This window comes from Rhinopithecus roxellana, chromosome 14, assembly GCF_007565055.1.
Source record: "Rhinopithecus roxellana isolate Shanxi Qingling chromosome 14, ASM756505v1, whole genome shotgun sequence".
Lineage (NCBI taxonomy): Eukaryota > Metazoa > Chordata > Mammalia > Primates > Cercopithecidae > Rhinopithecus > Rhinopithecus roxellana.
Window position 1 is genome coordinate 40,032,157 of NC_044562.1, and position 72,089 is coordinate 40,104,245.

The following is a 72,089-nucleotide window of genomic DNA, read 5'->3' on the forward strand; positions in this document are numbered from 1 at the left end:
ATTAAATAGGGAATCCTTTCCACATTTCTTGTTTTTCTCAGGTTTATCAAAGATCAGATGGCTGTAGATGTGTAGTATTATTTCTGAGGACTCTGTTCTGTTCCATTGGTCTATAGCTCTGTTTTGGTACCAGTACCATGCTGTTTTGGTTACTGTAGCCTTGTAGTATAGTTTGAAGTCAGGTAGCGTGATGCCTCCAGCTTTGTTCTTTTGACTTAGGATTGTCTTGGAAATGCAGGCTCTTTTTTGGTTCTATATGAACTTTAAAGCTGTTTTTTCCAATTACGTGAAGAAACTCATTGGTAGCTTGATGGGGATGGCATTGAATCTATAAATAACCTTGGGCAATATGGCCATTTTCACGATATTGATTCTTCCTATCCATGAGCATGGTATGTTCTTCCATTTGTTTGTGTCCTCTTTTATTTCACTGAGCAGTAGTTTGTAGTTCTCCTAGAAGAGGTCCTTGACATCCCTTGTAAGTTGGATTCCTAGGTATTTTATTCTCTTTGAAGCAATTGTGAATGGAAGTTCATTCCTGATTTGGCTCTCTGTTTGTCTGTTACTGGTGTATAAGAATGCTTGTGATTTTTGCACATTAATTTTGTATCCTGAGACTCTGCTGAAGTTGCTTATCAGCTTAAGGAGATTTTGGGCTGAGACAATGGGGTTTTGTAAATATACAATCATGTCATCTGCAAACAGGGACAATTTGACTTCTTCTTTTGCTAACTGAATACTCTTGATTTCCTTCTTTTGCCTGATTGCCCTAGCCAGAACTTCCAACACTATGTTGAATAGGAGTGGTGAGAGAGGGCATCCCTGTCTTGTGCCAGTTTTCAAAGGGAATTTTTCCAGTTTTTGCCCATTCAGTATGATATTGGCTGTGGATTTGTCATAAATAGCTCTTATTATTTTGAGAATCCTTCCATCAATACCGAATTTATTGAGCGTTTTTAGCATGAAGGGCTGTTAAATTTTGTCGAAGGCCTTTTCTGCATCTATTGAGATAATCGTGTGGTTTTTGTCTTTTGTTCTGTTTATATGCTGGATTACGTTTATTGATTTGCATATGTTGAACCAGCCTTGCATTCCAGGGATGAAGCCCACTTGATCATGGCGGATAAGCTTTTAGATGTGCTGCTGGATCCGGTTTGCCAGTATTTTATTGAGGATTTTTGCATCGATGTTCATCAGGGATATTGGTCTAAAATTCTCCTTTTTTGTTGTGTCTCTGCCAGGCTTTGGTATCAAGATGATGTTGGCCTCACAAAATGAGTAAGGGAGGATTCCTTCTTTTTCTATTGATTGGAATAGTTTCAGAAGGAATGGTACCAGCTCCTCCTTGTACCTCTGGTAGAAATCAGCTGTGAATCCATCTGGTCCTGGACTTTTTTGGTGGGTAGGCTATTAATTGTTGCCTTAATTTCAGAGCCTGCTATTGGTCTATTCAGGGATTCAGCTTCTTCCTGGTTTAGTCTTGGGAGAGTGTAAGTGTCCAGGAAATTATCCATTTCTTCTAGATTTTCTAGTTTATTTGCGTAAAGGTGTTTATAGTATTCTCTGATGGTAGTTTGTATTTCTGTGGGATCGGTGGTGATATCCCCTTTATCATTTTTTATTGTGTCTATTTGATTCTTCTCTCTTTTCTTCTTTATTAGTCTTGCTAGTGGTAGATCAATTTTGTTGATCTTTTCAAAAAACCAACTCCTGGATTCATTGATTTTTTGGAGGGTTTTTTGTGTCTCTATCTCCTTCAGTTCTTCCCTGATCTTAGTTATTTATTGTCTTCTTCTAGCTTTCAAATGTGTTTGCTCTTGCTTCTCTAGTTCTTTTCACTGTGATGTTAGAGTGTCCATTTTAGATCTTTCCTGCTTTCTCTTGTGGGCATTTAGTGCTATAGATTTCCCTCTACACACTGCTTTAAATGTGTCCCAGAGATTCTGGTATGTTGTATCTTTGTTCTCATTGGTTTCAAAGAACATCTTTATTTTTGCCTTCATTTCGTTATGTACCCAGTAGTCATTCAGGAGCAGGTTATTCAGTTTCCATGTAGTTGAGCGGTTTTGATTGAGTTTCTTAGTCCTGAGTTCTAGTTTGATTGCACTGTGGTCTGAGAGACAGTTTGTTATAATTTCTGTTTTTGTACATTTGCTGAGGAGTGCTTTACTTCCAATTATGTGGTCAATTTTGGAATAAGTGCGATGTGGTGCTGAGAAGAATGTATATTCTGTTGATTTGGGGTGGAGAGTTCTGTAGATGTCTATTAGGTCTGCTTGCTGCAGAGATGAGTTCATTTCCTGGATATCCTTGTTAACTTTCTGTCTCGTTGATCTGTCTAATGTTGACAGTGGAGTGTTGAAGTCTCCCATTATTATTGTATGGGAGTCTAAGTCTCTTTGTAAGTCTCTAAGGACTTGCTTTATGAATCTGGGTGCTACTGTATTGGGTGCATATGTATTTAGGATAGTTAGCTCTTCCTGTTGAATTGATCCCTTTACCATTACGTAATGGCCTTCTTTGTCTCTTTCGAACTTTGATGGTTTAAAGTCTGTTTTATCAGAGACTAGTATTGTAACCCCTGCTTTTTTTTGTTCTCCATTTGCTTGGTAGATCTTCCTCCATCCCTTTATTTTGAGCTTATGTATGTCTCTGCATGTGAGATGGGTCTCCTGAATACAGCAGACTGATGGGTCTTGACGCTTTATCCAATTTGCCAGTCTGTGTCTTTTAATTGGAACATTTAGTCCATTTACATTTAAGGTAAATATTGTTATGTGTGAACTTCATCCTACCATTATGACATTAACTGGTTATTTTGCTCATTATTTGATGTAGTTTCTTCCTATCCTCGATGGTCTTTATATTTTTGCACGTTTTTGCAATGGCTGGTACCGGTTGTTCCTTTCCATATTTAGCGCTTCCTTCAGGATCTCTTGTAAGGCAGGCCTGGTGGTGACAAAATCTCTAAGCATTTGCTTATCTGTAAAGGATTTTATTTCTCCTTCACTTATGAAACTGAGTTTGGCTGGATATGAAATTCTGGGTTTAAAATTCTTTTCTTTAAGAACGTTGAATATTGGCCCCCACTCTCTTCTGGCTTGTAGAGTTTCTGCCGAGAGATCTGCTGTTAGTCTGATGGGCTTCCCTTTGTGGGTAACCCGACCTTTCTCTCTGGCTGCCCTTAAGATTTTTTCCTTCATTTCCACTTTGGTGAATCTGGCAATTATGTGCCTTGGAGTTGCTCTTCTCGAGGAGTATCTTTGTGGCATTCTCTGTATTTCCTGAATTTGAATGTTGGCCTGCCCTCCTAGATTGGGGAAGTTCTCCTGGATGATATCCTGAATAGTGTTTTCCAGCTTGGTTCCATTTTCTCCCTCACTTTCAGGCACCCCAATCAGACGTAGATTTGGTCTTTTTACATAATCCCATACTTCTTGCAGGCTTTGTTCATTTCTTTTTCTTCTGTTTTCTTTCGACTTCACTTCTCGCTTCATTTCATTCATTTGATCCTCAATTGCTGATACTCTTTCTTCCAGTTGATCGAGTCGGTTACTGAATCTTGTGGATTGGTCACGTATTTCTCGTGTCATGGTTTTCATCTCTGTCAGTTCCTTTATGGTCTTCTCTGCATTAATTATTCTGGTTATCAATTCTTCCACTCTTTTTTCAAGATTTTTAGTTTCTTTGCGCTGGGTACGTAATTCCTCCTTTAGCTCTGAGAAGTTTCATGGTCTGAAGCCTTCTTCTCTCATCTCATCAAAGTCATTCTCCTTCCAGCTTTGATCCGTTGCTGGCAATGAGCTGCGTTCCTTTGGAGAAGTGGGAGATGTGTGCTTATTGTTTGAATTTCCAGCTTTTCTGCCCTGCTTATTCCCCATCTTTGTGGTTTTACCTGCCTCTGGTTGTTGATGATGGTGACATACTGATGGGGTTTTGGTGTGGGTGTCCTTCCTGTTTGTTAGTTTTCCTTCTAACAGTCAGGACCCTCAGCTGTAGGTCTGTTGGAGATTGTTTGAGGTCCACTCCAGACCCTGTTTGCCTGGGTGTCAGCAGCAGAGGCTGCAGAAGATGGAATACTGCTGAACAGAGAGTGTACCTGTCTGATTCTTGCTTTGGAAGCTTCCTCTCAGGGGTGTACTCCACCATGTGAGGTGTAGGGTGTCGTCTGCCCCCCCTAGTGGAGGATGTCTCCCAGTTAGGTTACTCAGGGGTCAGGGACCCACTTGAGCAGGCAGTCTGTCCGTTCTCAGATCTCAACCTCCATGTTGGGAGATCCACTGCTCTCTTCAAAGCTGTCAGAGTCGTTTGCATCTGCAGAGGTTTCTGCTGCTTTTGTTGTTGTTGTTGTTGTTGTTTATCTGTGCCCTGCCCCCAGAGGTGGAGTCTACAGAGACTGGCAGGCCTCCTTGAGCTGCTGTGAGCTCCACCCAGTTGGATCTTCCCAGGGCTTTGTTTACCTACTTAAGCCTCAGCAATGGCGGGCGCCCCTCCCCCAGCCTCACTGCTGCCTTGCAGTTAGATCACAGACTGCTGTGCTAGCAATGAGGAAGGCTCCGTGGGCGTGGGACCCTCCTGGCCAGGTGTGGGATATAATCTCCTGGTGTGCCCGTTTGCTTAAAGTGCAGTATTGGGGTGAGAGTTACCCGATTTTCCAGGTGTTGTGTGTCACAGTTCCCATGGCTAGAAAAAGGGATTCCCTTCCCCCTTGGGCTTCCCAGGTGAGGCGATGCCTCGCCCTGCTTCAGCTCTCGCTGGTCGGACTGCAGCAGCTGACCAGCACCGATTGTCCAGCACTCCCTAGTGAGATGACCTCAGTACCTCAGTTGAAAATGCAGAAATCACCTGTCTTCTGTGTCGCTCGCGCTGGGAGCTGGAGACTGGAGCTGTTCCTATTCGGCCATTTTGCTCATAAAATACTTTGAATTGAATATTCATGAAGGAATGTCCTAGCAAATCTTATAGGTTCATCTAAAGCTATTCCTCAACACAAATATCTAGCATTAAGTAAATGTAATAGAAAAAAACAAAGGCTGAAAATAAATATTTATTTGTTTCTGTCTATCCTAAGAAGTTAGAAAACAGAGTAAATTAAAATTACCTAAATTTAAATAAAGGAATAATAAAGATCCGAAATAAATGACAAAAAACTTTTAGAAGATAAACATAATTTATGATTAAAAAGAGTGGGAGAGAATGTACAAATCACAATAACAGGAATAAAAAGCAAAGGTTACTACTACATTTATAGATATTAAAGAGATAATAGTGTGTTCGAACACCTTTATGTCAATAACTTCAAAATTTTACATGAAATGGAATAATTGTTAATAAAAAACTAATAAAATAAAGATATAAAAATAAATTTAAAATCTGAATATTCATTCATCTATTAAAAAACAGACCAGTGTTTTTTAAATCTTATAACAAATAAATCTCCAGACCAGTGCAGCTTTGTTGATGACATCTATTAGATATTAAGCTTACACAAACTATTACAGAAGGTAGGAATACAAAAAAGACCTGGCAACTTGCTTTATGGTGCCAGTAGCATTGAAATAAAGGACATTTCAAGAAATAAAAAATTTTGACTACTCTCAAACATAAAAATAAATATCTTAAATGAAATATTAACTTATCAAATCTAGTTATATATAAAATCAATTATATATCATGACCAAGTTTTAATTATCCCCAAAATACAAGGTTAGTTTCACTGTACATTAGTATCTGTGTGCTTAATATTTATTTAAAATTTAAAGATAATATTTATTTTAAAAGTATATGTTTAGTAAATCAAGGTGAAAATTTGTAGTCTATGTTTGTTTGATAGAGAAGGTGACTGTTTCCCAGGAAATTCACCTAGAGGATTTATTTCCACTCATAAACACAAAACACTGAGTATCAGAAACTGGACAGTTACTTCACCATTCTCTGATTTTCATAGACTTAAAAAGGAACAAAATTCAACTACTTTTTGTAATTCTACATAGTTTTCATAAGTGTACATGGCATCAATTATATTGATCTTTCTGCATTTTCATCAGTTTTAATATTCTATATGTAATATATTAATTTATATTCATTGTATAAAAGATTATAGAAGTATATATTATATAACGTGAAGTTTCTTTGTAACTCTTTCTATTCCAATTACTTTTCCTTAAATACAAGCATATGTGTGTAATCACCAAAAGAGTTAGATTTCTATTCTGTTGTTGTTGTTGTTGTTGTTGCTTTTGTTGTTGATGGTGGTGTTGTATTTTCTTTTTTTTTTTTTTATCCTAAAAGAAGCTCTGCATTTTTTTGTGGTCATTATTTTTTTAGAGCAGTTTTAGGTTCACAGAAAAATTGAGAGGAAGGTACAGAGATTTCACATATACCACCTGCCCCCACAGATGCATAACCTCCCCCATAATTAAGATCTCCCACCAGAGTAGTACATTCATTACTATTGTGAACCTATGATGACACATAATTTTCACCCAACGTCCACATTAGAGTTCATTCTTGACATTGTACTTTCTTTGCATTTGGACAAATTTATAACGACATATATTAATCATTATCTTATCATATAGAGTAGTTTCACTACCTTAAAAATCCTTTCTGCTCTACCTGTTCATCCCTACTTCTCCAATCCTGGCAAACACTGATCTTTTTATTAACATGATCTTCATATTTTTGCCTTTTCCAGAGTGTCGTATAGTTGGAATTGTGTAGCATGTAGCCTTGTACAATTGGCTTGTTTCAGTAGTAATATGCATTTAGCTTTTCTCCACGTCCTTATGTGGCTTGATTGCTCATTTCTTCTTTAGTGATATGTATTCCAATGCCTAGATGGATAGTTTATTTATCTGTTCACCTACGGAAGGACATCTTAGTTGATTCCACATTTTGGCAATATGAGTAAAGCTGCTCTAAATAGCGATATGCCAGCTTTTGTGAGGACATAAATTTTCAACTCCTTTGGGTAAATATCTAGAAGTATGATTGCTGGATCATATGGTAAGAGTAAGTTTAGTTTTTATAAGAAACTGCCAAACTGTCTTCCAACTGTCTTGTCATTTTGCATTCCTCCCAGCAATAAATGACAGTTCCTGTTGCTCCACATCCTTGTCAGTATTTGGTGCTGTCAATGTTCTGAATTTTGGTAATTCGAATCAGGGTGTAGTGGTATCTTATTGTTGTTTTAATTTGCATTTCCCAATTACATATAATTTAAAGCATCTTTTCATATGCTTACCGCTGTCAGAATGTCTTCTTTGGTGAGGTGTTTGTTAGCATCATTGGCGCATTTTTAAATGGAGTTGTTTGTTTGCTTAATATTGAATCTTAAGAGTTCTTTGTATATTTTGTATAATTATCCTTTATCTGAAAAGTATTTTGCAAATATCTTCTCCCAGATAATGGCTTGTCTTTTTATTCTCTTGATGATGTGTTTCACAGAGCAAAATTTTAAATTTTGGTAAAGTTTAGCTTATTTATTTCACAGACTATGCCTTTGATGTTATAGCTAAAAAGTCATTCCTAAACCTAAGGCCATCTAGATGTTCTCCTGTTATCTTCCAGGAGTATTATTATTTTGCTTTTTACATTTGGGTTTGTGATCCATTATTAGTTCATTCTTGTTAAAACTATAAGGTCTGTATCTAGATTCTTTTTGTTTATTGCATGTGGATATAAAGTTGTACTGCCTTTACTCCTTTATCAAAGACTAGTTGACTCTATTTATGTGGACTATTACTGGACTCTCTATTCTGTTCCATTGATCTATTTGTCTTCTTTGTCAAAGCCATACTGTCTTGATTACTACAGCTCTACACTAAGTCTTTAAATAGGATAGTATCAGTCTTCTTTGTTCTCCTCCTCTAATATTGTGTTGATTATTCTGGGTTTTTTGCCTCTATGTGTAAACTTTAGGATCAATTTGTCAATGTCTGCAAAATAACTTGCTTGGATTTTGATTGGGATTTGCATACTTCTAAACGCAAAGAAAGTTCTAAATGTATTTTAAATTGTTTTGATCACATCACCATTTTTTCTTTGGAAACCTTTCCATATCAATTCAGATAGACCTATCCCATGATTAATTGCTGCATGTTTAGTTTTGTATAGTACGATATTTAAAATCAGTCACCTTTTTAAAGCACACATAGTATATTTCAATTTGTTTTATCAATATTATCCTATGACTCAATAATCATATATATGTAATTTTTTATGCACACACACAGGCGTGCGCACACATATATGCATAGGCTTATTTTAGTTTATAGTCTTGAATTTGTCTATTTTAATTTGACATATGCTGCCAAATTCTTCCAAAAATGTTTTAATACATTGCATTCTTGCAAATTGTTTATAAATGTGTCCATCTCACCATATGCTTGCTTACATAACTGTTAGTAAACTTTTGGGTGAAAAAGCATATTTTTGCATTTTCATATTCCTTATTACTCCTGCAATTGAATATATTTTCCTAAATGTACTAGCTATTATAATTGCTTTGTCATTTGACCAGCCACATTATAACTGTCTGAACCTCAAAGTATAATTATGGCTGTATCCTCTACTTCTTTCAAATGTATCATGGAAGAAAAAAAGGATAATTTTCTTATTTGGTTGTAAATATTTTTTGATCTGTGGGTTTTTTTTTTTTTTTTTTTTTTTTTTGAAACAAATTTTCCCGCCTCAGCTTTTCAGGTAGCTAGGACAACAGGCATGAGCCACCCTGCCCAGCCTGACTCTTTTTTATGAGCCATCAACATCTACTGTTAAAGCCAGGGAGTACAATCCGATATTTGTGTGATCAGACAAGGAGGAAGATGGAATATAGTCAGTATTTATGTGAATGAAGTGAAGAGTAGATTATTGAGAAGTGAATGCATACTAGAAGTGAACACTGCTTGTGTTAAAAGTTATATGATGGCAGTGTGTCCACAGCACTAGGTGTGAGGATATCCTTCTCTTGATTTTAGGGCCTTTTGATTATACACTGCATGCAAGATGAAAATCCATGTCTGACCTTTTCACTGTCCCCCATAAGACCTGTAGAGAATTTTTATTTTTTTCTATCCAGATATTTCCTATAGATTGCATGGCAACATATGACATTCATTAATCACCACCACAGATGTATGCATTTACTTGCTTGGTGGCTTAAAGAGGTCTAAGAACAACTTTTGTACATTGTTTCCGTGATAGTGGAGCTGAGTGTTTGTTGCTGCACCTGCTCACCATCTTCTGGCTTCTCTAGCTGCTGCTTGGATAATCCAGCTGATTCAATCTGGAAATGTGCGGAGTGGACATCTATAGGGCAGATTTGGATTCACTAGAGGCAACCAAAGGTAGTATCTTTGGACTGTTGTAACGAAACACCATAAACTGGGAAGCATACAAACAACTGGAATTTATTGTCTTGCAGTTCTTGAGGCTGGGAAATTCAAGATTAAAGCGCCATTAGATTTGGTATCCACTTTCTCATTCGTAGATGATACCTTCTTGCTTTGTCCTCACATGTTGGAAAGGAGGAACAAGTTCTCTGGTATTTATTTTTTATACTAATCCTATTCATGAGGATTCCTCCCTCACAACCTTATCAACTCGCAAAGACCCCACCTCCTAACACCATCAGTTTGAGGGGCTGAGATTTCACCATGTGAATTTTAGGAGGAAACGAATATTCCAGACTATAGCAGTAGGGGTCCCAAACATGCTTGGGTATTTTATTTGCTACTTGTAAACCACATTCTGACTTTTCACAAATCTCATAAAAAGTTATTTCTTTCTCGTGTGTTCTATAAAACCCAGTGTCTCTGTAACTGCCAAGGATACAACTAAAAAGTTATAAACTGCTCTCCACTAATGAGCTTGAAGCAGCAGGGGGCGTGGTTCCTAAATTGTTGTTCCTTCTGCCAGGAAATTTAGTAGCATTTTAATATTGTTTATAGAAGGCCAATGTCTACCAATTGTTAAATATTAAGGAGAGATTAGAGTCTAAGAACAATGTATTTTGAACTGGGAAATCCTAAATTATAATCTCGTTTTTGACCTTGAGTAACTGTGTGTCCATAGAAGTGTTACTTAACTTTCCTATGCCTCAGTTCCCTCCTTTGTAAAATGGAGATTATAGTAGTTGTGAGGTGGCTATGAGGATGAAAAGACATAAAAACATTTAGAACACCATCCGGTTCAAAGTAATTACTATATAAGTTTTAGCTAATATCATTTGTTATCATTATTGTTATTGTCTCTTGTAATTGAAAAGCTAACAAAGTATCTAGTTAGATTCCCACCACCCCAAAACACAAACAGGGTAGTAAATGAGTCTCTAGGCAATATATTCAAAGCCAAGAGGATTAAAAATAAAATAAAATAAAATAAAATAAAATAAAAAGTTAAGTACTCAGTTGCAACTAAGGGAGTCCTACTACACATAGTCTAATCAATACCAATGGTACTCCTTTACTCTAGGAGACCAGAAGACATCTGAAAAACCCCACTCTGAACATTTACATCAAGTAGCCTTTTCCCAGTTTCCAACTCATGAATAAAGATAATATTTTGTTAATTTTATTTCAGGAAACCTATTGCAAGTTCTGTTATTTACAATGTGAACCTCTTCAATAAAGTTGTTTTTTTTTTTCTCTGCCAAACTCCATGGCTCTTTTATTTTATAATTTACCATCTGTGATAGTTAGTGTTGTACAATATATTTATTTATTTATTTTAAAATTTTATTTAATAGTTTTTGGTAACAGCTGGTGTTTGGTTTTGGTTACATAGGTTAGTTCTTTAGTGGTGATTTCTGAGATTTTGGTGTACCAGTCACCCAAGCCATGTCTACTATATCCAATGTGTAGTCTTTTATCCCTCACTCCACTACTACCAAGTCCCCGAAGTCCATTGTATCATTCTTATGCTTTTGTGTCCTCATAGCTTAGTTCCTACTTTTAAGTGGGAATATACTGTACTTACTTTTCCATTTCTTAGTTACTTCACTTATTATAATGATCTCTAGCCCCATTCAGGTTGTCATAAATGCCATTATTCCATTCCTTTTTGTGACTGAGTAGTATTCTATGGTATGTATGTATGTGTGTGTGTGTGTGGATATATATATGTGTGTGTGTGTGTGTGGATAGATAGATAGATAGATAGATAGATAGATAGAGAGAGAGATAGATAGACAGATAGATAGACAGACAGATATAATCACATTTTCTTTACCCACTAATTGGTTGGTGGGTATTTAGTCTGGCTCCATATTTTTGCAATTGCAAATTGTCCTGCTCTAATCATGTATGTGCAATTTTTTTTTTCATATGACTTCTTTTCCTCTGAGTAGATACCCAGTGGTGGAATTGTTGGATCAACTGATGGTTCTACTTTTAGTTATTTAAGGAATCTTTGTACTTCTTGCATTGCCACCAGCACTGTAAAACTGTTCCCTTTTCATGATATGCATGCCAAAATTATTATGTTTTGATTTTTTAATTATGGTCATTTTCACAGGAGAAAGGTGGCATCTCATTGTAATTTTGATTTACATTTCCCTGATAATTAGCAATGTTGAGCATTTTTTCACGTTTGTGGGCCATTTGTATACCTTCTTTTGGGAACTGTCTATTCATGTTCTTGCTCACTTTTTGATGACTTTTTTTCTTGCTGATTTGTTTTAGTTTCTTGTAGATTCTGGATATTAGTCCTTAGTTGGATGCATAGTTTGTGAATATTTTATCCTATTCTGTGGGAGGTCTGTTTACTCTGCTGATTTTTATTTCTGTGCAGAAGCTTTTTTGATTAATAAATTAATTAGGTCCCATCTATTTATTTTTGTTTTTCTTGCATTTGCTTTGGGATTCCTTATTAACTCTTTGCCTAAGTCAATCTAGAAGGGTTTTCTAGATGTTATGTTCTAGAATTTTTATGGTTTCAGGTCTTAGACTTAAGTCTTGATCCATCTTGAGTGGAGTTTTATATAAGGTGAGAGATTAGAATCCAGCTTCATTATTCTACCCATGGCTTGCCAATAATTCCGACACCATTTGTTGAATAGGGTGTCCTCTGTCCACCTTTTATTTTGTTTGCTTTGTTGAAGATCAATTGACTGCAAGTATTTGGCTTTATGTCTGGGTTCTCTATTCTATCCCCTTGGTCTGTGTGTCTATTTTTATACTACTGCATGTTGTTTTGGTAACTATAGACTCATAGTATAATTTGAAGTCACACATTGTGATACTTACAGATTTGTTCTTTTTGCTCAATCTTGTTTTGGCTATGCAGGCTCTTTTTTGCTCCATATAAATTTTAGGATAGTTTTATTCTAGTTCTGTGAAGAACAATGATGTCATTTTGATGGAAATTAAAATTAATCTGTAGATTTCTTTCGGCAATATGGTCATTTTCACAATATTTATTCTACCCAGATGTGTTTCCATTTATTTGTGTCATCAAATTATCTCTTTTGGTAGTGTTTTATAGTTTTCCTTATAGAGATCTTCCACCTCCCTACTTAGGTATATTCCTGAGTATTTTACTTTTTTTTGGCAGATGTTATAAAACAGATTGAGTTTTTTATTTGGTTCTCAGTTTGGTTGTTGTTGGTCTATAGTAGTGCTATTGCTTTATGTACATTGATTTGGTATCCTGAAACTTTGCTGAATTCATTCATCAGATCTAGGAACTTTTTGGATGAGTTTAAGTTTTTCCTAGGCATATGATTATATCTTCAGCAAACAGCAACAGTCTGAGTTCCTCCCTACCAATTTTGATACCCTTTATTTTGTTCTTTTGTCTGATTGCTCTGGCTAGTACTTCCAGTATTATGTTGAACATAAGTCGTAAAAGTGGCATCCTTGTCTTGTTCCAGGTCTCAGGGGGAATGCTCTCAACTTTTCCCCTTTCAGTATTATGGTAGCTGTAGGTCTGGCATAGATGGCTTTTATTACCTTGAGGTACGTATCTTCTATGCCAATTTTGCTGAGGGTTTTAATCATAAAGGGATGCTGGATTTTATCAAACGTTTTTTCTGCATCTATTGAGATGATTATATATTTGTTTTTAATTCTGTTTATGTGGTATATCACATTTATTGACTTGCATGTGTTAAACCATCCCTGTATCTCTGCTATGAAACCTACTTGTTCATGGTATATTATCTTCTATTTTAAAACACTAGGTAACTGAATCCAACAGCATATCTTTTTAATATGTAGTTCAATTTGGACTGAATCCAACAGCATAACTTTTTAATATGATGTTTGATTTGATTAGGTTTTTCTTTCTTTTTTTTTTATTATACTTTAAGTTCTAGGGAACATGTGCACAACATGCAGGTTTGTTACATATGTATACATGTGCCATGTTGGTGTGCTGCACCCATTAACTCATCATTTACATTAGGTATATCTCCTAATGCTATCCGTCCCCCGTTCCACCTCCCCACAATAGGACCCAGTGTGTGATGTTCCCCTTTCTGTGTCCAAGTGATCTCATTGTTCAATTACCACCTATGAGTGAGAACATATGGTATTTGGTTTTCTGTTCTTGCGATAGTTTGCTGAGAATGATAGTTTCCAGCTGCATCCATGTCCCTACAAAGGACACAAACTCATCCTTTTTTATGACTGCATAGTATTCCATGGTGTATATGTGCCACATTTTCTTAATCCAGTCTGTCACTGATGGACATTCACAAGTCTTTGCTATTGTGAATAGTGCCTCAATAAACATATGTGTGCATGGGTCTTTATAGCAGCATGACTTATAATCCTTTGGGTATATACTCAGTAATGGAATGGCTGGGTCAAATGGTATTTCTAGTTCTAGATCCTTGAGGAATCACCACACTGTTAAACTCTAGAAGAAAACCTAGGTAATACCATTTAGGACATAGGCATGGGCAAGGACTTCATGTCTAAAACACCAAAAGCAATGGCAACAAATCCAAATTGACAAACGCGATCTAATCAAACTAAAGAGCTTCTGCACAGCAAAAGAAACTACCATCAGAGTGAACAGGCAGCCTACAGAATGGGGGAAAATTTTTGCAATCTACTCATCTGACAAAGGGCTAATATCCAGAATCTATAAAGAACTCAGTCAAATTTACAAGAAAAAAACAACCCCATCCAAAAGTGGGCAAAGGATATGAACAGATATTTCTCAAAAGAAGACATTCATACAGCCAACAGACACATGAAAAAATGCTCATCATCACTGGTCATCAGAGAAATGCAAATCAAAATCACAATGAGATACCATCTCACACCAGTTAGAATGGCAAGCATTAAAAAAATCAGGAAACAACAGGTGCTGGAGAGGATGTGGAGAAATAAGAACACTTTTACACTGTTGGTGGGACTGGTTAGGTTTTAATAGTGTTTGGTTGAGGATTATTTTTGCACCTAGGTTAATCAGGGATATTTGTCTGTAGCTTTTTTTTTTTTTTTTTTTTTTCATTGTTTTTATGCCCTTGTCTGGTTTTGGTTTTATGGTGATGCTGAGTTCATAGGACACTTTAGGGAGGATTCCATTTTTCTTTCTCTTTTGGAGCAGTTTCAGTAAGATTGGTACCAATTCTTCTTTGAATGTCTGAGAGAATTCAATGGTGAGTACACCTGGTCCTGGACTTTATTTTGTTGGCAATTTACTTTTGTTACTGTTTTAATTTTGCTACTTCTTATTGGTCTGTTCAGAGTTTCTATTTCTTCCTGATTTATTCTAGGAGGGTTATATATTTCCAGGAATGTATTCATCTCCTCTAGATTTTCTGGTTTGTGTACATAAAGGTGTTTATAGTAGTCTTGAATGATCTCTTGCATTTCTGTGGTATTGGTTGAAACATCTTGCATTTTGTTTCTAATTGAGTTTATTTGGATCTTCTATCTTTTCTTGGTTAATCATGCTAATGTTCTATCAATTTTGTTTATCTTTTCAGAAAAAAAACAAGCTTTTCATTTCATTTATCCATAGTTACAATTTTATTTATTTATGCTCTGATATTTGTTATTTCATTTCTTCTGCTGGGTTTGGATTTGGTTCATTCTTGTTTCACTAATTCCTTGGGGTGTGACCTTAGATTGCCTATTAGTGCTCTTTTAGACTTTCCAGTGTAGATACTTAATGCTGTAAACTTTCCTCTTAGCACCCATTTTACTGTATCTTGGAGGTTTGATAGGTTGTGTCACCATTATTTTTCAGTTAAAGAATTTTTAAATTTCCTTCTTGATTTCATCCTTGACCCAAAGATCATTCAAGAGCAAATTATTTATTTATCATGTATAGTTTTGAGGATTCATTTTGGAGTTAATTTCCAGTTATATTTAACTGTGGTCTGAAAGGATACTTGATACAATTTCAATTTTCTTAAATTTACTGACACTTGTTTTGTTGCCTATCATATGGTTTATCTTGGAAAATGTTCCATGTACTTATGAAAAGGATGTATATTCTGCAGTTGTTGGGTAGAATGCTCTGTAAATATCTGTTATGTTCCTTTGTTCTAGAGTATAGATTAAGTCAATTTTTTTGTTGTTGACTTTCTGTCTTGATGACCTGTCTAGTGTTGTCAGTGGAATATTGAAGTCCCCTACTATTATTATGTTGCCATCTATTTCATTTATTGGGTCTAGTAGTAATTATTTTATAAATTTGGGAACTCTAGTGTTAGGGGCATATATATTTAAGATTGTGATATTTTCCTGCTGGATAATCCTTTTATCATTATATAATGTCCCTCTTTGTCTTTGTAAACTCTTGTTGCCTTAAAGTTTGTTTTGCCTGATATAAGAATAGCTACTCCTAGTCGCTTTTAGTTTCTATTTGTGTGGAGGATCTTTTTCCACCCTTTTACCTTAAGTTTATGTGAGTCCTTATGTGTCAGGTGAATCTCTTGGAGACAGCAGATACTTGGTTAGTGAACATTTAACCAACTTGCCATTCTGTATCTTTTAACGGAGCATTTAGGCCATTTGCATTCAATGTTACTATTGAGATGTAAGGTATTATTATGTTTTTGTTTTATAGGTCCTGTGAGATTTATGCTTTAAGAAGGTTCTATTTTGGTGTATTTTGAGGTTTCATTTTAAAATTAGAAACCCCTTTTAGCAACTCTTGTAGTGCTGGCTAGGTAATGACAAATTCTCTCAGCATTTGTTTGTCTGAAAAAAATAAAAAAAAAAAAACTTTATCTCCTCTTCATTCATGAAGCTTAGTTTACTGGGTACAAAATTCTTGGCTGACAATTATTTTCTTTCAGGAGGCTAAAGATAAAACCCTAATCCCTTCTCACTTATAAAGCTTCTGCTGAGAAATCTGCTGTTAGTCTGATAGATTTTCTTTCATAGATTACCTGATGATATTTGTCTCACAGGATTTAAGATTCTTTCCTTCATCTTGACTTTAGATAACCTGATGATTATGTACCTAGTTGATAAGATTTTTGCAATTATTTTCCCAGGTGTTCTTTTGACCTTCATGTATTTGAATATCTAGTTCTTCAGCAAGGCCAGGGAAGTTTTCCTCAATTATTTTCTCAAATAAGTTTTCCAAACTTTTAGATTTCTCTTCTTCCTCAGGAACATCAATTACTCTTAGGTTTGACCATTTAACACAAGCCCAAATTCCTTGGAGGCTTTGTTCATTTTTTTATACTTTTTTTTTTTTTTTTTTTTTTTTTTTTTTTTTGTCTTCGTCTGATTTAGTTAATTCAAAATCCTTGTCTTTGGTTTCTGAAGTTCTTTCTTCATTTTGTTCTAGTCTATTGTTGAAACTTTGCTTTGCATTTTTTATTTCTCTAAGTGTATCTTTCATTTTCAAAAGTTGTCATTGTTTTTTCTTTGATATCTATTCCTTTGGATAATGTTCATCCATAAACTATATAGTTTTTATTAATTTATTTAAGTTGTTTTTCACCTTTATCTGGTAGCTCCTTGAGTAGCTTAATAATAAACCCTCTGAATTTTTTATCTGACAATTCTTCAATTTCTTCTTGATTTAGATTCATTGCTGGGGTGCTAGTGTCATCTTTTGGAGGCATTATAGAACCCTGTTTTGTCATATTATCAGAATTACTTGTCTAATTTCTTCTCATTTGGGTAGACTATCTCATTGGAAGGGTCTGGAAGTCAAGGCCTGTTGTTCACATTCTTTTGTTCCATGAAGTGATCTCTTGATGTATTGCACTGCCCCTTCCCCCCAGGGATAGGGTTTGTTGAATGCTGGACTGTAGGGATTGGTATTGCTTTTCTGGGTCTAGTCACCTAGTAGACTACCAGGCTCTGGACTGATGCTGGGGAATGTCTGCAAAGCATCCCGTGATGTGATCCATCATCAGGTCTCCCAGCTGTGGATACCAGCACCTGGTCTGATGGAAGTGGAAAGGGAGTGAAGGAGACCCTGTGAGTCCTTGGTTGTAGATATGTTTAGTGTTCTAGTTTTCTCAAATGCTGGTTATGTTAGCAGTGAAGTTATCACGTAAACAGACTCAGGACCTCTGGTTAGCCAGGATGTTGAAGGCAGTGGTATTAGCTATTGTTTTCCTTTTCCTGGGAGCAGGGTTATTCTGTCATGAGTTGCTGTAATGGCTTGAGTTGGTTGGCCTCCAGCCAGGAGGTGGTACTTTCAAGAGAGCATCAGCTGTGGTAGTAACAGGGGGATCTAAACTTGCCTTAAGTTGACCAGGGTACATATTCTGTTTCCTTAGGCAATAGGGAGTCCCATAAAGCTCACAAAAGTTTATGTCTTCTGTGTTCATCTACCAGGGCAGATAGGGGAATACCATCAGGAGGGGGCAGAGTTATGTTGGTCTTGTCTCAGACTTTTCACCATGGAAGTTAGGGAGTGATTCTCAGTTCAATGAGGTTATGATCCAGAGAGAATTATGGCTGCCTCTGCTGTGTCACATAGTTTGCTATGGAAGTAGGGGATAACTGGTAGTGAAAAGCCCCACCCAGTTCCCACACAGTTTTTGAGGCCAGTCTTGTTCCTGCAGTGCCCCACTCAGACCTTCCCCTAGGCTGTAAGCTTCCCTGCTGAGAAAGAAAGCAGTGGTTTTAGACCTCACCCCTCCCCATCTGCCTACACTCTCTGCGGCATATCTTGCACTTGTATTTACAGTAGTTTCCATTTGCCCCTGGATTCTGCTCGAGAAAAATTTGTGCCCTGTTGCAATTAGTACAAATTTCAGTTGGAAGCTTTTTTCATCCTGTGACAGCTCTCTGATTCCTCTGGCTGCCTTACCCAAGGGCTCTTATGAGATAAGACCAGGAATGGCTTCTCTGGGCTTGAACTGGAGACTGAGAGTGCCTACAAGGTTCTTCCTGCTGCTGCTTCTACTTTTATACTTCACATGGCTCCCTAAATCCATGTCAGTTCTAGGTAAGGTTAAATCTTTCTCTTGAGATCTGGATTTTCAGATTCCCCAGTAAGAATATGTGTTTGGTGGCAGGTTATTCCCTCTCACACTTTGGGAACTCACAGTTTTTCACCTGTCTCACAGATTTTGCAGCAGCATGCCACTTCTTTCAAAGGATCTGTGAATTCCTTCAGTTTTCCTGATACAAGTTTTCAGAGCAAAAGTTCAGTGTAAGTGTCCACACACTGTTCTGTTCATCCATGTGGGAGCTGCATGTTAACTCTGTCTCCTATCTGCTGTCTTTCCGAAAAAAAAAAAAAAAAAAAAAAAGTTAAAAAAAGGTTACTAAACTCATTCTCATGAATCTCCTCTGGAGTTATTGTTTTGTTTTGTTTTTATTGATCATATTGGCAACTGTCTCACACGTAACATCAAGCAACCTATTAAGAAGTAGTTTTCAGCCAAAAGAAGTTCAAAAAGTGTTCCTTGGTCAAATTTCAGAAATTCCTGTTCCCAAACAGGGATATCACCTGTTCACTTTTCTTTGTTCTTGTTATCTTGAGATGGAGGAGAATCATCCTTGTGGTGGCTACACCACTAAATGACTTTTTCTTTAAGATTGCTGAATTAACACTTGATAAAGGAGAAAAGTCAACATCTCCTTCAACCATTCCCAAATCTTCTAACATGTTCTGGATAGTCACAAATCGTTTGGCAATTTCCATATCAACTTCAGCACCATGCAGGCATGGTGTCTGGTCTCATGAGTTGATGAGAGCTGGGCGGTGTCAGCACAACAAGACAAAGGCAGAAAAAAAGGCCACTCAAGTATTATTAACTAACATATTATAGGACAGATAAGGCTCTATGACAGTAAGACTAATCATGGGCATTCAAGAAGTTCTTTAAACTTAATTTAGACTACTTAACATATCTCAAACTAAAATGATAACAAAAAGATTCTATTTTCTCAAATTCTGCAGCTAATTTTTGTACAGTATAAAATAAAATGGAAACAGAATGATAATAAGAACATGACTGTTTTTATTCTCAGAACCTTACTCTTGAAAAATTATTTATAATATAGATATTAAAAATGAATTATTTGGACAGCTGTAGGGAATTGAAATGTTCTATGCATAAATTAAAATGATTAAGATAAGTATATAATGCAGATAAGTATAGCATATCCAAGACATGCAATAAATAACAGGATTTTTTTCAGTTGATGTTTCATTGATGTATCTTTGAAAGTGGACAGAGAAAATTAAAAAAAAAAAATAAAAACCTCTAACAGGAGCATTTCAACAGCTTCATTTATAAAATAATGTCAATACTCTTAAAAAATGCCATGGAAAGTTATTCATTATTTATTTTTCATTTTTAAATGGATAAATGACTTTAAACATTAAGAATATATGTTATAATTTTAAATTATGATATTAGAAGGCTTCAATTATCTGTCAACTTATTATCAAATAGCTAAAATATGAAATACATATAAAAAAAGTTTATCAAGGGAATTTATGTTAACACTACAAAATAAACTTTAAATAAACATGTATCAATTTAAAACCAACACAGATAATATGCAGATAAACAAAAATTAATAAAATACAATGATTATTTACTTTGTAAATTTTTATTGGAGTATAAAATATATTAAGAGGAGTGTATAAATTAAATATAAATCATGGATTATTACAAGCTGTAATTACTCACGTCACTCCACACAGGTCAAGAAATAGAAGATTAGAAACATTTGTTAAGTCTCTCCTAAATTTGACCAATTACTGTCCTCCATTCAATCACAAATGTAATCATTATCTTGTAGATCATTTTCTGTCTTTTTGTTTTTTGAACTTGTTATGAATAGAATCACACATACATACTCTTCTGTGTTTGACTTTTATTTTTCAATATCGTAATTAACGATGATTTTTTCACGTATATGTATGAAAAATATTCTATTAGATAATTATAACACATATTATTTCTATCGTTGATGAAAATTTGAATTGTTTTCAGTTTTTTACTGCAGATAGTAGTACTTTGAGCATTACAAAATATGAGATATCAAAAGTTTGCAAATAAAAATGAAAATATGATATACTAAATATTATGTTACACAAGTCATGCTGTGCTTAGAGAAAAAAATGCATGCTTGTCTATCTTTTTATTATGTTAGCAATTCTTGATGACCAACATCCAAGTCTACTCAATTATTAGAGTTACAAATTAGTGATTTTTTAATTCCTCGACTCTTAATTTCTAATTTTTAAATTTCCTCTGCATTTACTAGCTAACGTTATTTTGTAAAGAGAAACTTGATATTTTCTTTTTCTTATGCAATGACATATTTCATCTAAGAAATGTAGAAAGAGTACTTAACTATTTCATTTTCCGGTTTCCAAAACATTGATTTAGCTTATTAGTTTGATAATATTCTATAATAATATTTAATTAGTATTTTTCATGTCAGAGATTTTAAAAAATATTTGAAGTGTTCAGATCAGTAATAATAATAATGATGATGATTATGATCACTATTTCTTAATGGCTTATTTCGAAGAAGATACATTTTAAAAATTCTTAAATTAATTACTATTTTCCTTTGTTTAGTACTTTTATTTCTATTTAATAAATCTTTACCTTTGCAAAAGTCTTGAAGCTCTTATTTTCTTCTAGAAGTCACAAATTATTGAAAAATGTACTTTTTACTTTTTGTATATTCAGGGCAATCTATTTTTCTTTAATATTGTTAGTTTTAGGCCCTTATGATTTTAAGCATTTAAAATGTAGTGAATCTTGTTTGGTGCCCAGCATATGAAAATTGTGCTTTTTGTATATAGTCCATAATATGTGCATCTAAAAAGAATGTACATTCTTTAGTTTTTCAATACATTGTTTTATACATCTGTCTATGCACATGTGTTTACTTTTGTCTGCTCCTTTCATTAGTAATTGGTAGACTTTTGTTAAAAATCTTTCTTTTTCTACGGAAAAAAGTATACAGAAATCTTTCTCTTTCTTGGCACTTTTTCCTGTCATCCTATGAAGAAGGTGCCTTTTTTCCCTTCACCTTCGGCCTCAATTGGAAGTTTCCTGAGGCCTTCACAGACATGCAGAATGGTGAGTCAAGCCTCTTTTATTTATAAATTACCCAGTCTTGGGTATTTCTTCACAGCAGCATGAGAACAGACCATTACACCTAGGGACCGGTGTAATAATTTCTTTAGGTTTTTAGCTGTCAACTTTTGCTTCATATGATTTAGAGTGTATTATTCTATGCACATAAATTCAGAATTATTACATCTTTCTGATAGATTGCCCATTTATTATTACAAACTATCCATTCTTGCTTACTTTAAAGCTCTCTATGTCCTTAAACTTCACACATTTTTTTTCGCTTGTGACTTTATTTCTTAATCTAGTTTGAAAATATCATCTTTCGTTTGGAGCATACAAACTATTTTTATTATATATATATTTTGAATTTAAGCTGTCATATCACCATTCGCTTTTTAAATATCTCAATGCTTCATTTCCTGTAGCCTAATTTTTTGCTTTTATTCAATGGTTTACTATTTTGTAACATGAAATCTTTCCCTTCTTCCCCTTCTTTTTTTTTTTTTTTTTTTTTGAGACAGAATCTCACTCTGTCACCAGGCTGGAGTGCAGTGGTGCAATCTCAGCTCACTGCAATCTCCGCCTCCCAAGTTCAAATTATTCTCCTGCCTCAGCCTCCCAAGTAGCTGGGATTACAGGTGTGCACCACCATGCCCAGCTAAGTTTTATATTTTTAGTAAAGATGGGGTTTCACCATGTAGGCTAGTATAATTTCAATCTCCTGACCTCATGACCCACCCGCCTAGGCCTCTCAAAGTGCTGGGATTATAGGCGTGAGCCACTGCGCTCAGCTCTACTATCCTTTAATTTGGACCTTCTTTTACTAATTTTAGAGAATACTAATTAAATAATGCATTCTTACTAATACAAATTATCCCTTCACAAATTCCCGTATTTTATAAGACCTCAGAACACATGAATTATACGTATGACACACATACATGTCTTAGTCTTATATGACATTTTATGCCTTAGTCTTATACTACGTTTTTTCCTTCTTCATATTTTAAACACTGAAAGAATTATTATTGTCTTATGCAATTATTAATAATATTTATTTACAAGTACCACATATTTTGCTTTTCCATTTCTGTTGTTTTCTTTATCCCCAAGCTTCTTTGTTGCATATTTTCTTCTGCCAGAATCATTCTTATGTATTTTAATTAAAATTATTTTAATAGGGATGAATTCATTTAGTTGTGTTTACTAGAAAAGTCATGTTATTCTAGGTTGGCAATTCTATTTCTTTTTCCAAACTTTGAAGATAATGTTCCATTGTCTTCTGGCTTCCATTATCTGTATTGAGAAGTGATCTGCAATTGTTGTTTCTTTCATGATTATAAATATAAATATGGCCGGGTACGGTGTAATACCAGCAGTTTGGGAGGCCAAGGAGGGCAGATAGTTCAGCAGTTTGAGACCAGTATGGGCAACAGGGTGGAACCCTGTCTTTACTAAAAATAAAAAAATAGACATGGTGGTGGGTGCCCATAACCCCAGTTACTTGGGAGACTGAGGCAGGAGAATTGCTTGAATCCAGGAGGCAGAGGTTACCGTGAGCTGAGATTGCACCACTGCACTTCAACCTGGGTGAGAGAATGAGATTCTGTCTCAAAAATAAATAAATAAATAAAATTATTTTTTTATCCCCTAGGAGTCTATATAAACTGTAGGGTTCATTAAACTTTTAAATGCATAGTTTGTAACTTGCTCATTTTGTAAAATTTTCAGCCATTGTCTCCTCATATTTTCCACCCACTCTCTTTTTTCCCGTTTATCCTGGAAAACTAAAAAATTATATCATAATATTTTCTCATATTGCAAAAGACTTGTCTATCTCCTTTCCTCTATATTATCTGCTATTTTTTTTTTCTCTGGACATTTTCATGTAACACACAGAGATCACTAATTTTCTCATAAGCTGAGACTAATATGTTGTTAAACCACTCATAGAATTTCAAATATAATTTTTACTATTTTATTATTTTTATTATTTTTTCCTGTTTTGTAGAAAATATAAAAATATTTCATTGTATTTTTTGTATTTTTTTATTTTATTTTTATTTTTTCTATTTGTAACATCCCAGTACTCTGCTAAAGTTACCTATTTTGTCTATTGTTTGAATGAATATAAGAAGAATAGTTATTTCAGTGTCCATATTTGATGACTACATTGTTGTGTCCTATTTCAGTTATTTATATTGAATGCTCTTGGCTTTTGGTCAATTGTTTCCACTCTTTGTAGTTCTAGTTAGGTTTGGTTAAGTGTCACACATTGGATATGACAAATTACATAAAATTCAATTTTCTGGATGATGAAATCTTACTTCAGAGACTTCAATTCACATCTGGCAGACAAATAGACTAAGATCATCAACCTTGTAAAAGTATTGTAATCTCATGAAGGAATAACATAATTTAAACAGAATTTTAGTCAATAGAGCTGGTTTATTTTCATCCTAGTTTTATAATTGTGATGTAAACTAGAGGTCTCAAACCAAGTCCAAGAATAATTATGTTTTCCATTTGCTATATAAGCCATGACATGTACATTTCTTTTCACACCAATGAGGTTTTTTTTTTTTCTTTTTCTTTTTTTTTTTTTTTTGAGATGGAGTCTCACTCTGTCGCCCAGGCTGGAGTGCAGTGGTGTGATCTCAGCTCACTGCAAGCTCTGCCTCCCGGGTTTACGCCATTCTCCTGCCTCAGCCTCCCGAGTAGCTGGGACTACAGGTGCCCCCCACCTTGCCCGGCTAGTTTTTTGTATTTTTTAGTAGAGATGGGGTTTCACCGTGTTAGCCAGGATGGTCTTGATCTTCTGACCTCGTGATCCGCCCGTCTCAGCCTCCCAAAGTGCTGGGATTACAGGCTTGAGCCACCGTGCCCGGCCACCAATGAGGTTTTAAAAGCTCAGTTTAGCTTCTTAGTTTCAAGTAACGGACTCAACTTTCTAGATTTTCTTTTACTTTCAGAGTCTAGCCCTGTAATTTCTCACTGATCCAGAGAAAATAAAGCTTTGATAACATGTGAACATGAACAAATTGTTCATTGCCTATTTAAAACTTAAAATTTAGCAAATATTCTGTTTTAACGACTTATTGAGTTTTAATACACATATCATAATACTGACCCTTTTAATGTGTACTATTCAGTGTTTTTAGTATATTTACAATGCTGTACAACCATTACTATCATTTAAGAAACTAGTTATCATCCCTTTTCCAAAATAAATCCTGTACCTGTTTATAGTCCCTCATTCTGAGCTACCGTCCAAGCCTGTTCGATAACTAACCTAATTTCATTTCCATAGACTTACTTATTCTAGACATAACATTTACATGTGGTAATATGAATACCTAGTGAGCATAATATTTTTGAAGATTATGCATATTATTACATGCATCAGTGCTTCATTTGTTTTATTCCCGAATAAGATTCCATAATATGAACGCATCATATTTTGTTCACAAATTCATCAATCCACAAACACTCGGGCTGTTTCCACCTTTTGGCTATTATGAATAAGGCTTCTATGAACATTGTTGTGCAGTTGGTATGTGGGCATATGACTTCATTTCTCTTGGATATATATGTGGATCAGATAGTATTGCGATATCTAACAATTTGAGAAAGTTTCAAAATTTTGTCCATTTTATGATCACTCTAGCAATGTATGAGATTTTCAATTTCTCTGATTTTTAAAAAATATTTTCCCAACTGTACTAGTTGGCCAGAGCTGACATACTCATGCACACACACACACACACCCTACATAGGCTGGGTGCCTTAAAAAACAGATATTTATTTTCTCACAGTTCTTCAAGATAGAAGTCCATGATCAAAGGTCCAGCAAGGCTGATTTTGCCTTAGGCCTCTCTTCTTGGCTTGCAGATGGCGACCCTCTTGTACCTCTTTACAAGGCAGTACCCCTGTGCCTGTATGCCCCTGGTGTCTGTCTGTTATCAGTATCCTAATCTCCTTTCCCATAAAAACATCAGTCATATTGAATCTGGGTCCACCTTAACAGCCTAATTTTAACATAAATACTTTTCTAAAGGCTCTATCTCTGAATACAGTCACAGTCTGAGGTACAGTGAATTAGGGCTTCAACATATTAAATTGTGTGGGGACACATTTAGCTCACAACACAAACACTGGTTACTATCTTGCTTATCATAATAATCCTAGTAAGTTCAAATTGATAACTCATTGTGGTTTTGATTTGCATTCCTTAATACTTAATGATGTGCAATTTTTCATAAGTTTATTTTATAACTATACATCTTTGTAGAGAAATGTCCATGTGTCTCCTTTGCCCATTTTTAAAAGCTAATTTTAAATTGCATTATTTGCCTTTTTATTACTGAATTGTAAAATTTTCTTCTACATTAGGGATACAAGTCCCTCATAGCACACATGATTTGCAAGTGCTATCTCACTTTCTGTTGTTGCCTTTTTACTTTCTTGATGGTTTTATTTTCAGCACAAGCATTTTTAACATTGAAAAACTCCTATTTATCTGTGTAATAATTATTTCATCATGAGTTCTTTGGTTTTGTATCTAAGAAGAACTGTAACCCAGGGTTACAACAATTTACTTCTATATTTTCTTTATGGGATTTACAGCTTTTTGTTCTTACATGTTGATCTGTGATCCAGTAGGAGCTAATTTTTGTGTAGAGTGAGAAGTAAAAGCCTAACTTTATTCTTCTGAATGTGGATATCCAATTCTTCCAGCACTATTTGTTGAAAAGATTAGTTTTCCATTTAACTGTGGAAAATAGGATCTGCCCTCCTTGTTCACTGGTTGCTGTATTCATGCAGAAAGTCTTCCATCTCAAAAAAGAGAAGGATTCCCTTGATTTCTGAGCAGTAGAAAGCCTTTCTTCAAGGCACAGGCATGTGGGGGATGGGTGAGTTTGTACTCTGGATTGAATGCCATGACCTCCCACTGTTCTTACTAAGTTTCAGTTTTTATTAAAGAATTATTTCTTAATATGCTGTAAGCATTTTTATCATTCTCCAAAGACTTTAATAACTATTTTTACTCAGTTTTACTAGTTTAACAGAAAATTACTGGTCATAACTATTTTAACATTTTACAATTATTTAAAATGCTTCTGCACTTACAAATTGATATATATTCTGAAATATTTCATGTACACAAAGAATAAAGATAATAATATATTGAACACCTATAAACTCTCTACCAAAACTCATATATGTGAAGACAATTATTGTTAGATACATAGAATTTTTAAATTATTGATACCTCTCAGTGAATTTTCTCATGTGTTATGTTGGTGGCATTCTGCCCCTAATACTTTTAATATTAAAATATACTTTATTTTATATTAATATTATTACTGCTAGTTTTATTTACCAGTGTTGCCAGATCTACTTCCATTTTTAAAAAATTATATAACATTTCTGTATTAAAATATTTTATCATCTGTGTATTACATGTTTTATATAGCTGAATTTTTTATACTAATCAAAAAATTCAAAATATTTTTTAAAAATGGTTTTTCAGTGATATTTGTTGGAACCCCTGATAAAATTAGATTTGATTATATTATTTAATTTTGTACTCAATCTTGATGTCTTTATGCTTTTTTGGGTTCTGTATTTTCAAGATTATTTTAGTTTATAATATTATTTTTAAATATTCCTTTATTTATCTTTTTACTATGGCAGTTAATTTTTAATTCACAAGTTTGCAGCTTCTAGCTGGAAATTCCTAATTAGAAGATTTACATTGTTTTGTTTATAAATGTAAAATTTTCACATGGAGTGTAAAGTTCACAAAGTATAAGCTTAATAGATACTGTTTGACTTTTCCAAAACCAATATAAGAATATGAGAGTACTTGTTTTCAATGGGATTAATTCTATGTCACAGTTTGTTTGTATCCATTCTTTAGTCCTGTTTGTTTGATTATCCATGTCAATATCTCAGTTCAGTGTTTGGATACTAGGATTATTGCTACCATGAAAATTGAACATGTGTGGTGACAAAGGCTTGTTTTTCTAAGGTATATACCAAGACACCAATTTCACCAATTGCTGATTTATTGTTAATTTACTTCATTAGCTAACGTGCTCTTTGTATTAGCTCTTAGGGTCTCAGAGTGATTTTTAATAATGGTAAAAATCTTAAATAGAAAGAAGAGACTAAGCAAAAGCAGTCTGTATCCTAGTGTCAATGTGAAGAAATACAGACTCTTAAACCAGTAGTCAAAGTTTAATAAAAGCAATTAAGAATCTATGGGTATGCATATGTATAACCACATGTGTGTATACACACATATGTATAACACGCTAACTTTTCAATATATTATATAATATCGCATATATTATGGAATATCATATATGATACAGTTGTGTTAATCTTCTGATGTCACATATCATATAACATATTTTATTATAAATGTATATTACTCACATCAGCTATTGAATAATAGTTACATAAGATATGCTATGTAAAAGTCAAAGTATAGGTACCTAGTTTAAAACTATTATGGATAATTTCCACTGTTGTAAAAAATATATATAATGGGTTAAATTAAAGTGAGTCCTTGTTTCCACTGATTTTCTATTCAAGACTTAACACTCTTTAAAAATTTGATATTGAAAGACACTATAATTCATTAATTTTGATATTTATTTTGTTCTATTCTACTGTTATTCATTTCTATATTAATGAAATTTCTAGTGTTAACATGGATTATTTGGTACATATATGAATCTGAAATATCTAAGTAATATAAAAAATATATTATTTTTCAGCTGCATAATCATATGTGTTATTACAATTCTGCATAGTCAATTATTCTACTTTTCTCTTTTTTCAATTTCAGCTGGTTCTTTTTATTTATTTATGAAAATGTTAGAATTATATTATTAAATAATTGAATAAAAGCTGTCACATAAGTCATTACAAAAATATTGCTATAGACAGAGACAATAAGTTCTATTTTTACATATGCTAATTAATTCTATCAATCTATCAACAGATATCTGAGCATTAAACGTATTGAAATCTAAAAGCATCTCTAATTGGTCATAATTTACTAAGCAACACACGTAACTTACTAATTTAAAATGTTCCCTTTGGCAATGTATGTTTTTCCTCAAACTACTATAAAGATAATATGTTGATTAGCCAGTAGAAATACTATGATTATAAATTAGTTATATGGTAATTTAAATAACTGAAAATTGTGTGTGGAAAAGCATACCTAATTTAAATTCTGAGGATATGCTCTACACAGGCAGTTCTCATTAGAAATGGCAAAAGCAGTAGGTAGAAAGCGCCAAAATGACACAGCCTGTGCATTCAAATACAGATAGTATGCTTGTATTTAATAAGCACAGCAGGTGAACAATTGGATTTGAAAGGGAAATTAAATGGGCTGACCCAAGTGCTGAGACATTTATTGTGTTGCTCCACACTTTTTATTCTATGATTACTGCAAAGCTCTTTTGTAAACCAATATGAAGGCACACTATTAGAGCAATTGTGCATCAATTAAGTATTGTAGCTACAGGAAGAAACACAAATACATTTTCAAAGGAAGTCAAATTCAATGTGTTGTTATGTCCAAGCTGTTGTCCTATCTAATCTTTTATTCTTTATGCTATAAATTGGGTATTTTCTTGCACTCAGACCATTTATTGAGAGCTAATAGTAGCGTAGAGTGAAAACTTGTAGGACTTGATCTACTACTTTTCAACATAGTACACTTTTCAAAAGAAACATTTTGACCCTTCCTCCTTCCTGTGTCATTTATATTATGAAGCATTCTTTTGTTCTATTTTTGCATATATTGTGTAACATGGATGAAACTTTCAAATAAAAACTATTTGCCATTATATCAAAAAAAGTATTAATTTATTTAAACCATTCTCTTTCCAAACTGAAAATCACTAGCTTACTACAGATGTACACAAGGATCAAATATGTTAAAGTAAAAAACTAATATGTAATGAGGAAGAAAGAGCTGGAAAATTGGAGATAAGGTGGGGGCTCATCTGTGGTGTTTTATTATTGGGCATCTAGCAATTATTCCCAGATATATTTATGGACAGTACTGCAGGAATCAAAGAGCTATCCTAAAAGCATTCTGGCCATAAGTCCATGTTTTAAATGGAAAGGAAATAATTCAGGCTTAAAGCAGCATAGAATAATTGAACTGAGAGCAGAGCGAAAGATTCGAAAGCAGGACACAAGATATCTCAAGTAATTATAAAGATGCATGTAATCTCTAGTTACTTTTGACAAACTGTTTTTGTGATTTATGGCAGGTGCTTGTTTATAAATCCATTTCTACTCAGACACAGTGAAAAACATTTATCATTCTGCTTAGCTTTTCTTATTAGATAAATGTCACCTAAACATAACCTAAATCTGGAATCTTGCTAGTGTGGCATGTGAGCTGGTGGTGTCTCTTTGACCACCTTCATTTTTCTATTGACCCCCAGCAGCCAACAGTATTTGACCGTGAGTATCCTTTAGCCCCTGTGCTGTTTTGTCAAAAGAAGAAGAAAAAAAAGCCATTCAGAGTAGTGGAGGTCAGCAAGGTGATGTTTATCAACAGACAACTCAATGTTGATTTTGTTTTAAATCTTCTACCCTGAAGCTGTTTTCAGTTAGTGATTCATAATAACCAATGAAAGGGCTTTTATATATTAAGGAGATATGTATGTTGACAAAATCAAATTAATCAGTAAAAGTATCAGTCACCTGGAAACCAAGAGCTAAATGAATTGTCCAGTAAGGATAGTAGGAAATTAGAATAGTTTTTAAAGGCTAGAAAAATTTGATTTTCTATGAATTTCCCCATTCCTCCCAACATTATCCGACTTTTAAATTGCCATTCTCCTTTGTATTACTCTATTTTCGTGCTGTTAATAAAGGCATACCCAAGACTGCGTAATTTATAAAGAAAAAGATGCTTAAGGGACTCAGAGATCCATGTGGCTGGGGAGGGCTCAGAATCATGGTGGAAAGCAAAGGAGGAGCAAAGTCATGTCTTACATGGCAGCAGGCAAAAGAGAGCATGTGTAGGGGAATCACCCTTCATAAAACCATCACATCTCATGATACTTATTCACTATCATGAGAACAGCATGGGAAAGACCCAACCCCATGATTCAGTTACATCCTATCGGATCCCTCCCATGACAAGTGGAATTTATGGGAGCTACAATTCAAGATGAGATTTGAGTGGGGACACAGCCAACCCATATCACTTCTTTACAATATTCGGTCCATAATTGTTAATGTATTGAAATTTAACAGCATTTTCCACACCTATATTTAATGATTTATAATTATTATGTGAAAGCATGACCTATATTTAACTGTAAATGGCTAAGGATGTATGTAAAATTAGTAATAAAAATAAATCAAGTAAATCTACACAATATATGACAAATAATGAAGATAGGTAATGTAATAGAAAATGGAGAATTGCGTTAATTTTGCAAATGACATGGATACATTATCATGTTAATTAACCTGTTTTAAAAGTAAGTATTGGCTGAGCACTACTGCTCAAATCAGTAATCCCAACATTCTGGGAGGCCAAGATAAAAAGATTGCTTGATGCCAGAGGTTTGAGACTAGCTTGAGTAACATAGCGAGACCTCATCTTTAAAAATAAATTAAAAAGTAAAAAAAAATTAATAATTCAGAAAATGGATGCTTTAAATAATTATTAAATAACTTAATGTTAATTTTCATGTAGGTTTTATGGCTAACTACACAATTTAATACATTAAATAAGGTGCATAAATATTTTTAAATATTTTCTGGTATGATACTTAAAATTTAAAATAAAGTGTGTAATGGTAATTTTTATTTCCTTATCCCATTTTAAAATTGGAAGAATCTCCTACTTTTATAGAGTTGGATATTATTTATTTACTTATGTATTAACTTTTATTTTAAATTTTGGGTAACATGTGAGGTTTGTTATATAGGTAAAATTGTGTCCTCGGGGGTGTTGTACAGATCATTTTGTCACACAGGTATTTAGTCATACCTATTAGTTATTTTTCTTGGTCTTCTCTCTCCTTCCACCCTCTACCCTCCAATAGGTTTCTGTGTGTGTTGTTTCCCTTTGTGTCCACGTGTTCTCATTATTTAGCTCCCACTTACAAGTGAGAATATGTGATATTTGGTTTTCTGTTCCTGCATTAATTTGCTAAGACTAATGGCCACCAGCCCTACCCATGTTCCTGCAAAGGAAATGATCACATTCTTTTTTATGGCTGCACAGTATTCTGTGGTGTATTTGTACTACATTTTCTTTATTCAATCTATTATTGATGGGCATTTAGGTCGATTCCATGTCTTTGGTATTGTGAATAGTGCTGCAGTGAATATCCCCATGCATGTGTCTTTATAATAAAATAAAGTTATATTCCATTACGTATACACCCAGTAACGGGATTGCTGGGTCAAATGGTATTTCTGTCTTTAGGTCTTTGAGGAACTATCTTCCACAATGGTAGAACTAATTTACACTCCCACCAACGGTGTAAAACCATTCCCTTTTCTCTAAAACCTCACTAACATCTCTTATTTTTTGGCTTTTTAAAAATAGCCATTCTGACTGGTGTGAAATGGTATGTCATTGTGGTTTTGATTTGTGTTTCTCATTTCTCTAATAATTAATCAGTGATGTTGAGTTCTTTTCATATGATTTTTGGCCATGTGTGTGTCTTTTTTTTTTTTTTTTTTTTTTTTGAGAAGTGTCTATTCATGTACTCTGCCCACTTTTCAATGGGGTTTTCTGTTTTTTTCTTGTACATTTGTTTAAGTTCCTTATAGATGCTTTATATTAGACCTTTGTCGGATGCATAGTTTGCAAAAATTGTCTTCCATCTTGTAGGTTGTCTGCTTATTTTGTTTATAGTTTCTTTCACTATGTGGAAACTGTAATTTAATTAGACCCCATTTGTCAATTTTCTTTCTGTTGCAATTGCTTTTGGCATATTAGTCATGAGATCTTTGATTAAGCCTATGTCCTGAATGGTATTGCAGAGTTTTTTTTTTTTTTATAGTGTTTTTATAGTTTTGGGTTTTACATTTAAGTCTTTAATCCATCTTGAGTTCATTTTTTATATAATGTGCAGGAAAGAGATCAATTTTTAATTTTCTGTATATGGGTAGCAGGTTATCCCAGAACCATTTATTGAATAGGGAATCCTTTACCCATAGCTTGTTTTTGTCAGGTTTTTGAGCCACCACACCCAGTCCATTTTGAACTTCTGGTGTAACAATTACATATCCTTTCTATTGCATATTCCTTAACAAGTTTTTGTAGTTATTATGTTTTAATAGTTTTGTTTTTATCCTTCACACTAAAGATATGTGATTTACACATCACCATTATAGACTTAGAAAATTGTAAATTTGTGTACTTAGTTTATCAGTGAGTTTTGTACTTTCAGATGAGATGTTTTGGGTTGCTCTTTAACATCTTTTTTTTTTTTTTTTTTTTTTTTTTTTTGTCTGTGAGTCTTTATCTCTCCCTCATTTTGGAAGAACAGCTTCTTGATTGGCAGGCTTTATCCTTCAGTATTTTGAATTTATCATTCCACTCCCTCTTAGCCTGTAAGGTTTCTGCTGGGAAGTCTCCTGCAAGGTATATTGGAATTACTTTATATGCTGTTTCTTTGTTCTGACTGCTTTCAGAATCCTCTCTTTGCATTTGATCTTTGGCAGTTTGGTTATAATATGTCTTGGGAGTTTTATTTGTATTGAATTTGATTGGTGATCTTTGACTTTCCTGTACCTATATATTTATGTCTTTCTTCAGGTTTGAAAAGTTTCTATTTTTTTAATGATGTTTCTATCACTTTGTCTTTCTTTACTATCTCTTACACTCCAATAATAAATATTACCTCTTTTGGTGCTATCCCATACATCCCATAACCTTTTTTTATTCCTCTTTATCATTAATTTCTTTTCTTCTCTGACTATATTTTCAAATAACGTGTATTCAACAGATTCCTCTCTTTAATCTGTTCTTCTGTTGATGCTGTCTATTACATTTTTCATTCTGTTCATTGTATTTTTCAGCACCATAATTTGTTTTATTTTTGTAAAACTCCAATTCTTTATTAAATTTCTTGTTCTGATCACTTCTTGTTTTTCTTATTTGTTAAATATTTTATCTATATTATCTTGAGGTTTGCTGAGCTTCCCTAACACAGCAATTTTGAATTATTTGTCAAGAAGTTTATATATCTCCATTTATTTTGGGTCAGTCACTGCCACTTTGTTTTGTTCATTTGGTTATGTTCATGTTTGCCTCACTGTTCTTGATTCTTGTCACTGTGCATCTATGTCTGTTCATTGAAGAAGTAGGTAATTATTCCAATTTTTACAGTTTAGCTTTGTCTGGGAATGACTGTTAACAGTAAGCCTGTGCACAGATTCTGGGCAGGTTGTCTGGTGTCATCTCTAAGCTTGTGACCACAGCAGCTGTTGCAGTGCTAGTGGGACTACTAAGCCCATGATCACTGCATTTGGAGTAGCCCAGGGTTGTAATCCTGTGGCCCCCAAAGCTTGTGTAGCACTGGGGTGCACACAAAGCCTTTGAGGCTTGCCTGTTGCTGAGGTTTGTCTGGACCCAAGTCCACTGCAGTCAGTTGGAGAGGATTTGGGCCAGAGATTGAGTCCATTTTGCAGGGGTTATGGGTTCTCACCTGATCGTGGGGAAGTACAGGAAACTCTGTTTATGGGTACCAGTCTGGATTCTGGAACTGTAGGGGTCTGCCTGGCACTGGGTTTTACCATGGTGGGCCCAGTATTTGGTATCAAAGCGAAGTCCTATGCTCACTTCCTTCTCTTTCCCTCAAGCAAATGGGTCTCTCTCTGATATTGTTTGGCTGTGATCCCAACCAAATCTCATCTTGAATAGTAGCTCCATAATTCCCTCATGCTGTGAGAGGGACCTAGTGGGAGATAATTGAATCACGGGGTTGGTTCCCTCATACTGTTCTCGTAGTAGTAAATAAGTCTCATGAGATCTGATGGTTTTATAAGAGGAAACCCCTTTCATTTGGCTCTCATTTTCTTCTCTTGTCAGTCACCATGTGAGATGTGCCTTTTGCCTTCCATCATAATTACGAGGTCCTCCCCAGCCATGTGGAACTGTGAGTCCATTAAACCTCTTGCTTTTGTAAATTGCTCAGTCCTGGATATGTCTTTATCAGCAGCACGAAAATGGACTAATACACTCTCTGTGTTGTACTACCTGGAGTTGGGGGAAGGATGATGTGCATACTTAAAACTATCTGCTCTACTCTCTTTAATACATGTTTTCTTATTATTATGCTACAATCAAGTATTGTGATCTTTCTCTCACTCTTTTTCTCTCGATAATCTGTCCTCCAGACTTAATTATACAGAATTTTGTCATATGAAGATTCTATAGCATTGTGTCCTCAAGCTTTTTAGAAGCTCTTTTGTGGAGCTAGAAAGATCCACTACACAGTTTCAGAGTTCTTAGAAAAGGCTGTCACAACCATACTGTTGATTTTGTCTTCCTATGAAACTTTCTCTCCATAGCCAGAAATTTGACTTGTTGAGAAATGGTTTTATTTTCCACCTCTGAAATTTTTAGTCTATCTCTATTTCCTCTAAATTCTGCTTATAAACTGGCAAATTCTTTTTAGACTCTGTTTCCTGCTTTGCTACTACATAAACTAGTTACACTTTTAATATATGACCAAAAAGTTACCACTAATGCTACAAGTTCATTAAGTAAATGTCCACTATTTCAACTTTTACAAAATTTTTCGCTACTGTCTGACATCCATTAGCATTTTTCTGGTCTCCTAGAACAGTTTCCTGATGACAGTTTTCAAGGCAATGTCACATACATTCAACCCCACGCCTTGCACCAAATTATGAATTATTTTGCATTGTCCTATGAATATTATGTAAGGAATTCATCTCAAAAATTCTGCAACATACAACAATGATCATTTAATTGTTGATTTTCTTTTTGCATACACATGTGTATGTTAGCTAGCATTTAATTGATATAATCTGGACTTAACCTTGTCTCAGAATATAAGTTTGGATCATGTATGCTCCATGTACCTTAAATACTAACATCGGTGAATATCTGAGCCATATTCTTATGGTGAAAGGCAGGAATTCAAGACTACTAATCCAATTGAACTAGTACATTCAATTCACCAGTCATATCACAAGTTCTATTATTCCATTGGCCAAAGCAAGTTACATATTAAGTCCAGTAGCAATAAGACAAGGAAGTATACCTTTCCTGTGGAGATCTAGGTGTAGTGGTAGTAAATATTTCTGGATTTTCAAAGTAACTGTAGACATGGAGTCAATTATTCAGTTTCTAGAAGCTAACCATGAAACCCAATTATTAAAACTTATTTTCTTGGTTTTTGTGCAAAAAGCCAATGTGGAAATCTAGAATTACATACATTATTTCTTTTACCAATTACATTTATTGCTATTAATTTTCTGAAATCAGAAACAAATAAATTTTTAACCATGCCTGGGTCTGAATGACTCCCTGATATTCCCTGCAGATCAGACTATGACTGATACACTTTGTGTTACATATGCCTTGTATTCCAAACAAAGGATTGATATAAGGTTGCTTGAAGAAATTAATAGGCCAAAGAATTGTTGGCTGTTAAGAACATGGACTTTGAATCAAATAGATCTTTTTATTTTATTTTGTTGTGTGTGTGAGATTGAATTTTACTCTTATTGCTCAGGCTGGAATTCAATGGTGCAGTCTCAGCTCACTGCAACCTCCTCCTCCTGGGTTCAAGTGATTCTCCTGTCTCAGCCTCCCAGGTAGCTGGGATACAGACATGCGACACCATGCCCAGCTAATTTTGTAATTTTAGCAGAGACAGGGTTTCACCACGTTGGTCAGGCTGGTCTTGAACTCTTGACCTCAGGCGATCCACCCACCTCAGCCTTCCAAAATGCTGGGATTACAGATGTGAGCCACCACACCTGACCCTGAATCATTATATCAATTTTGACCTTAGTATTTATTAGGTATAGGACTTGTGTAAGTTATTTCACCTTTACTGTATTTCAGTTTACATACTGTTAAGTGTGAGCTGTTGTGAAGATGAAATGAATATTACATGCACTGTAATAAATAAAGTGCCTCAAAGTTACAATGGAATGTCAGCTAGCTGTTTTTCAACACAAGGCATTATAAGAGATATTACAAAACAATGCTGTGTTCTCATACAGACATTGACATTCTCAAAATGATGTTGAATATTATTAATATTCAGTTTATTTTTTCAGACTATTGCATTGTACTATATACTTCTCATGCAATACATATTGTATATTGTTTTCTTCTGTTATATACGTCTAGGCAGCCTCAAACTCCTTTATTCCCTAAAAGCCACAGTGACCTTCGTAATGCAGGGTTTTTTAGAAGCCCAGGTGAAAGTTTCACATGATCAGAATAACAGGGCAATGAGACACAGGTACTTAATTTCACAGAATGTTACCAGATTGCTCTTTATAATGCATACAAGCTCTTTTTCTCCCACCACTATCTCAAGAGAGCTGCTGTTGCTCACCTAAGTATGTGCAATTTAGACTATCTTCCCATGTTTGCCAATTTCATTAGTGTAAAGTAAATTTGAACTTAGTAAGTTAATTGAATATGCAATAAAATGTTAGCATATGATATAATGCCTAGCATTTACATATGCTTTCTTAATTATTTCTTAGAACAACATTTAAATAATGTACTGTTGTACCTCATATTTCATGTATAAGAAAGCTGAGACTTGAATTTACAAAGCTTGTACACAAAATAGTTGCCTAGCTCTAAATTTTCCAATCTAAATTAGCCAGTGAAATGTAAGAATTTGTTATATTTCCCTAAAATATGGCAGCTTTTATAATCACATAATGCATAGAGAAAAATAATTGAACAGAAGGAGAATTTTTAAAAACACTACGTGAGCAACATCACATCTTTATTTTTACATTAAACTACTTGTAATGCTTTCTGTGTGTGAATTATAGTATCTTGACATTTTTCTAAAGAAGGAAAAATGATCTAATTTAATTAAACTGTTGAATTGGAATAACCAAAATTATAAATCCAAAAATGCAACTCAAAGTTAATTTAATCCCTGAAAACAGAAACATTGCATTTAAAAGTTTTCCAGATAAAATAAAGTGTGACAGATCTGATTTTTGGTCTTTGAGAAATCTTAAAATCTTAAAATTATAATGTATGAAAATCTCAAAGAAAAGTTTTGTGTTACCGTGACATGACATAAAGAAATGTAATGGAAAACACAATGCTAAGCGATTCTACTATTTAAGAAGTATGTTAGCAATTTCAAAACAATTGTCACAAAATTTTATTGAATTTTTAAATTAAAAAAATCAGAAGGTCTTTTTTGGGGGGAGGGGTACAGATTCCTCAGTTCTTAGGTTTAAGCCCTTTAAAACTTCATTTAACATTAATTGCATCACAATTTGACTTTCACATCAAAAATGTTAATTTAACTATGGTTTGAAATTTCAGAATTAGTAATTCAACCTTTATAACTGCTATGAGTCATATGCATTCCTTTTCCTTAGAGAAGAAAAAATTATAACATACGGCTGCCCATTTTTTTAGAAGCATTATATGCAATATGAATGGAAAGTGCAAAGACTCATCACATATTATTTCTAGATAATCTAGAATTAGAAGCATTCTTCAAAAGAACTGTCATATGTTAAGAGGAAACCTTTAAAATTATGCAAATCATGCAAAAAATCCCTATTCAACTGTATACCATTATGAAGTACAGATCTTCTAATATTTTCTAAAATAGATGTTGCCCCACTACTCTCCTTATGCTAATTATTAGATTTTTCTCAGAAAAACATTTACCAAGTGGTCATTAAGTCAGTATGGTAACACCCAATTGGCAGCAATTCATCCATCATAGCCCAAAGTAGAAAATTCCATCCTTGGACAATGCTGAAGGTGATATAAGAAACTTTATAGACAAAATAAAATGTGATAGATACATGTATTTTTCTTTAAAATTATTGTTGTAACTTCATTATTCTTCCTGTATTACTATAATGATGGTTTCCCTGTTTGTATCCATGTTAACTACTGGGCCATAGAGATTTTCTAGAGAATACGTGGAAGGGCTACCTAAAGACAGCTTTCTCACCCCTATTGCCCTAGAACACTCAGAAAAAGAAACTTCCCTCGTTTGTTTAAGCAACACTGATTCCTTTCAGTGTTCTTCACTACAGTTTAAATTCTACTTTAGTGATAATCTTTTAGTCTGAGTGTATAGATTGCACTTCAGGCTGTTAATATCCTTTTCGGAGCCTACATAGTGTTACAAAGTTGTAGTCAGTGTTTCATGTTTATATGCCCTAGCTTTCTTACACAATACGGTTGTTGTGTATAGAACATGTGTGACTATCTGACATCCCACTAATATTCACTAGCACAACTTAAAGGTGACCTGGCAAATGCATGAGTTGAAATTCTGTCAGATGATGAGTAAGGGAAAACATTGCATTGAGAAGGTTGAATAACAAACTCTCTCAACAAAAATATTTGCTTCAGCTGAATTTGCAAAAGTACAATTTTTTTGTAGTTTTTGTTTTAGTTTAAGCAGGGACAATTGAATTATTTTTTCCCTCTTATGAGCATATTTATTATTCTCAAATAGTTTATAAAATGTTAAGCTTTAATATATTAGTGATGTTAATTTCTATTTTATATTTCCAGAATTGCAGACTATCTAGTTAGCTTGGCAATTTAATTTTTTTCCAAACATTTTATTTATTTATTTATTTATTTATTTTATTTATTTTTAGTTTTTTGAGATGGAATCTCGCTCTGTCACTCAGGCTGTTGTGCAATGGCACAATCTCCACTCACTGCAACCCCCGCCTCCCGGGTTCAAGTGATTCTCCTGCCTCAGCCTCCCGAGTAGCTGGGATTACAGCTGCACGTCAATACACCAGGCTAGTTTTTGTATTTTAAGTAGTGACGGGGTTTCATCATGTTAGCCAGGCTGGTTGACCTCAAGTGATCCACCCGCATTGGCCTCCCAAAGCTCTGGGATTACAGGCATGAGCCACCATGCCTGGCCCAAACATTTTATTTATTTATTTATTTATTTATTTATTTATTTATTTATTTATTTATTTATTTTTATTATACTTTAAGTTCTAGGGTATATGTGCAGAATGTGCCGGTTTGTTACACAGGTGTACACATGCCATGGTGGTTTGCCACACCCATCCACCCATCATCTACATTGGGTATTTCTCCTAATACTATCCTTCCCCCAGCCCCTTACCCCCAACAGGTCCTGTGTGTGATGTTCCTCTCCCTATATCCATGTGTTCTCATTGTTCATTTCCCACATATGAGTGAGAATGTGTGGTGTTTGGTTTTCTGTTCTTATGTTAGTTTGCTGAGAATGATGATTTCCACCTTCTTCCATGTCCCTGCAAAGGACATGAACTCCTCCTTTCTTACAGCTGCATAGTATTCCATGGTGTATATGTGCCACATTTTCTTTATGCAGTCTACCATTGATGGACATTTAGGTTGGTTCCAAGTCTTTGCTATTGTGAACAGTGCTGCAATAAACATACGTGTGCATGTGTCTTTGTAGCAGAATGATTTATAATCCTTTGCATATCTACCAAGTACTGGGATTGCTGGGTCAACTGCTATTTCTGGTTCTACATTCTTGAGGATTTGCCACACTGTTTTCCACAATGGTTAAACTAATTTACACTCCCACCAACAGTGTAAAAGCATTCCTATTTCTCCACAACCTTTCTAGCATCTGTTGTTTCCTGACTTTTTAATGATTGCCATTCTAACTGCCGTGAGGTGGTATCTCATTGTGGTTTTGATTTGTGTTTCTCTAAGGACCAGTGATGATGAGCTTTTTTCACGTTTGTTGGCTGCATAAATACCTTCTTTTGAGAAGTGTCTTTTAATATCCTTCACCCACTTTTTGATTTTTTTTTTTTTTCTTGTAAATTTGTTTAAGTTCTTCGTAGATTCTGGATATTAGCCCTTTGTCAGATGGATAGATTGGAAAAATTTTCTCCCATTCTGTAGGTCGCCTTTTCACTCTGATAATAGTTTATTTTGCTGTGCAGAAGCTCTTTAGTTTAATTAGATCCCATTTGTCAATTCTGTCTTTTGTTGCCATTGTTTTTGGTGTTTTAGTCATGAAGTCTTTGCCCATGTCTATGTCCTGAATTGTATTGCCTAGGTTTTCTTCTAGGGTTTTTATGGTTTTAGGTCTTACATTTAAGTCTTGAAAGTGATAGGGAGCATGCAATTTAAAAATTTTAAGCCAAAAATGTGGTAAATCATGTGTAACAAGTTTATGCGAGTAAAAATAAAGCACCACTTTAACTTTACTTCCTTTGATACATACTGAAAATAACGTATAGAAGAGCTCTGTGACAAATGGTAGATTAGCCCTAACTGCAACTTATCCATACTGCCTTTATATATCCTGTACATGATTTATAATGATACAGTGATCTCTCATGGGTATTTTCAATCCTATGTAGATAGATTTGGCACTAGATATTTTTTTTTTTTTTGAGACAGGATCTTGCTCTGTTGTCTAGGCTGGAGTGCAGTGGTGTGTTCATAGCTCATTGTTACTTCGAATTCCTGGGCTCAAGTAATCCTCCCGCCTTAGCCTCCCAAATGCCTAGGACTACAGGCACACACCACCATGACCAGATAATTTTTTAAATTTTTGGTAGGGATGAAATTTTGCTATGTTTTCTAGGCTGCTGTCAAACTCCTGGCCTCAATAGATGCTTCTGCCTCAGCTTCTCAAAGTACTGGGATTAATTTTGGCAGAAAATTTTAACAATTTTTTGATTAAGTTGTACGATCATGAAAGTTGCTTGCAATTAAACCAAGTGTGATTTTGTTTTGCAAGCAGCTTTTATGATCATCCAACTTAATCAAAATTATTCAAGATTTGTTCATATAGATATATGTATACACATGTGCTCCCTCTATATATAAACTATATATAACAATTTAGCTTGCTTTCTTCCACATTAGTATAGACAGTTCTTAGGACTAGAGACAATGCACTTGAAACATTGTTTCTCAGACATTCAATAGCAGTTTCACTTAAGAAATTATGACTTTACAGTTATATTCTTTTGAAATGAACAAAAATTGACAAGCACAGTCACAATAATTTCTGCCATTTGAAACAGGGTGAATAATATGGTTTATTCAAGGTTTCATGGTTGTTATAAAATATTCCTTACAAAAGCCACTGTATATCTTTATTTGCCTTTACCTATTTTGTGTAGTCAGTATATCCATAATAAAATGTTTGCTGTATTTAAGACAATACTACTTCTTTTATTCTCTCTCATATTATTCTAGTTAGGAAATTTTTCACACATATATATTTTTTTCAAAATGTTTGCCTTTGTAAAATTATTTGGATGAAATATATTTGGGGTAACATTGTGTAGGTTTTGATTTTACCTTCAAATTTGTCAATTAGTAATCACCTTGTATATAATAAAATGCTTTTTAAAGAACATATAGGTAGTGATATATGTATATTTCAGAACCAGGTAATTAAGGTTCCAGCATTCATGAATCTCACTTTCTAGTGGAAAATCTAAGTGCCTCAAAATGCAAATGGGAGGCACTTGGTCAGTATGAACTATTAAACTTACCTTATTTCAAAACATGAACATGCTACATGAAACTAATATTGAAGAAATACATTTCTCGTTTCCTTGATTGATTTCAAGGAAATGGAAATTCCCAGTCACTGAGTACAAAGAGGTAGCAACATCAGAGAAGTGTGTGCTTGCTGAAGCTCTCCAGACAATTAGGAATAAGTTTAATCCTTATCACCTGAAAATGACACTTTAATATTCATCAAGGAAGGAAAATCATAGCCATGTGCATTGTATTAATTGAGTGCAAGACCTTCTCTACCCAAAAAGCTTAGAATCACAGAAGATCACCACCAACTGGCTGGATACCAGAAATATCCCACCAGCTTAGAGTAAGAACTGAAATCTTGCCATCTTTCTGGAACTGCATGGAGAGAAGTTGTTAAACAAGATCTGTGCAGTGTGGACATGAAATCTAAATTCAGTCTATCTACATGATAAAGAACAACACAAAGTACTAAATCATCGCAAACGGTGGTCCAGGACAAAAGCAACATAGTGGTAAGGGAGAGCCCACCTGCACAGAAAGCAACAGAAGTTTCTTGAAAACAGCAAACATTTTAAACTGTGCACACAGTAAATGACTTTCAGACAAACAATTAAATTACCATGAGAGAGAGAGAGAGCAGTATAGTTTGCATCAGAAAAATGAGTGATAATTATTTATTTATAAAGATACTCAATTATCAGTATTTAAAATTTTACAGAAAACTAGAAAATAATAGAACAATAAGTCAAGAACACGATAGGGAATCACACCTGTAATCCCAGCACTATGAGAGGCCAAGGTGGGTGGATCACGAGGTCAGGAGATCGAGACCATCCTGGCTAACATGGTGAAACCCCGTCTCTACTAAAAAATACAAAGAAAAAGAAAGAGAAGGAATGCAGACTTAGAAAAAATAAATATATCTTAAATGAAACATAGTCATTACTCTAAAACTAATACCTGCATCAAAGAGTCGGTAAGATAAAGTTTGAACGATGAAAACTTAAATGAGGGTAGTTCTGAGGAAATACTCTCAAATGTGTCACTGAGGTAAAGAGATATAATACTCCAAACAGATGATAAGAGATGTTTAGAAATTAACACAATGATATAACCTATTTTGCAGAGGGATTGAGAAAAGAAAATTTGATAAACTGGAGAAACAAAATTTGAAGGGATTATATCTTATAATTTTCCAGAATGAAAAACCGGTGTTGTCTTATTCAACAATCAGAATGAATGTGAACAGTATTAATTAAAATAAAATCCCATTCCCTGGACATTGCAGTGAATCTCCCATGCAATGTTATCTTAAGAGCAGACAGGTAACAAAGGGCAGATTAGCTACAAAAGAAAGGCAATTATACTGACCACGGACATTGCCATAACAGGAATAGAAGACATTTAAATAATTCTTCTAAAATGTTTGAAGAAAATAACTGTTAAACTAAAGCTTTATGTCCAGGTAAATTTAAATTTTACTCAGGAATAAGAGTAACATAAATATATTTCCCAGCAAAGAAAAACAGAGATATAGCAGCACTGGAGAGGCACTGATGAAGTACTTTTTAAAGACAAACTCTCAAATTCTAAAATAACTGATGTTACTGATGAAGATCATAATCTGTTGATATTTACAAAACTCTATTGAAGTTATTAATTATGGTTTACAGCAGGATATATGTATATATCCTGAGTGTGTGTTTACATGCATATACACATACATATATATATATATATATGTATATAGATATAAAAAATATGTTGGCACACATTGGATATTATTAAATCAAACTTGATTTCTTTCCACCTGATATTGTTTGACTCTGTGTCCCCACCCAAATCTCATCTTGAATCATACTCCCATAATTCCCACGTGTTGAGGGAGGGAGCTGTGGAAGATAATTTGAATCAGCGGGGCAGTTTCCCCATACTGTTCTTGTTATAGTGAATAAGTTTTATGAGTTCTGATGGTTTTATCAGGGGTTTCTGCTTTTGCATCTCTCTCATTCTTCCTTGCCACCACCATGGAAGAAGTGCCTTTCGCCTCACACCATGATTCTGAGGCCTCCCCAGCCATGTGAAACTGTAAATCCAATTAAACCTCTTTTTCTTCTCCATCTCGGGTATGTCTTTTTCAGCAGCATGAAAATGGACTAATACAGTAAATTAGTACCAGTAGAGTGGGGCATTGCTGAAAAGATACTCAAAAATGTGGAAGTGGCTTTGGAATTGGGTAACAGGCAGAGGTTGGAAGAATTTGGAGGGCTCGGAAGAAGACAGGAAAATATGGGAAAGTTTGGAACCTCCTAGAGACTTGTTGAATGGTTTTGACAAAAATGCTGATAATGAATTGGACAAAGAAATTCAGGTTGAGGTGGTCTCAGATGGAGATGACAAACTTGTTGGGAACTGGAGCAAAGGTGACTCTTGTTATGTTTTAGCAAAGAGACTGGCAACATTTTGCCCCTGCTCTAGAGATTAATGGAACTTTGAACTTGAAAGAGATGATTTAGAGTAGCTGGCAGAACAAATTTCTAAGCAGCAAAGCATTCAAAAGGCGATTTGGGTACTGCTAAAGGCATTCAGTTTTAAAAGGGAAGCAGACCATAAAGTTCAGAAAATTTGCAGTCTGACAATGTGATACAAAAGAAAATCTCATTTTCTGAAGAGAAATACCAGCTGGCTACAGATACTTGCATAAGTAACAAGGAGCTGAATGTTAATCCCCAAGACAATGGTGAAAATGTCTTTAGGGCATGTCAGAGAGCTTTGCAGCAGCCTCTTCCATCAGAGACCTGGAGGTCTAGGACCAAAAAATGATTTTGTGGGCAGGGCCCAGGATCCCTGTTCTGTGTGCAATCTAGGAGCTTGGTGCCCTGCATCCCAGTCACTCCAGCCATGGCTGAAAGGGGTCAACATAGAGCTTGGGCCATGGCTTTAGAGGGTGCAGGTCCCAAGCCTTGACAGCTTCCACATGGTATTGAACCTGCAGGTGCACAGAAGTTAAGAATTGAGGCTTGGAAACTTCCGCTTAGATTTCAGAAGATGTATACAAACGCCTGGATGCCCAGGCAAAAGTTTGCTGCACGGGTGGAGCTCTCATGGAGAACCTCTGCTAGGGCAGTGGGGAAGAGAAATGTAGGGTTAGAGCCCCCACACAGAGTCCCTACTGGGGCCCCACCTAATGGAGCTGTGAGAGGAAAGCCACCATACTCAACATCCCGTAATGATAGATCCACCTACAGCTTGCGCCCATACACTTGGAAAAGCCACAGACACTCAATGCCAGCCTGTGAAAGCAGCCAGAAGGGAGGCTGTATCCCGCAAAACCACAAGGTGAAGCTTCCCAAGACCGTGGGAACCTACCTCTTGCATCAGCATGACCTGGATGTGAAACATGGAGTCAAAGGAGATCGTTCTGATGCCTTAAAATCTGACTGCCCCACTGGATTTTGGACCTGCATGGGCCCTGTGGATTTTGGACTTGCATAGGCCCTGTGACCCCTTCATTTTGGCTAATTTCTCCCGTTTAGAATGAGTGTATTTACCCAATACCTATACCCCCATCATATCTAGGAAATAATTAGCTTTCTCTAGATTTTACAGGCTGGTAGGTGGACTTGCCTTGTCTTAGATGAGACTTTGGACTGTGGACTTTTGGGTAAATGCTGGAACGAGTTAAGGCTTTGGGGGACTGTTGGGAAAGCATGATTGGTTATGAAATGTGAGGACATGAAATTTGGAGAGGTCAGGATGAAATGATATGGTTTAGCTCTGTTCCTCACCCAAAATCTCATCTTGAATTGTACTCCCATAATTCCCAGGTGTAGTGGGTGGGACCTGGTGGAAATAATTTGAATCATAGGGGTGGTTTCCCCCATACTTTTCTCTTGGTAGTGAATAAGTCTCGCGAGATCTGATGGTTTTATCAGGGAGTTCTACTTTCGCGTCTCTCTAATTTTCTCTTGCCATCACCATGTAAGAAGTCTGTTTCGCCTCCTGCCGTGATTCTGAGGCCTCCCGGGCATGTGGAACTGTAAGTCCAATTAAACCTCTTTTTCTTCCCAGTCTCAGATATGTATTTATCAGCAGTGTGAAAATGGGCTAATATATCACCTCCCTAATTTATAATTGACAATAAAAATTATATGTATCTATGCTGTATAATGTGATGTTTGATACATGTAAACATTGTGAAATGATTACAATAAAGCTAATTTACATATCTATCATCTGATATACTTATCCCTTTGTGTGTGTGTGGTAAGGACATTTAAGATCTATTCTCTTAGCAATTTTCAAGTATACAATACTGCACCTGTTGATTTTGGTATTCAGATCTTCTATAATTTAACTGAACATTTCCTTAACCTATTAATTATCAAGTGCGATTGACTGATGATTTCTCAATAGGCTAATGGGTTTATCAGTTTCTCGTATACTTGTAATTTGAAGCTATTGTATTGGTTGAAAATTTTCATCAGATTGTTGTACTTTTTCTCATGAACACTGGTATGATTCTATGACGCTCCTCACCATCCCTAACCAATCTTACAGTCTATTTTATCTAATGCTGGTTCAAGTAATCAATATTTCATTTAAGTGTTTACCTGAATATTTTCTTTCCATTTTCAAATTTCAAATGCACTTATAGAGATGATTATTTTAAGATACTCATATTTTATATTCAATTTGTCAAACTTTATCTTCTACTTGTTCAATCAATTTATACTTCATGTAGTACTGATATACATAGTTATCCCTTTTTCGTGACTGTAGTGAGGACATTTAAGATCTATACTCTTTGCAATTTTCTCTTACTGTTTTTCTAACCTTACTTTAAGCATATACACAGGCATGTGCCCTCATCTGTTTATTCTTTTTTAAGCATATATTTGAATTTATGTATATATATATTTATCATAAATGTTAAATTATTAAAGAGATAATTTCTCTTAATTTCTTCTTACACATTTTTTTTAAGATAAGAGTCTGTAGTTTGTCTTTTCCTACTCAAGTGTTTTTTTCTTTAGAGGAAAAATATTTAATTTTAATGAAGTCTAAGTTATCAATGTTTTATTTACTGTCGTTTTAATAGCAAGCCTAAGAACTGTTTGCCCACCCCTAGATCCTGAAGACTGTCTCCTATGTTTATATGTTTTATGTTTCTAAAACTTTTATAATTTTTATTTTACATTTACATCCGTGATGCATTTTGTCTTAAATTTTGTATAACGTGTTTTTTTTTTTTAATTTTTATTTTTCTGAAAGGGTATTTTTTCCCATTAAATTACTCTTTCATTTTCAATAAACATCAGTTGGTCATGTTTGTATGTGCCTATTTATTAATTCTCTATTCTGCTCATCCTTGTGTCTTCACTAATGTCATACCACATTGATTACTGTAATTATATTATATCTTGAAATTAGATTAATTGAACCTTTGAACTTATTTTTCCTTTTTTTCAAAGATTTTTGGCTATTTTAGTTCCTTTGCTTTCCAGATGAATTTTAGATTAATCTTGTTTATAGATGGGGGAAAATATTTTTAATCTAAATATCCAAAAATTTAATAACTAGAATTTAAAGAGCTCTTAAAACTCAGCTGTAAAGAACCCTTAAAACTTAGCTAAAAAAATAATCAAGCACGGAAAAAAAATACAAGAAGAGGCATTTCGCCAAAAAAAGACATATAGATGACAAATAATCACATAAACATTTTACATAAATTTCGCATTAATATCATAATGAAATATTACAACACACCTCTGAAAATAGCTAAAATAAAAATTAATGAAAACACCAAACGCTGACTAGGATGTGAGGAAACTGCCACTTATAGATTGCTGTCAGAATGTAAAATGTTGCAGCCACTCTATAAAACAATTTGCCAGTTTCTTAAGAAAACAGATATACAAACAAAACTAAACATGTGGCAACCACAAAACCCAGAAATTGCATTTCCCATAATTATCTCAGGGAAATAAAAACTTGTTTTCACACCAAAACCTGTACATAAATGTTTATATTAATTAATTCTTAGTAGCCCAAAACTAGAAACAACCCAAAAGTCATTTAATGAGTGAATGGTTAAATAAACAGCAGGACTTCCATACCATAGAATATTACTCAACTCCCAAAAGGAAGCAACTATTGATACATGCAACAACCTAGATGAATAGCCAAAGAAACATATTGCATTTAAAAAGCCAAGTCCAGAAGTTACATACATGTATCCCTTCTACCTTGATATTTATGGGGAATTGGTTCCAGGACCGCCATGGATATCAAAGTTTTGGGATACTGAAGTCCCTTATATAAAGTGGTATAGTATTTAACCTATGCATGTCTTCCCTATACTTTAAAACATCTTGAATTACTTACAATATCTAAGACAATTTAAATGCCATGCAAGTAGTTATCATCTTGCATTTTAAAAATTGGTTTTTTTAATGATGTAGTTTATCACAGGGGAAACTGGGTATAGGATACATAGAATCTCTCTATATTACTTCTTACAACTGCATGCAAATCTACATTTACCTCAATATTTTTTAAATGCTCAAGAAAAAATGGTAAAAGATAACAAATATCAAATTATGTGATATTTTTGTAAATATTTTTATAGTATCTAAAGGACTTCTCTCTTCTATTTCTACTCATTTCCAACAATTTTCAATTTTTTTTTTTTCCTTTGGCAAGCTTTCTGCTGCCTATATGCCTGAGAATGTTTTTATCATATACTTTTTTCTGAATGGCAGCTAGCTGAATACAAAATTCTAAGTTGTTTCTCTTCTTCCAATATAATCCCACTGTTGTCTTGCAATCATTGTTTTTGTGGAAAAAATGATGTTGATTTGACCTTTATCCCTTCTCAGATGATCTGTTTTATCTCTGATATAATTTAGGATTCTCCTTGCCATTGATTCATTAAAATGTCACTATTATGTCTAGATGTGTTGTTTCTTTTTCTGATCCTTCTCTTTGCTACTCAAGTATCTTTCAGTGTGAATTATTTCACCAGTTTTTTAATTCTGAAAAATTCACATCCATTTATTATTCAAAATATTTTACGAAAACTTTTCTATGTCCATTTTAATTTTTTTCCGCTTTCTAAAACTCTTTAGAAATGGATAATAGCACTTCTGTTTCTCAATTGTCATAACTTTTGTTTTTATATTTTCTAATTGTTTCACTTAATCTTTGGGAAGTTTTAAGTCTCTTGCCATTTCTTAATTTATTTCTATTTGTGATTACTTTGCTCTTAAATATGTCTTTAATATACATAATTTAAACTACCGTATGCTTACATCTAATAATTCACCTTTTTATTTTTTATAAATTTCACATTATTTTATAATTATTAATATATCTGTTCTAAAACTTCTGTTCCTGTGAGACCTGTAACCTAATATACCATTTTTCTTTTAGAGTGAATGTATTCTTGAGGTATTTTATTCTTTGGTTTTGAAAGCTATTAAGATATTAGCCATGCACCAGTAATCATGTCAAATGATGTTTATTAAAGCACTTTGTAATAGTAAATTTTTGGAAATAAAACGTGTATCTGTCAACACGGTAGAGTAAAATTAAATTGTTTAACATTTAATTAAATAAATAATATACAGTAATGACAAAAAAGTAGTTCTATATTTACAACATAGAAATTTGAAAACACTTAATAAAAAAGTCAATAGCTAAAACACACAAACACACACTCGCTAATTTTGTAGGAATTGACAAAAACACAGAAAATAGTATTGTATATTGCTCAAGAATGTACACACACTTGTATATGCACATGCACACATACATACACCTTAGCTCGAAGGATTTATACATACTCACTATTTTGGTCTTACAAAGACCATGCTAAGATTGGAAGAAAAGAAAAAGAAGACTTCACTCAGTCTATAATACTACTGTATTTTATAATATATATTATGTATTATATACATTGAATATATATAATATGAAATACCTAGTCATCTCTAGGAATCTATAGGGCATTGATTCCAGTACTCCCACTAATACAAAAATCCACAGATGCTCAAGCATATAAAATAGTGGAGTATATACATATAACATATACACATATTTCCATGTATTTTAACTCATCTTCAGATTACTGACAACACCAATCCTATGTAAATGCTATATAAATGGTTTTGGTACCATATTTCTTAGACAATAATGACATGAATATAAGTTTGTGCATGTTTAGTATCTGCACAATCATCCTTCTCTCTTTTTTTCTTTGATATATTTGATCTATGGTTGATTGAATCCATGGATGTGTAACCAACTCATGCAAAGGGTTGACTATACAGTCATAGCTAAAAGAAATTTGCAGATTCCATTCCAAACTACCACAATGAAGGAAAAATTACAATAAAGAAAGGAACACAATTGTTTTGACTTCCCAATGCATATAAAAGGTATGTTTATGCACTGTGGTAGTCTAACAAGTGTGCAAAGCATTATGTCTAAATAGCAATCCACATACTTTAATTAAAAATAATTGCTAAAAATGCTAATGAACATTTGAGCCTTTGGCAAGTTGGTAATTGTTTAGCTGGTGGAAGATCTTACCTTGTTAAGCCTAGCTGTTGACTGATCAGGATGGTGGTTGCTGAAGGTTGGGGTGGTTGTTCCAATTTCTTAAAATCGACATCAATGAATTTCCTTCATTGAGTGACTCTTCCTTTCATAAAAGATTTCTCTGTAGCATGTGATACTGTTTAATAGCATCTTACCCACAGAAGAACTTCTTTCAAAATGGAAGTCTTTCCTCTTAAAACTTGCTACTGTTTTATCAACTAAGTTTTTGAAATATTCTTAATATTTTCAGTCCTTTCAACAATGTTCACAACATTACCAGGAGTAGATTCCATTTCAATAAGTTACTTTCTTTGCTCATCCGAAAGAAGCAATTCCTCATCGGTTCAAGTTTTAACATGAGATTGCAAAAATTCAGTCACATCCTCAGGTGTCACTTCTAATTCTAGTTCTCTTGCTATTTCCACCATATCTGCAGTTACTTCCTCCACTGAAGTCTTGAATTCCTCAAAGTCATCTATGGGCATTGGAATTAACTTCTTCCAAATTCCTGTTCATGTTGCTAATATGACCTTTTCCCATGAATCATGAATGTTTTCAACAGCTTCAAGAATGGTTAATCCTTTTGAGAAGGTTTTCAGTTTACTTCACTCAGATCCATCAGAGGAATCACTATTTATGGCAACAATAACTTTAAAAATGTACGTGTTAAATAAGACTTGGAAGTAGAAAGTACTTTTTGATTCATAGGCTGGAGAATGAAAGTTTTGTTAGCAGGCAAAATAATAATAATAATCATCATCATCATCATCATCATCATCTCTTTGTACATCTTCATCAGAGGTTTTGAATGAAAAAGTGCATTGTTGGCCAGGCGCAGTGGCTCACCTCTGTAATCCCAGCACTTTGGGAGCCCGAGGGGGGCAGATCACGAGGTGAGGAAATCGAGACCATTCTGGTTAACATGGTGAAACCCTGTCTCTACTAAAAATACAAAAAATTAGCTAGGCGTGGTGGCGGGCACCTGTAATCCCAGCTACTCGGGAGGCTGAGTCAGGAGAATGGTGTGAACATGGGAGGCGGAGCTTGCAATGAGCCGAGATCTCACCCCTGCACTCCAGCCTGGGTGACAGAGACAGATAGAGACCATGGTGGAAGAAGAAGAAAGAAGGAGGAGGAGGAGGAGGAGGAGGAGGAGGAGGAGGAGGAGGAGGAGGAGGAAAAAGATAAAGTGCATTGTCAATGAACAGCAATATATTCCAAAAATATTTTTTTCTGAGCAGTAGGTTTCAAAAGTGGGCTTAAAGTGTTCACTAAACCACACTGTAAACAGATGGGTTGTCATCCAGGCTTTGTTATTCCATTTATATAACACAGAGTATATTTAGCATAATTCTTAAGGGCCCTCAGTATTTTTTTGAATGGTATATGAACATTGGCTTTAAATTAAAGTCACTAGTTGCATTAGACCCTAACACAAGAAACAGCCTGTCTTTTGAAGCTTTAAAGCAAGGCATTGACCTTTTCTCTCTAGCTATGGAAGTCCTAGATGGCATCTTTTTCCATTAGAATGTTTTATCTACATTGAAAATCAGTTGTTTTGTGCAGTTACTGTCTTCAGTGACCTTAGATCTTTTGGCTTGTTTGCTGCAGCTTCTACATCAGCACTTGCTACTTCACCTTGCACTATTTTTTTATCATGGAGATGACTTTCTTCCTTCAATGTCATGAACCAAGCTGTGCTAGTTTCAAACTTTTCTTCTGTAGTTTCCTCACCTCTCTAAGCCTTCATAGAATTGAAGACAGAGCCTTGCTCTAACTGGGCTTTGACTTAAGGGAATGTGGCTGTTTTGATCTTATATTTAGACCACTAAAACTTTCTCCATATCAGCAAGAGGGCTTTAAAAAATATCTTATCATTTGTGTATTCACTGGAGTAGCATTTTACATTTTCTTCAAGAACTCTTCCTTGACATTCACACTTGGCTGTTTGTCACATGAGGTTTAGCTTTCAGCTTATCTAGGCTTTTGGCATGCCTTCCTGACTAAACTTAATCATTTCTAGCTTTTGATTTATAATAAGAGGCTTGTGACTCTTTTTTCACTCTTTTTTTTTTTTTTTTTTTTTTTTTTTTTTAACCCAGAGGCCATTATAGGGTTATTAATTGGCCTGATTTCAATATTGTTGTGTCTCTGGGAATACGGAGGTCTAAAGAGAGGGAGAGAAACAGGGGAACACCTGATCAGTGGAGTAGTCAGAACAAGCACATCTATTGACTAAGTTTGCCATCTTATATGGCATGGTCTGTGGAGATTCCAAAGAATTTACAATAGTGACTTCAAAGATTACAAATCAGAGATCACCATAACAGATAAAATAGTAACGTAAAAGGTTGAAATATGAGAATTCCCAAAATGTGACACAGAGACAAAAAATAAGTATATCTTGCATATCTTGTTTTAAAAAAATACTGTTGATACTCTTGCTGGCTGCAGAGATGCCACAAGCCTTCAAGTCACAAAAAGAAAAAAAAACAGTATTTGCAAAGTGCAGTGAAGTGAAGCACAATAAAGGTATGCCTGTATTTATTTCACTAGTTTTGGGGGGGGGCTTTGTTGGGTTTAACTAATGCAAATTGTCAAGAAAAATGTATGGTTAATAAATAATAGAAAGAAAAGAAATGTTTTCATTAATTGTGTGCATGTGATACAATTATATCTGAAAAATCTAAATGAATGAAATATGTGTTAAAATTTGGAACCATAAACACAAAACTAACACAGAAATAATTATAAAAATTATAAAGTAATTCTTTAGCTAGTACAATTCATGCAACCAAGAATAAACTTATTCAAAATTAAATGAAAAGGACATATAGGAAGATCAATGTTATATTTAATGCAAAAGACATAAATAAGATGTTAAAGAAAGAGAAGAGAACATACATAGAAAAGTAACACGCCTTGGAATGTTGGTTCGTATTATAGAGTGATCAGTTTTACCCAAACTGATCTTGACAAAGTTGATAGAATATTTACTTATTTATTTTTTGTTTTTGTTTCTGTTTTTTGAAACGGAGTCTCGCTCTGTCACCCAAGCTGGGGTGCAGTAGGAGGATCTCGGATCACTGCAACCTCCACCTCCGGGGTTCAAGTGATTCTCCTGCCTCAGCCTCCCAAGTAGCTGAGATTACAGGCACATGCTGCCATGCCCAGCAAAGTTTTATATTTTTAGTAGAGACAGGGTTTCACCATGTTGGCCAGGCTAGTATGAAACTCCTGACCTCAGGTGATCCACCCGCCTCAGCCTCCCAAAGTTCTAAAAATATTTGAATAATAACTGAAAGAGTATTGCAAGAAATGAATTAAAAATAAAAAGCAATGTGAAGCCACCCACTCCACAGTATTAAAAAGCATTATAAAGCCAGGCAAGAAAATTATACTCAATGGAACAATCACAACAAATAAGTGCATGTGTGTGTGCATGTAAGTGTTTATGTATATTTTGTTTGTAACGTTATTGTAATAGAAAGATAGGAATTCAAATAGTAATTTCCAAAATTAACCTTGTTAAAATAAATTACAGATATATCAGGTATTTAAATATAAAGAAACAGAAATAGATAGGAATTAATATTTATATAAGCTTGTTGTAGCAAAAGTCTTTCAAAGCAAGACACCAAACCAGAAAACACTGGTGCATTTACTTTATAATATAAACATCCCTTTATAACTAAAACAATATCAACATTTAAAATGACAAATTCCAAAATAAAGAATAAACTATTCATTTCTGAAATAGTTTACTGTAAAATTTTAACATAAAAGGAATATATAAATATTAGGAAATATCAAAATACTTATTAAAACATTAGTAAAGGAAATAAATAGGCAATTCAAAAGGAGTATGATTGAGTAGTACAGATATTTTAATGTAAAATTTTATTGTAAATAAATAAAATACATATTTATACATGCTAATTTATTTCATTCATCCAATCCACAAATGTTCAACTATGCCAATGCTGGGAGTCGGCAGTGACAAGGGAAGCAGACAGTTTTGTGTACTGCTGCAGGGAGTGTGCATCTGTTCAAACTTTCTGGAGGACAGTTTGGCATGACTAAATACTCTCTTGCCTGACATGATGTCGATCACTAATCAGTAGGTTAATTGAGCAAGTATTTGACATTCCTATTTTAACAGTTTTATTTTAAGCAAAAGCACAAGCTATGCTTATAAGTCAGCTCAGACGTACGAACAACACTGTTTCTTCATATAAGGGTTCCTTGAACATACAGTACAGATTAGAGCCTACTCTTGCTGATTTGTTTCTTCTCTCTTTTCTTCTTCACATGAAAATGATACCTTTATATGTAGGCTGCAAATTCTAATACCAAAGCCTTAAAAGTGTGCTAAAACAACTTTCAAAAAATCTCATGGATGTTTTTCAAATTCCTATGAATCTTTATAGATGATATACCTGGCAATAATTACATAAGTTTTTATTGATTATTTGAATGTACCATGTTTTTGAATTATTCAACAATATTATCAAAGCTATATCTTTCACACTTATTTCACTAGTTTGGTTACTTTCAATTAAATTGTGTAGTTATAAAAACATGTATAAATGAAATAACTGGTTTGCACACAAATGTGATTAACTCCATACCTACAAATGTAAGTATGCATGCAGATGAAAGGATAGCCCCTTAGCTGCAAATATTCAGTTTGAGCATTAGTCTGTACTTATTTCAAGATAATTGAAAGCAGTAACCTGTCAAGTTAGTTAAAAGTCACTTAGAAGGCTTTCTACTGTATGTATAATAATCTTTAAAATGTTATTTATATTTACTTAGCATTAGATAACAGTAGCAGATTTATAAGCTTACAGAGAATAATATATAAAAGAATAAATAAAATAAATGAGAGGATTTCAAAATTAATACGTTTCACTTTCTGAGATATAATGCAACCATATTAATCAACATTATGCACAGTATATTGAAATGTGTGGACCACAATTTATCTCTGAAATTAGAATTATTCGTGATTATTACCTTGTGTTTTCCTTATCATACTTGCTCTAAAATATTAATACATGAACGCGAATTATTGTTATACTCCTGCAGTAAAAACAATAAAACACTTGTTTTCTAAAAAATGGTAAGTTTAACAAAGTATAGAAAATACGTCTGTTATTGCCTGTGCTCCTTTTCTCTGTTGAACTATTTTTGTGTCTTTCTTTCTATAGAATAAGCATACATCAAAGGTTCCAAAATTGACATTTGACTTTTCTCACAAAGTAGTGAAAATTAATGATAATACAATACCTTAATGAAAAAAAAAGCAAGAACTTATCTGAGACTCATCAGGAAAAGATAGCTGCTGGGCATTCATCGTGGATCTTACAGGGTATCATTGCTGACATGAATCCACTAATAAAGAAGCTTCGCTTCACAACTGAACTGTTAAGCAAAACAAAACTAAATCCATTATTCCATGGCAGAATTACATTAAACAACATCCCAGAGGTTGAAATGTAAACCAGAAAGCCAACTTCTTATTTTTCAATAAGATATATTGCCACCAATCAAGAGGAATAATAAAGTCAGCTTCACTTACTCTTTCTCTAAGTGGACATTCCTTGGAAGTTAAGTTATAATGAGAAGATTAAAACATGGAAAGAAAAAAATATAATAATATATTTTTGTGACTATAAATGGAATTATATTCAAATGTATTGATACATCAACATCTTCAAGAGATTGCCCTTGTAGATTGTTTTACCATATTTTTATATTCCTGGAGAATTCCTTGATAGGCTCTGTTAATGTGTACTTTTACAATCTTTACTTTTCTGTGCTTCTACAGTTTATTTACCACAACTCTAAATAATATATTATATAATTACCTTTTGTAAAATTTTATCTAAACTGAAATACATTCAATGAGGTTTGCATATCGTGTTATTTTATTTAGTTAATTGATTGATGTTCTGTCTTGTACTGGAAAACAATTAAGGATATTGTTATATAGAGATTTTGAATATGGATATTATTGCTTAACATTCAGAATTACTTCTCTTTTCATTATTGCCAAATTTCTGGAAATGAAGGGTTATTTTACACTTATTTAAACCAACAATGAGGTGCTAACTGAAAAGAAAGAATTTTCTTAAAACATCATGTAGAAGTTGCAAGTAACAAACTCCATCTATTGTGTCAAAGAATTATTGTTAGTGACAATTATGGTTCAACTTCTCCTGAAAATTACTTCTTTAGTGTTTAATTATTCTAGTTGGTAGAAAGAGCTACAGAGCCTCCATCATCTGCACATATCGCTATTAGTTTGGTGCAAAAGTCATTACTGATTTTTGCCATTGAAAGTAATGGTTAAAACTGCAATGACTTTTGCACCAAACTAATAGACACTTGTACAATTCAAACCCCTTTCAAATGCAGCCAATAACATATTTTAACACATTTTTACATAATGATACCTAAATGCTCTAAATATTTGGCCCCAAAAATAAAATTTATGCTTCCTTCTAAAAACCGAACCAAATTTTCTGCTGGAGTTGAAGGATATGGTACCCACTCACACGCTATAACTGAAGGTCTTTGCATCTTTGCCTTGTGAGAGCCAAGATCCTATCCCATAATCAGTATAGGTAAAACAGAAATAGAATTCCTATAAATTAATCCAGTCTGTCACAGATGGACATTTGGGTTGATTCCAAGTCTTTGCTATTGTGAATAGTGCCGCAATAAACATACGTGTACATGTGTCTTTGTAGTAGACTAATTTATAATCCTTTGGGTATATACCCAGTAGTGGGATGGCTGGGTCATATGGTACATCTAGTTCTAGATCCTTGAGGAATTGCCATACTGTTTTCCATAATGGTTGAACTAGTTTACAATCCCACCAACAGTGTAAAAGTGTTCCTATTTCTCCACATCCTCTCCAACACCTGTTGTTTCCTGACTTCTTAATGATTGCCATTCTAACTGGTGTGAGATGGTATCTCATTGTGGTTTTGATTTGCATTTCTCTGATGGCCAGTGATGATGAGCATTTTTTCATGTGTCTGTTGGCTGTATGAATATCTTCTTTTGAGAAATGTCTGTTCATATCCTTTCCCCACTTTTTGATGGGGTTGTTTGTTTTTTTCTCGTATATTTGTTTGAGTTCTTTGTAGATTCTGGATATTAGCCCTTTGTCAGATGAGTAGGTTGCAAAAATTTTCTCCCATTCTGTAGGTTGCCTGGCACATATACACCATGGAATACTATGCAGCCATAAAAAAGGATGAGTTTGCGTCCTTTGTAGGGACATGGATGCAGCTGGAAACCATCATTCTTAGCAAACTATCACAAGAAGAGAAAACCAAACACCGCATGTTCTCACTCATAGGTGGGAACTGAACAATGAGATCACTTGGACTCGGGAAGGGGAACATCACACACTGGGGTCTATCATGGGGAGGGGGGAGGGGGGAGGAGGGAGGGATTGCATTGGGGAGTTATACATGATATAAATGATGAATTGATGGGTGCTGACGAGTTGATGGGTGCAGCACACCAGCATGGCATAAGTATACATATGTAACAAACCTGCACGTTATGCACATGTACCCTAGAACTTAGAGTATAATAAAAAAAAAAAAAAAAAAAGAATTCCTATAAATTAGGATTATTGAAAAATAAAAGTAAAAGCAGGTCCCACACATGACCTGATATACAGGAATATTCATTATCATGCCATCTTCTGCCAACGGAACATCAAGTTTTCCCCTCCTAACATGAACTAAATCACATACTACCCATATGCCAACATGTCTCATGTTCTGGCTGTTCAGTTCAATAAAGACCTTGAAAACCCAGCTATCTGTAGTAAACCACATGGGCTTGTATACCATTCACCTAAGTACTATAAAAACACAGCATGATCATTCTGAATTATATTTATGAACCTACCCTAACCAATGCCGAATTGGACATTTTAAATATATTATGTTTTATATATTATGTAATATCTTGCTAATGACCCTAATATATCATGTTGAATAGTTCTCTATGGTGGGTTATATAGCAATTTAGAAAGATGATACAAAAATATATGTGAATATTCAAAACTTATTCCATTTATTCATAGTTCTGAGAATTTATCTTTTCCTTCAGAGGAAACTTAGGCTCAATTTCTTCTTTTATGTTAATGGAAACTTTTGTCAATTTTCAACATCACAATACCCTTATTTTCCTTTTCCACCTTTCAGTTTAATAGTTAATTTTCAGGCAAGAAATTGCACCCTGATGTGAGACAAAATGTAAGAACGCTGTTTCTGTGAATGTAATTATTTAAACAAGTAATGCAAAGTATAGCAAATATTTAGATTAGTTACGTTAGTCCATTTTTCTCCAAATTCTTCATATTTTTTCTCCTGAATACTCCTTCCCAAATAAATTTTAAAAATTTGCCTCTGATATTTTTAAGCAAACATTAGTCACAAAATTAAGTTGCTAAATCTTGGAATTACTGCACACTACAACTTAATGTTTAAATACCCATGCAATAAACCAAAGCTTCTTGTAGTCACTTGGGCCGCCATAACAAAATACCATAGACTGGGTGATGTAAACAACAAGACATTTTTTTCTCACAATTCGGGAGCCTAGAAGTCCAAGATTAGAGTGCCAGCATGATCATGTTCTGTGAGGGATCCTTTCCATCCATATCTAGATTGCAGACTGCTGCCTTCTCTCTGTGTCTTCATATGGTGGAGACGAGAGCTCTGATATCCTTTTTCACTTCTTATAAGGGCACCAGTTCTATCTGATCAGGGCTCCACACTTATGAACTCAGTTATCTGTAATCACATCCTTAAAGGCCTTATCTCTCATACCAGATAGGTTGTCAGGACTTCAACATATGAGTTTTAAGGAGACACAAATTAATTAATAGCACTTTGTTTCAACCTCTCAAAATGTATGTTCTTCTCACATGCAAAATACATTCAATCTCAACAGCCCCACAGTCTTAACCCATTCCAGCACCCACTCTAAAGTCCAAGTCTAAAGTCTCATCTAAATTTGTATGATCTAAATCAGATATGGGTGACATTCAGGGTATGATTCATCCTAAGGCACAATTCAATGCCTCTCCAGATATGAATCTGTGAAAAAAGACAAGTTTTGGATTTCCAAAATACAATGATGGGACAGGCATAGGATAGATATTCCTATTTCAAAAGGGAGAAATAGAAAAGAAATAAGAGATTATGGGTTTCAGTCAAGTTCAAAATCTAGCAAGGCAAATTTTATTAGATCTTAAGTTTCGAGGAGGATAACCATCTTTGTCTCAATGTCTCACCTTCCAGGCCTGCTAATCCAGCAGTCCCACCTTCTGGACCCATTGTCATGGTGATCCTGGCCCCATAGCTCCTCAGGGTGAAGGCTGAGACCCTGAGGCTCTGCTGGGTGGTCCTACTCCTCACAGTTCTGCAGGGGAATTCTGCCCCAAGGCTTTAGGTGAATACCATTTGGCCTGTTGATATTGAGGCAGTAGCCGCACTCATTGAAATCAAGGAGACAGTTCTGATGGTCTCAGAATCACATTTGGGGTCATAGTTCACTTATCAAGAAATAGCACATGTTTGCAGCCAAGTCACTCTATGGTCCTGTCTTGTAGAAGCCAAGAAGTCTGCCAGTCGTCTTTCATTCCAGCTCACTTTCTCTTTCTCCTTTACTTCAAACTGGCAGTGTCTGTGCTGATATAATCCCATCTCTATTCCTGGCTTTCAGTGACATGCCGTTTATGTTCCTGAGTCACTCTCATGATCTCTTTATAAAATGGTTGCTCAGCCACGTCCTTAGTGTTCTCTTTAGAACAAGCTTTCTCATTTTTTGCAACGTAGGTATGCTGAGAATTTTTTATATCTCCAAGTCCTAGTTTCTTTTTGCTTAATAATTAGTTATCCAATTAATTGCCCCCTTCTTGCATTTTAATGTAAACTGTCAGGAGAAGCAAAGTCACTCCCTCAATAATCTGTTTAGCGATCTCCTCAGCTATATATCCAATTTCATCTCTAACAAGTTCTACTTTTCACAAAACATTAAAGAACAAGTCAGTCAAGTCCTTTGCCCCTTTATTACAAAGATTGCTTTTACTTCTTTCCAGTAACGTGTTTCTCAGTTCTGTCTGAAACCTGACGAGAATGTCCCTTAATGTCCATAGGTCACTCACATTCAATTCATTATTATTTACATATTCTTTAAGAAACTGTCTCTCCAGCCCTTATCTTTTCTTTCTGAACCCTCATAAGAATCTCCTTTAAAGTCCCTATTTCTAGAATATACCTCAAAAATTCTTCCAGCCTTTACCCATCATTCAATTCCAAAACTGTTACCACATTTAAGTATTTGTTACAACAGCACCCCACTTCTTGGTGCTAAAATCTGCCTTAGTCTGCTCAGGCTACCATAACAAAATTCCATAAATTAGATAGCTTAACACAACAGAAATTCGTTTTCTCTCCCCCAGCTTTGTAGGCTGGAAGTCTTAGATCAGGGTGCTAACATGGCTGGGTCCTCGTGAGTACACTCTTCCTTGCTTGCTGATGACAAAAACTCATGAATTTTGCTGGAAAGATTCCCAAGCAGAATATACAAAGTTTAAATGCTTATTCTAACTTCCTATGTTAAAATATGAGAAACAAGATATTTGCTAAGGGAAGAGTTGTCAGTTTTTAGCAGAGCCTACAGGAAATATAAAAGAGCCAGAGTTTTCTAGATTAAAATAAAACTGTTTCTAAGACCCAGTCCCTCTAGATGGCAAAAGACTTGTAAAATAAGAAATACACTCAAGGCAAACATAAAATCCAGGACACATTTTATATAGTATGGCAGCTAGATAAATATTTCAAGGATACAGTTTCCAGGCACTTTGTTGACATCTCAGATAAATATTAAGGAAATGCACATTAGAACTGTAAAGATTCTTATTGTCATTGTTCCAGAGTATGTGACTCCGTCAAAACAGAGCTAGACTGTTTTAAAGAGATTTGTGTGTGCAGCTTTTGTCTAATGTATAATAGTAACCCTTAGAACCATGCACACATAACTCATATAAAACACGAATATATATATGCAGAAACATTCTTCAGTTTGAAAGACTGATTAATGAAAATCACCCCCAATTCCTCAACCTTAAATATTTTAATATACAGGAAATAGACTGAGAAAGTACTCAGACTATCTGCAAACACAGACCATCTTTATGGAAAAGAAAAGATAATTCAGGGATTGTAGCCAAGACCCCATAATATGAAGCTACAAGCAATGAAGAACTACACCCATAAAGTAGAACAAGCCCCTAATCAAAGAACCAGCATTGTGTACTCTGCTGAATTTCAGAATTGATATAGATCAATTATTGTTCTCTTCTTCCCATATCCCCCTGTTCATGACAGTAGTGCCTCTCTATGTTCATTCATTGTGTGCTGGGTATGTCAGTGGCAAATATCTTGTCTCTTTACATCATAAGTTTTCTAAAGGACAGATGTTGTACTTGATGAACTCCATCAAGAAGATTCAACTGCACCTAGACCTGATTTAGAAGGTGAGAATCTAGAATTTGAGTCAACCTCCTAAAAATGTGAGACTTCAGGAATCTTTGGAGAGTGTCTTAGTCAGCTTGGGTTGCCATAACAATATAAAATAGGGTAGATGAAACAGCAAAAATATATATCACATAGTACTGCTGGAAGTATCAGCTTAGGCTGCCAGCATGGTGTGTTTATGGTGAGGGCCCTCTTCCTGGATTGCTGTTGGCAGCCTTCTCACTGTGTTCTTGTATGGTGGACACAGCAAGCTCTTGTGTTTCTTCTCTAATAAAAATAATAATTATTTCATCATGAAAACCTCACCTTCATGACCACATCTATTTCCCAAGGACCTCTTTTCCAAATACAACCATATTGGAGGTTGAGGCTTCAACCTATGAATTGGGGAGAGACACAATTCAGTCCATAGTAAAGGGGGTGAGTATATTTTATACGTGGGAAAAATGTAAATGTTTTGTGACTGGATATTGGACTGTGGTAGATTAAAAATGTCCACAAATTCTTTGATACTTCCTTCATCAAAAATTAAGGTCTATTTTCCCTTCTTTTAGTACTACTTTGAATAAATATATTCCAGATCTAGTCCTTTAGAGGACTACAAATCTCATCCTTTTACTTTAGAGTTCTGAGGCACCATATAATTCAGACTATCCTGCTGGAAAAGAGATTTGGAGAGCAAATGATACTACCAGGAGATGGAAAGGGACTTAGCTGAACCTAGCCTTCCAGAATTCCTAGCATGCTTCAAACATGAGTGAAGCTATCTTAGACCCTTTACCCAACTGACAGCTGAAATCTACTGGGTGACCCTGAAGTTACCATATACAGGAAAATAGATCTGGTGAGATTTGTCTGAATTACTCACCTACAACAATACTAGATGGAATGAAATCATTATTATTTTAATCCAGCACATTTTTGGGCTGTTGGTTAAGAAACAGAAGATAACCAAAACAAAGCAGATACTACCACACTTCTTGTATTCCAATTGTTTACAGCAGACATTTTCTTAGAGGTTCCAGTGGGTCTGAACCAACACAGAAACACATATCAGCTTAATTGTCAACTTAAGTAAAATGCTTAGGAGGGGGATCACATTTTTTGCTTTCTATAATTGAGTCATATTTTATAGATAGCCTACCTGAAGAATCCCTTTTATTTTATTATTTCATTTTATTTACTTTCATACGGTCTACATTGTATTAACTACATTTCTAAATTCACACATAAATTATCTATAAATATACATTAGTTTCACTTATTTGCTAAGTTTAGTGTTGATTTTCATTTCCAGTCTGAAATTGAGAATGCTGCTGATTTAACCTGCCCATATAAAAAAGACCATTATTCGATATGATAAAACCTGCTGGGAACAATTTCTTGAATCACATCACAAATGTTGTCAATGATAAAATGTGGAGACTGTGACAGATGGAACACACAATCACTAAAAGACATTCTTACAATGTAAAATTGCATGTGTACACTCCAGTCTTCCTATTAGGTGAGAAAGTGAAGATTTTTTGCCTCTGGATCTTGAGAATAACACATTACTTAGTTCTATGTTGTTGATTATTTTTAAGAATCTATGCCCACACTAAGGCATTGTATTAAACATATTTTTAAAAGGTACTATTATTTGTCTTTATGATTCCATCTGGTTTAGTAAGAACTGTAATGACAATACCTGTAGAGAACATTCTAGGAAGTGAAAATATCAGCCTGGCTTCCAGCATTTCCCATGGATATGTCATGCAAAGCAGATGGCCTGAAGTCATTTGATATTATTTACTATCCTTATTACAATTTGAATGAAATTTCACCAGCAATTTAGTCTATCATGTTAATATATGTATGTTTATTTAATCATAATTAACCAAATCTTTCACTTAAGCATTTCCCAACATCTTCAATATATTACTTATAGATGTCAGAAGAACCACTGAATTTAAGAAATCCTGGTTAAAAAATAAATCATAATTTTAACCTCAGATTTCTCATAGATGTTATTAGGCTACTAATCATCTGATCATTGTGAGTTTCCAAAGGGGCTATAAAATAACAGTGTATTCAAAGGTTATTGGATCTTGGGGCAGCTAATTCATGCAACATGTTTTGCAACTAGAATCTTTGGGTGTTGACTTATTCATTTAATTTTTTCTGGAATTATTGAAAATAATTATAATCAAAGCTATAAAATATAGGATGAATCAGTGTTAGGAGAATGCTAAATTCTAGAACCAAATTATAATCTATAGTGAGAAAAACTTGGCAGTCTTCCACACCCCATGCCATCTAAAATTGCTATGCTACATATGACAAATGCTCCTCTTGGAAAGGGAAAGAATAAGGAGGAATGGCTTTATTTGTGAGCTGCTTCACCTGGCCATCGGTTCATGATTGGCTTTTCTTTTCTACCTCAGGACAATTTATATTATGGACACAGCAAGTTGCTGCACAGGGAAAATGTTACAATAACCCAAAAATGAGCAGCGAATTGCCCTCAAGTGGAGAGTCCCAGCAGCGTAGCTGCCAGATGTCAGGCTCACTGCAGTTACACTGTGGGAACTTCTATATTTCCACATTTGTAATTTGTGGTTCCAATACACGTGGAGTTCTATTTCCACATACTCTGCACAAGAAATCATTTGTACGAAGCATAATCTCATGAGTGAGCTTGATATTCTTTAGGAGTATTTGTATAGTTACTTGATAATAGAATTTCAATATGAAAAGGAAAAGCTTTTTAAAAATTAATACCAAAATTTTAGATTATATAAAATAATCTTTTCTATCCTCTTGAAATATGACTCCTTAACTTAATAATTAGGTATGATTTAGTGTTAGAAATAGATGCTTTCCTTCACTTTTACTTGCTACACTCTCGTGATATTTAAAATAAAACTTATTTAAAGAACATTTAATTCAAATAAAAAGAGATATTTTGAGTATCGTTGCCGAATCTCTTTTATTGGAAAGAGGATAGGTAGATAATAATCATTAATATAGTTTCTAAATTCTCATAGAACCATTTGAGGGAAATACCCTAACATTTGAGGGTAATAACCTAAAATAGATTAAAGCCTGTTATTACAAATTAATAAATAAATTCTAAAAGAATTTGACCTCAAAACCTTTGTATTCATTAGTTAAAAGGCAATGATAATAACTTATTTTAAAAAGTAGTTCTCATTTGGAATATGCATTACCTATATGCAACAAAAACACATTTTAGTCTCTAGAAATATAATCAAAAGTCTATATTCGGAAAACTAGCAAAGATTTCTTTGTATTTGTTAAACAGCTTATGTTTTCCATAATTAAATAGAACAGCTTAGATACAACAAGTGAGAGTTGTTAAACTGGTTATTTTGACTTTGCTTCTATGACAACTAAAAAATGATTGAAAATAAGCTAAACTTTTGGGTCCTACAAGTAGCACATAGAAGCTTCTTTACTTAAAATTATCAGAAGCTGGGAAAAGATGTCTGAGAGTAAAATTTCACTGCAATTTAACTGATCTGTTTTCACTATTAGACCCCCTATTTTGCAATGAAAAGCTCTTAATCCAAGAATAAGGCATTTTGAATATAATCACGAGAAGGTGGATCACTTCTTTATTTTGGAAAATAAAATGTCACTTTTAAATAGTCTGGACTAACAAGAATGATTTTCTTCTCAAACGTCAACAACAACAGGTAAGGCATAACTAAGTCAACGAGTATTACAAACATTATACTCAACATTCATTTACCTAGATTTTTGCATTATTATTGAAATATTTTGTTGTACTTTTGTTCCAGGGAAAAAGAAAGACAGTTAATATGTGAGGATCAACTAAGCTGAAGATTGGCAGGAGTGTGTCTCTCTCTGACTTTGAATTTGCACAGTCAGTCTCAGTGGCAACCAAACCTCACCAGGGCCCTGCATTGCCATCTGCCATGCCTGTTTTCTTCTAGGCGTTAAGCTTGAATAACAGAAGTAAGGCAGATTTTTCATTTTAGTTTGCATTACACTTTGGGCTCGAGTGAAGTGATTTCATAATAATTTAATATTTTAGTCTAAAAATAGACTATTAATTTTATTAAAGAATAATATTAGCTGACATAATATATTTAAATTAATTTACATTTTAGTGTAAATGTCATACACAATTCATTTAAATTTTTGATTTTTTAAAAAATAAGCAAGCAATCATTTATCATAAATAATATAAATATCACATAAGTAACTGAAAGAAAGGAAAATATCTACTCATAATTTTATTTTCCTTTCCTATAGACAAAAGACTTTATGATTTTCATCAGAGATATAAGGTTCATGGCAAGACTAGTGACTTAACCACAGAAGTGTGATCCCTATCAATTGGTTCATTCATTCATTCACTCATTCATTAATTCATTCATGTGTCTATTTGTTCAGCCATTTAACTGATATTTATTTGCTACTTTCTAGATGTCAGAAAAAAATTTGGTACTGGACGTATAATGAATACAAACTGTTGAGCAAAAGACATGTCCTTATGAAGTTTATCTGGCCATACTCTTCTAAAATGTGAAAAATATTTATAGGAGCAAAGCACACAAGGATGCCATAACTTCCATGGGAATGTTGAATAGAAGTGGTGAGAACAAGCATTCTTACCTTGTTCTTAATCTTAGGAGAAACACATTCATTCTTTCATTATTAAGTCTGATAATTTCTGAAGATGTCTGTATGAGGTTAAATAAATCGATTTCTATTTTGTGAAGATTTTTATGTGGAATCAATGTATGATTCTGTTGAATGGTTTTTCTGAACATATGTAGATGATAATACAATTAAAAATATTAATATGGTAAATTCCATTGATTGATTTTCATATACTAAACTATCCCTTTATCCCTAGAAAGGCTTCATCAAAATATTTTATCATTTTTATATATTATTAAACTCAAAAATACTAATTTTTAAATAAATTTTACACCTATGTTTATGACTTGTGCAATATCCTTTTATTATAATAAATTTTCTGGTTTTACTATTAGGGTAAAATCTGCTTTTTAGAAGGAGTGGGGTAGAATTAATTCATTTTCAATTTTCTCATTCTTTTTTTGGTGTAACTACTATTATTTCTTCTTGAAAAATTTGGTAGAATTTACCGCTGAAGTAATCTGGGGCAGAAGATACCTTTGTCAGAAGGTTTTAAATAAATTTAATATATGACCATTCAGGTTATTTATCATCTTAAGTAAATTTTAATAGGTTGTATCTTTCAAAGTACAGCATTTGCCTATTTAACCTAAGCTGACCAACTTTTAGGCACACAGTTGTTCATAATTTTATCTTATTATTCTCTTAATTTATGTAGAGTTTTTAGTAATGTCACCTCCTAGCTCTTAATTGGTCTTGGCCACTTTTGCTCTTCTATTTTCATAGTCTGGTTAAAATTGCAACAATATTACTGATTTTTTTTTTCTCAAAGAGTCAGGTTTTATACACATTTTTGTTTTATATTTTGCTGTATTCTGCTTTGTTTTTATATTATTTCTTCCAATTATTTTCTGTTCCAGTTGCTTTCTACTTCTTTCTCCTTTTTTGAAACACAGAAGCTGATATTATTGATTTGAGACTATTTTTTAAATTTTTTTGTAGGCATCTCATACTATAATATCCCCCTAAGTAATGTTTCAATGCCATTTCAAAACTTCTGATATGTGGTATTTCTATTCAGTTCAAAATGCTTCAGGTTTTTCCTTTTACTCATGGGTACTTAATTAACGTTCATTATTTGATTTCCAAATATTTGTGGTTTTTCCAAAGACACCTGTTATTGGTTTCTAATGAATTTAGTTGGGGTCAGATAAAATATTTGTAAGAATTGAATCATTTCAAATTTATTGAGATTTGTTTTATAACCCACAATATTTTCTAGCTTGATGATTACTCCACCTGCAATTAATAACAATATATATTCTGTTGTTAGGCGGAATGTTCAATGAATGTCAACTTGATTAAATTGGTCAATAGTCATATTCTAATTGTTAGGGAAACAATTAGAATAAACATATTCTAATTGTTATGGAAACATCAAACTATTATGGAAACACGAGGTCCTGCTGCTCACCACAGATGAAGCCAATCACTGAGACAATGACTAATGCCAAGAAAGAAGGCTTTAATTGGGTGCTGCAGTCAAGGAGATGGGAGCTCAGTCTCAAATCCGTCTCCCTGACCCACTGAAACTAAGGGTTTTAATCAGCGGGAAAGAAATGTAACAATGTGTAAGAAAACAGGAACCCAGGAGGCCTAAGGAAGCAATCATAATGAACGAGGGGTCTGGCATCTAATTGTCTGGAAGTGGTGATCTGGTGAATTTTAGTTCTTTGATACTTTTTTTGAGAGGTATGAAGGTTGGTTGTTTTCTGAGAAAATAACTCAGATAAAACAAATATAAATTTCAAACTTTAAGACCAGAAAGGTCAATTTCTACATTTGCAACAAAAGGTCTATGGGACAATTGGGCAGGTTTCATATTCAGCTGTGTTCCTGTTGATTTTCTGTTTGTTCTACCAGTTATTGAGAGAGGTCTATTTAAATCTTTGGATATAATTATTAATTTCTCTATTTCTTCTAGCAGTTCCATCATCCTTTCCTTTATTTCAAATTCTCTTACTGAAGGCACACATGTTTAAGATTTTTATGTCCTTTTGATAAATTATTCCTTTTATCCTTAAAAAATTATCATGTTTATTCCAGGTAATAGTCTTTGTTCTGATACCTATTTATTTACTTGAACGGCTTCTCCTTCCTCTACTGAATTATTTTTGTCCATCTATCAAAATTTGTTAATCATATTTGTGTAGGTCTATTTTAGAGTTCTTCATTCTCTTTCTTAGATTAAGCTTATCCTTCCATCAATACCACACTATTCTGATTAATGCAGCTATATAGTAAGCCTTAACATAATTTTAAGATAATTCCCCCCACACTCTTTTCTTTGTCAAGATTGTTTTGCCTATTGTAGGGTATATGCATTGCCATAAAAATTATATAAGCTTTTCTATGTCTATAAAATCTTTGCTTGGCTTTTAATATAAATTGTATTAAAATCTGAAAAAGATCAGTTTGAAAAAAGTGACATGTTTACTCTGTTGAGTCTTCCAATTCTTGAACATGATATGTCTCTATATTTGTTTAGGTTTTTTGATTCCTTCAATCAGCACTTTGTAATTTTCAGCCTACAGATACTGTATATATTTTGATAAATGTCTACTGAAATAATTATTTTGTTTTCAAGCAATTGGGGATATTACTGTACTTCTTAATAGCTAAAATACAGAAATATATGCATATTTATGTGTTGATCTCATATATTGTATCCTGAAGGCTACACAACTCACTTTTTAGTTTCAGGAGTACGGTTTTCTCTTTTTGTCTTTTTTGTTTTATTTTTTTCTAATTTATTTTGTTTATTATACTTTAAGTGCCGAGGTACATGTGCAGAATGTGCAGGTTTGTTACATAGGTATACACGTGTCGTGGTGGTTTGCTATACCTATCAACCCCTCACCTACATTAGGTATTTCTCCTAATGTTATCCTCCCCTAGCCCTCCAACCCCCACCAGCCCCTGGTGTATGATGTTCCCCTCCATGCGTCCATGTGTTCTCCTTGTTCAACTCCCATTTATGAGTGAGAACATGTGGTGTTTGGTTTTCTGGCCTTGTGATAGTTTGCTGAGAATGATGGTTTCCAGCTTCATCCTTGTCCCTGCAAAGGACATGAACTATTCATTTTTATGGCTGCATAGTATTCCATGGTGTGTATGTGCCACATTCTCTTTATCCAGTTTATCATTGTTGGGCATTTGAGTTTGTTCCAAGTCTTTGCTATTGTGAATAGTGCTGCACTAAACATATGTGTGCATGTGTCTTTATAGCAGAATGATTTATAATCTTTTGGGTATGTACCCAGTAATGAGATTGCTGGGTCAAATAGTTCTAATTCTACATTCTTGTGGAATCTCCTCACTGTCTTCCACAATGGTTGAGCTAACTTACACTCCCACCAACAGTGTAATACCATTCTTATTTCTCCACATCCTCTCCAGCATCTGTTGTTTCCTGACTTTTTAATGATTGCCATTCTAACTGGCATGAGTTGGTACCTCACTGTGATTTTGATTTGCATTTCTCTAATGACTAGTGGTGAGCATTTTTTCAAATGTTTGCTGGTGGCATAAATATCTTCTTTTGAGAAGTGTCTCTTCATATACTTGCCCACTTTTTGATTTTTTTTTTCCTTGTAAATTTGTTTAAGTTCTTTGTAGATTCTGGATATTAGCCCCTTGTCAGATGGATAGATTGCAAAATTTTTCTCCCGTTCTGTAGGTGGCTTGTTCACTCTGATGATAGTTTCTTTTGCTGTGCAGAAGCCCTTTAATTTAATTAGATCTCATTTGCCAATTTTGGCTTTTGTTGCCATTGCTTTTAGTGTTTTAGACATGAAGACTGCCCATCCCTATGTCCTGAATGGCATTGCCAAGATTTTCTTATATAATTTTTATGGTTTTAGGTCCTATGTTTAAGTCTTTAATCCATCTTGAGTTGATTTTTGTATAAGGTGTAAGGAAAGAGTCCAGTTTCAGTTTTCTGCAAATGGCTAGCCAGTTTTCCTAGCACCATTTATTAAATAGGGAGTATTTTCCCCATTGGTTGTTTGTGTCAGGTTTGTCAAAGATCAGATGGTTGTATATGTGTGGTGTTATTTCTCAGACCTCCATTCTGTTCCATTGGTCTATGTATCTGTTTTGGTACCAGTACCATGCTGTTTTGGTTATGGTAGCCTTGTAGTACAGTTTGAAGTCAGGTAGAGGTAGCATGATGCCTCCAGCTTTGTTCTTTTTGCTTAGGATTGTCTTGGCTATGGGGACTCTTTTTTGGTTCTGTATAAAGTTTAAAGTAGTTTTTTTTTTTCCATTCTGTGAAGAAAGTCAGTGGTAGCTTGATGGGGATAACAATGAATCTATAAATTACTTTGGACAGTATGGCCATTTTCACGATATTAATTTTTCCTATCTATGAGCATGGAATGTTTTTCTATTTGTTTGTGTCCTCTCTTATTTCCTTGAGTAGTGGTTTGTAGTTCTCCTTGAAGAGATCCTTAACATCCTTTGTAAGTTGGATTCCTATGTATTTTATTCTCTTTGTAGTAATAGTGAATGGGAATTCACTCATGATTTTGCTGTCTGTCTCTCTGTTATTGGTGTATAGGAATGCTTGTGATTTTTGCACATTGATTTTGCATCCTGAGACTTTGCTGAAGTTGCTTATCAGTTTGAGGAGATTTTGGGCTGAGATGATGGGGTTTTCTAAATATACAATCATATCATCTGTAAACAGAGACAATTTGACTTCCCCTCTTCCTGTTTGAATACCCTTTATTTCTTTCTCTTACCTGATTTCCCTGGCCAGAAATTCCAATTCTATGTTGAATAGGAATGGTGAGAGAGTGCATCCTTGCCTCGTACTGGTTTTCAAAGGGAATACTTCCAGTTTTTTGCCCATTCAGTATGATATTGGCTGTGGGTTTGTCATAAATAGCTCTTATTATTTTGAGTTACATTCCATCAACACCTAGTTTATTGAAAGTTTTTAGCATGAAGG